This window comes from Diadema antillarum, unplaced genomic scaffold (genome assembly GCF_040938485.1).
Source record: "Diadema antillarum isolate AM-2024a unplaced genomic scaffold, OU_Dant_1.0 seq00002098_RagTag, whole genome shotgun sequence".
In the NCBI taxonomy this organism is placed as follows: Eukaryota; Metazoa; Echinodermata; class Echinoidea; order Diadematoida; family Diadematidae; genus Diadema; species Diadema antillarum.
The window spans coordinates 216,476-288,564 of record NW_027272742.1 but is presented as its reverse complement, the minus strand read 5'-3'; the positions used below and the strand labels follow the sequence as shown (position 1 = coordinate 288,564).

The 72,089-nt window shown below is 38.6% G+C and overlaps 2 protein-coding genes and 1 long non-coding RNA gene across 3 annotated transcripts; 1 reads left to right on the top strand and 2 right to left on the bottom strand.

The window, feature by feature from the left end:
• Positions 1-11,775: 11,775 nt before the first annotated feature.
• Positions 11,776-15,612, bottom strand: LOC139713924 (uncharacterized). The gene is made up of 3 exons (XR_011709661.1): positions 15,487-15,612; positions 13,253-13,357; positions 11,776-11,867 (listed from the first exon to the last, which is right to left on the bottom strand). It is a non-coding gene; the product is annotated as an uncharacterized lncRNA (long non-coding RNA).
• A 7,248-nt stretch (positions 15,613-22,860) lies between these two features.
• Positions 22,861-36,327, bottom strand: LOC139713934 (transport and Golgi organization protein 2 homolog). Its single transcript, XM_071625654.1, has 7 exons — positions 36,158-36,327; positions 33,920-34,042; positions 33,124-33,238; positions 28,577-28,638; positions 26,903-27,056; positions 25,586-25,690; positions 22,861-24,203 (listed from the first exon to the last, which is right to left on the bottom strand). Exons 1-7 carry the CDS (start codon positions 36,294-36,296, stop codon positions 24,068-24,070), a joined length of 834 nt encoding a protein of 277 aa, XP_071481755.1. The 5' UTR covers positions 36,297-36,327; the 3' UTR covers positions 22,861-24,067.
• A 405-nt stretch (positions 36,328-36,732) lies between these two features.
• LOC139713930 (EF-hand calcium-binding domain-containing protein 5-like) lies at positions 36,733-71,648 on the top strand. Its single transcript, XM_071625649.1, has 23 exons — positions 36,733-36,780; positions 37,433-38,182; positions 38,630-38,850; positions 39,542-39,615; positions 40,913-41,168; positions 41,838-42,658; positions 45,200-45,470; positions 45,870-46,010; positions 46,779-46,996; positions 47,910-48,066; positions 50,617-50,762; positions 51,778-51,906; positions 52,508-52,680; positions 53,285-53,378; positions 54,269-54,310; positions 59,420-59,461; positions 63,005-63,139; positions 63,514-63,663; positions 66,826-66,929; positions 67,139-67,389; positions 68,180-68,409; positions 69,274-69,370; positions 71,467-71,648. The coding sequence occupies exons 2-23, from the start codon at positions 37,464-37,466 to the stop codon at positions 71,646-71,648; spliced, it is 4,653 nt and encodes a 1,550-aa protein (XP_071481750.1). The 5' UTR covers positions 36,733-36,780; positions 37,433-37,463.
• The last annotated feature ends 441 nt before the right edge of the window (positions 71,649-72,089 follow it).

Here is a 72,089-nt window from a genome sequence, read left to right as displayed (position 1 = left end):
ACTTGAGTATTTTTGCAAGACTTTCAGCTGGGAAACTTAGCATTAACAAATTTTGCCGCCCAAAGTAAAAAAAAATCGTCTTGGCTGGCCTACTATAGTGAGTTTTCAGGTTTGAGACATTATAACTCCTGAACCAAAAACGGTACTGACCCCTAATTTTCTCCAAATATTAATTATATGTCAAACAAAATTCCTGAAACGTTACAAGATAATCCTTCAGTCTTTCTCGATTTATGCTGAATCAAGCATTTTCATGATTTTCCTTTTTTCAGAAAAATATCAAAAAATGAGTATTTTTTCCTTAAAATCTCAATCCACTTATCACAATAACCCACAAAAATGGTATCAACTTGTAGAAGATTTTATTCTCTTTCATATGACATCATATTTGTTGAAATCTGATCTTTCAATCAAATTCTATCTTTCAAATAACAAATTCAGTAAATATGGCGGCCATCTTGGACGCCATCTTGGATTTGGAGGCTTTCGCAACAAATTTTTTGAGGTAGACCAGTGGAATGTTGTTTGTTACAATAAAAACTTGAAAATAAGCATGGTCTACTTAGTTTGTAGAGAGAGTGCAACTCGACCTCTGTTTTTAGCTTTTGGCCCCCCGGTTATAAGTATGAACCCTACCTGAGACGGGACAGAACTGTAACGAGGGACAATAAGCTTTGCTTCCAGTCTCTACACCCAAGTAACTCCAAGTAGGCCTAAGTAAGATACAAATGATATTCAGTATTAAGTAATAGTCAACATTACATATTTACAGCCAAAACACCGATCAAAAGCCATCAGAGAGGTTTGTGAATAGAAAGTTCTCTCAACATTTATCGTCCAGTATCAACTATAGCTCCCTAGTCTGGCCTAGGCTCACTGTCTAACGTTAGACTGAGAGCCTAGAGACTAAATGCTAGACCTATTCTCGCCTCTTTAGTGTCTACCAACTTGGTCAGGTTTGTTAACGTTTCTTACTGTTGCTTCATCGTACTCGCGTAGCCATTCACTAAACGTTACAGTACAACACTGCCATGGCCCATGCCATGGAAACTACGCCTCTACCGAGGAGATGAGAGTCTATAGAACGTCTACTACAAAGCTATTTAAGACTGACTACAAATTATGGACGCTGTGTATGACTTCAATGTTGCTCAACTTTCTAATGAAAATGAAAATTTTGGAGACTTTTTTAAATTCAAGTAGCCATTGATTAATACATCTTTATGACAAGGTAAAATGAATAGCAATCATGAAAGGATTTTTTTTCTGTAAACATTAGATATTCTAAAGTCATAATGTTAACGATTTGAAGTGGGTGTTGATTAGGCTAATGTAGGCCTTATATGAAATTGAACAGGGAAACCAGTGGCATATGGCCTACTATAATTTTTAGTCAATCTTTAATTCAGTTCGACTTCGTGAAACACCCTAGTTAGTTAGATATCCTAATAGTCTTGACTCTTGAGTAGGAATCAAATTTGGCTACGCGTTGCACACTCAATCCGCCACGGAAAGCTTCAAAGTAAATACCGGTAGGGTTCCTAGTCTTCTTCATCTGGTTTAGTCTTTGCCTCCTGAACTACTACTAGTACCAGTATTGAAGATTCATGAAACATATTTACTCTTACCTCACCACTCAATGGACGTCGGCACTAACAGGTTAGAGTCGGAGTTCCGAACATGAAAACCGAGGCGATGTTAATTTTACCTTGTTTCTTCTTTCTACTTCTAACGTAATAGACTTCTCGCTCGGGGCATGCATTTGAATTGTACATACACAATGTACACGTATACCGTACTTTCAGTCTACTAATAGTAGTCTAGTTAGTATATATACGGATGACACGAGTCTGATGCGCGCATAAACAAATTTTGTTTGACATCACACATACTGCAGCGCGCATGCACTGACTGGTAAGACTACGTCATAATTATTCTTTTTAGGTCATGTCATGCGTCTGTTGACGTCCAGTCGTTGCACCAGCACGAGACGTAAAAAACGACGTCATTTTTTTAACGTCTTTTTTTAAAGACGGCATATTCACGTCAAGGATTTACGTCTTTATGACAACAGTATCGCGTCATTCTCGATTCATGGTCTTAATATGACGTGCGACTACAGTGTAGTTTGACCAGTTGAACGCATGCAGGGAAGAGAAAATACTAATTACCACTTCAGTCAGAGCGACCTCAACGCCAGACGCTAGATATTTTTTTTTTTCCCGCTGATATTTTGCGCCGCATTCAGGCACAAAAAGTTAGTGGGAAAACACACACATACACATATATACACATATACACACATATATATATACACACACATATCTATTCTACAGTTTTTACTATTTACCGACCGTACTGTAAACTCGTACGGTACGGAACACGTAAACGTTTGCGTGTAGTGTATCAGGCCTACGTGTACGTGTACTACAAGGGTAAATAACTGGTTAGTCTTTGCTGCCTTTGACTCTGACATGAGGGTAAAATTTTTGGTAATTTTGTACCAAAATTATTGAATCTTTAACAGGACCAGACCATGGTTCCTTTTGGCACATAGGCCTACCCTATATTACATGTATAGATGAGTATAGGCCTACAAATTCTAAATGGTGTTTTGAATAAATGCTTCTGACACTTGGAAAATAGCAAGAAGTAACTCTTTCCTATAATATGCGATAAGAAATTCAGTTACAGTAAGAAGATGCCATATTTGATTGAATTTAATCCACAACAGTGGTGATGTAAATAGCGGGGTAATAAGTCTTTCAAATTTCACCACCCTGAAACACCAAAATTGTGTTCTGGCTGTGAAATAGGGACCCCACAAGGCCCTGTAAATATGGCGAAATTTGAAAAGAACAACTTGACTTTTTAAATAAAAACGTTGACGCGCGGGCCGTATAATGTCTTAAACCAGACCCCTTTTCGACGCTTTTTGTGGATGCTGATGTGTATAACGCTGAGTCAAGGAGAGAGTAACCCCGAGGCCCCGCTGTGATCAGGCCCATCATTTATCAGGGGCGGATCTAGCTTTTTTTCCAAGGAGGAAGTTTCAGGGGTTGAGCTGGGTACTGCGAGGGAGCGTAGCGACAGAGCCCGAGCGTGATTTGTCATTTTTAGGATTGCCAGCTTGCGATTTTAAGCATACTTGCATGCTCTTATTTTTTCTCTTTTTCCCCCAAGTAATGGGGGGGGGGGGGGGCTGCACACCGGAACATTTCTGTTCTCTTTTTTCCCTTTTTTTTTTAGGGGGTGTGGGAGGGGGGATACCCCCTCCCACGGTAGGGACTTTTTGTAAAAACGGAGTACAAAAGTCGTGTTTATAGAGCATTTAAAAATAAATTTCTAGGGAATTAAACAGTGGAAAGAATCATTGCGAAGGACTATGATTATAACATGCGGGGGTAGGCCTACATTGATTTATGTGACGGTGTGAGATCTTCGGCGAGGAAGGGTGTGGGAGGGGAATACCCCTTCTCACGGTAGGGACTTTTTGTAACAAGGCAAGTGCCGTAACGTGTCTCGCCCACAAACGTACACCTTTTTTATTTTTTGTTCACAAATGGACTTATGGATCAAAAGTTAGGAGTCATGATTAAATGCACAGTACATTGGGCTCTAAAAGTTCATTGACCCCTGCCTGTGACCTTTGACCTTGTGGTGACCATCAACTCCCCAAGGTACATCTACCATCCAAGTTTGGTCACAAATATAGACTTACGGATCATTAAAAGTTATGGTCCATAATCGAAACGCGCCCTAAAAACTTAACATTGGGCCCTCATAGTTCATTGAGCCCTGCCTGTGACCTTTGACCTTGTGGTGACAATCAGCTCCCCGAGGGACATCTACCACCCAAGTTTAATCACAAACGGACTTATGGATCAAAAGTTATGGTCCATAATCGAAACGCACCCTAAAAACTTAAGGTTGGGCCCTAAAAGTTCATTGACCCCTGCCTATGACCTTTGACCTTGTGGTGACCATCAACTCCCCAAGGGACATCTATCACCCAAGGGACATCTATCACCCAAGTTTAGTCACAAACGGACTGATGGATCAAAAGTTATGACCCATAATCGAAACGCGCCCTAAAAACTTAACATTGGGCTCTAAAAGTTCATTGACCCCTGTCTGTGACCTTTGACCTTGTGGTGACCATCAACTCCCCAAGGTACGTCTACCATCCAAGTTTGGTCACAAATTCACTTACGGATCAAAAGTTATGGCCCATAATCGAAACGCGCCCTAAAAACTTAACATTGGGCCCTAAAAGTTCATTGACCCCTGCCTGTGACCTTTAACCTTGAGGTGACCTTCATACTTGGTAAAAGTAAAACTTTGTATGACCACTCTTCCCTCCAAGTTTGATTCAAATTGAAGCCCAGAGTACAGAGCTATTCAAGTTTTTATAGCATTACGGACAGACGACGGACGGACGGACGGACGCCGCAGGCGATCCGTTAGTTTCCCCTCATCTCCGGTGGGCTCGACAAAAACAGAGCATAAAAGTCGCCTTTATAGAGCATTTAAATCAAATTTCTAGGGGATTAAACATAGAAAAAAAATCACTGCGAAGGACTATGCTCATAACTTATGTATCATTGCATTTTACTGTAGGTACGGACAGAGCGAGCGAGTCACTCTCACTTTGCCATTCGTCTGAAATGTTTTCATTAAAAGCTAAAGCGTAATCGCGTTGTTCGAGCAATAAAAATTATTCTTATATTACTAGAAAGCATAGAAGGAAAGGAAAAATGTAGGATTTATTAAAAGTTATGTTTCACGGGGCACACTCGAGGCTACCATCTTGATATACACTAAATTTACTCATCTATATATTAGTGTATGCATAGATATGATAATGTATATTGTTCGTGTATTACAATTTTGACATTTCAGTTATGAACTTGTCAACTTTTAGACAAGAAAAGTGTCTTTATGTTCATTTTGGTCTTAAAATAATTGATTGATTATTTGTTGTTTGTTTGTGTGTTCTTTCTTTCTTTTTTTCTTTTTTTTTTTACTTGGCAGCCCAAGGAGGGGGTTTAACCCCCTAACCACCCATGTAAATCCGCCACTGTTTTATACACTGCCTAACTTAATTCGCGAAGTTAAAAATCACGAAGTTATAGGACCTTCCATTTATATATTATGTACACTAGCGATAGGCTTATAATTTCGCGTTTTTCCTAAGTAATAGTAAGTAATAGTAATATATAGTTGCCCAGCAACCTTCGAGCAAAATCGAGTGAGATCATGCAGTCCTAGTCCATGGGCCAGGCCAGATATTGGTACCACCTGAGGTAGCAAAACCTTTTTGGTGTCATTTTGTTTGTCGGGCATAGATATGCTTATCAAGTTATGATAGCATTTGCAAATGAGTAGCTTAGTTATAATAAATGAATTTTAAACCAATTTGGTCTCGTTGTATATCCCTATACTTCTGAATCGAGACTAACCGCTATACAAAGAAGAGCACTGTCTTCTGTATGTTCACAGGTGTTCTCTTGTAAACGCGGTGTGCTTAGTCTTTATTCAAGGCAGCGAAGGGAATATCCAAAGCTTATAATACAGTGTATATCCCTTTATCTAAAATCAACAACAACAACAACAACAAAGCAATTCCTCGTGAATTTTACCGTATTTTTCAATTATTTATCATTTTCCGGTGAAAACGCTACGGAGAAAACGCTAATACCACGCCAATGTCGCTTTATTTCCATCCAACAATGAAAGATAATGCAAAAACAATGTACCGGTACACGACAAATTATAATAAATAATGTTGTCAATGAACAGAGTGACTTTTGTTTAATACTGATGTATTTGTTGAGAGGGTAGTATAAAAACAGTATTGATAATCCCTTTTATTAGGAACTTTAGATATAATAACGGTACTCTGTTCTAGATAAAGACTAATCGCACCGCGTGACAGCTGTGGACATCATAACCCTTTGGATATTCCCTTCGCTGCCTTGAATCAAGACTAATCGCACCGCGTTTACAACAGAACACCTGTGGACATACGGAAGACAGTGCTCTTCTTTGTATAACGGTTAGTTTCGATTAAGAAGTATAGGGATATAAAAAAAGAGACCAAATTGGTTAAAAATTCATTTATTATGAAAGCTACTCATTTGCAAATGCTATCATAGCTTGATAAGCATTCTATGCCCGACAAACAAAATGACACCAAAAAGGTTTTACTACCTCAGGTGGTGCCAATAACCCATTTTTCGGGTCTTGGCCCATGGACTAATGGACCCAGTGGCGGATCCAGAGGGGGCGCACTCCCTTTTTTATTTTTTTTGTTAAAACAAAAGAAAAAAAAAACGGGGGGGGGGGGGCGTGTGCCCCCCTTTAATTTTGTAAAGGCTCTTTCCCTTATACGGAATTCCGGGATCCGTCCCCGTGGACCTAATAACGAATGGACTTTTAACGAATAACCACTTTGAAGTGCGAGATCCGCCGTCACCTGAATGAGGACTACAGGTGTCTCAAAATGATGATTGCATAATCATGCATCGTCACTGACAAAGGACCTGTTTCCCTAATCAGCTGCTGATTCCGCCCTTATTTCGCTGATAGTGCGCCTTTTCAGGCGTAAACGTACGTCTTTGAATAAATGGAATGATGAGTAGCAGCAAACGTCAGAACATGAAAAATTTCGTGTCATTTGCTTGGAAATTACAGACTCGCTCGCCATCGCTCACACATATACGGCCTTGCAAAATGGTAAGACATAAATATCCACTTCCCTTACTGTCTCTTTTTATTCTGGAAAAATCTGCGGAAAAGATGGAAAATGAGATTACAAATCATAATCAATTAGCTAAAAAGATAGTTTTTTCCTTAAAGTATACTCTGCATTTTGCTAATGACGATATCTGAGCGGCGATATATACTGTACATGCCATAACTGCAAATGCATTTTTCCTCATCTTCCGCGCATTCGGTTTATAGAGTTTTCAAAAGCTGCGTTATGTTTTGCTCTGGCTTGTCGGCGGCGGAGATCATATTTAGTAAGATCAAAGCAGGAAAGAATGTTTAAGAGAGAGTGATAGTAAGCCTGAATGTTCCACATGATGTCACCCATATAGAGTATCATGTCATGGCTCATTCACAAGCACACACGAGAACGAAAATGCACACCAATACACTGTAATAACATACATACTCTAACGCTATAACTACACCACAGGGCACTGCAAGCAATGTTGAAGGGAAATGAAACACATTTATAATATCAATATTATGTGGATTTAGTGCATACAGATGTGTGACGTTTGGAGGAAAATCGGACAATGCGTTCAGAAATTATGAACTCTTAAAGCTTCAGTACTGCCATTGTTGGAGAAGAATACAACTTTTTTCTTTTATATCACAGTGGGAAAATGATATAAAAAAGTATAAAGACAATTCAGTATAGTTGGATATTTGTATAACATAATGAAAGATTACTTGGCTTACCTCTTTCAGACGTCAGGGGAAATAAAAATAATCAACATTGATATGTCAGTAATGCATTGTAAGTGGAAGGAAAGTGTACTTTTTATAAAAGGTGAAACTTTGTGGAATTCTCTTTGTTTTAATTATAACGTTGTAAACTGTGACATCACAAATTGTTATACTGTAGTCATTTTCTCCAGCCATTCATAAGCTTTAAATGTATTGTCCAATTTTCTTTAACTGGTGTGTTCCACTAATATTACTGTGTTTTCTCAAACCACATAATATATTTGGGTTTCATTTTCCTTTAAGAGTGACTACTACTAGTGCGCATACAGATTTTAAGAGAAATCTTGTGATCAACTGTAACTCAAGCAATACAGATTTCTTTTTAGATTTAATCAGCTAATATTTGGTACATTTGATTTTAATTTCACTCAGATTTAATGATGTCCACTTTGATCAATACGAACATTATACATATCACATATGAATGCATAAGATACACAAAATGTATCATGCAGTGTACATGACTGTGTTTAGATTTCCAAAAGTTGCATATCACTATTCTTGTGGCACAAGTTGCACACACGAACATCAGACAAAATAACAAAAAATGTCTTTATTATTTTTTTTTTCAAATCAAGTCTTGTACCTATTAGCTTAAACCATCTTACACTTTGCGGAGCAAAGTAAACTTTTAAAAATTCAAAGCCCTTAAAAGCAAGTCTTCAGCAAAATACTTCAGCTTCACATGTCAATCATATCAAAGAGATGCACTCAGCTGTTTCATACATTGCCATTTTATTCACCTTCGATAACAAGGAAGAAAGGTCAATTTGATGTGGTTATCACGTTACATACTTAGTCACAGAGTTATATTATATATATTTTTTTCATTGTACAATATAAACCTATACATAGAATGAAATGTACATGTACACATATTTCAGTTTCAGTGAAAATAAACACTTTCCTAGAATATTCTGGACTGATTGGTGAAATGAAATGAGATGCAAATAAGGAGTCTCATTTTTATAGATATTAGATAGACATTATTCGAGCAGATGTTTTGGCTCAGAAGTCTGTGCAGCCAGGTACACGTTTGTACCTCTCCTATCAGGACATGTCGGGAGTACGCTCATCTGGATAAGGGATTTGGCCTGATATGAGAGACTCAATGTTTAACCCTAAAAAGGCCGGGGGGGGGGGGGGGGGGGTTGAATCAACCCCCCTCGACATTTTTCGCGACTACTCCACCGTGCGAACTTTTTCGACCGCGCCACTCGCTGACTTTTTACTTTCAAGTCTCGCGCATCTTTTGACACCATTTTCGCGAAAATCGTGCATACCGTTACGACGCTGCATAATGTTTTATACATGCCTGTCAGACCGAAAATGGCTCAAAAACATGATTTTGTGTATAAAGTCTATGCAAATGGAGTTTTCTCTTCTTATTCATAAAGATATGATTATTTTCACTTTCATAGGCTGAAACTAACTAATTTTAGCATAATTATGTTGAAATAGGTTCTGTCATAAATTTTGCGAAAAAAAATGACAAAACAAAAGGTCGAAAAACAAAGAAATACATAAGAAATTCATAAAACAATAAAATACATAAGAAATTGATTTTGATACCAAATTTTTTTAAAGTACATTGTTAGGAATGCTACAACGAATCTTTTCACCAAAAATTAGGATTCTAGAAGCTTTAATTTCTGATTTAGAGCAAAATGTATGATTTTATGCATATTAGCATAATCAATTATTATGAAGAAAATTTCCATTTCTTTTGATATAGCTTGGTAGATTACGCCACAGGTAATGCACGTGCCAAAATTTCATGCCGATTGAGCGATCAACGGCCGAGATCTCGGGGGGGGGGGGGGGGGGGGGGGGGGGGTTGAATCAACCCATCCCAGGCCACAGAACACCCAAAAAAGCCCGGCCTGGTTAGGGTTAATACATGCAGCTGCTTACCTAATGGTTATACGTAGCTACATTTACGTGTATCAATTTTGTGTGAACATGCCACGTTATTGTCAGCTAGTCTGCTTTCAGAATTCTCTGATAATTTGCTCAATGATTGATCGCTTGTACCGTGTGGGGTGCCCTGATTTAATGAAAAGTTTTCTGTCCATGTTTTTGCTGTGATATGGGGGGAGTCAATGTCTGAATGCATGTTATTTAGATGAAAATTTGTATGTTAATTATGTTGGAAATGAGATGTAATTCACAAGTGTTTGTGTAGGAAGTTGTTTGAGTTTGAAATTCCCCTTTCTCCCGTAATTATTAGACTGAACCCCCCCCCCAAAAAAAAAAAAAAAAAAAAAAAACCAAAACAAAAAACAAATCACAGTGAGATCTCGTCCAGATAATAGAGAGACCGGATAAAGGGAGGCTGGCAAGGAAAGGTTGGGTGACAGTTACCACAGTTTAAACGGTTCACACTCCAGTGATGATCGGCTGTTGTTCAAGACCCGATAGCAGGGGGAAAGGCGCGGGGAGTGTTTCGCCTGATTGAAGCATTCTTCACTGGCTGCCCATGGCGGTATCTATGAAAACTAACACTGGCGCACACGTGCTAGATAGAACTGCCTGTCTGCGAATATGTGTATCGAAGTGTACTCTCACTAATAATGCTCGACTCCAGTCAAGTTTCTTTGGTTGTATGTGCATAGAGATCAGAGATCGGTGATAAAGCTGTATACAATTCACAATGGGGATTCCAGAATATACTGTATACCAGTCAGGCCAACCTTCCCATTACATGGTATCCTCATGCTACCACGTCTTCAACTGCTTAAAGGAAATGGATCCACTGATTCAATCACCTGTTGCACACTCTGGGAACAATCTATTGCTTGCATCAATTCGGTGACACAAAATGTAGCATAACATTCCTAGCAGACCAAATCTACATGAAGGGGGGGGGGGGAGGGGAATTATTTGATCAACATTATTCACTAATAGTCTGCTACACGCATGTTGAGAGCAGAGTGAAAGTAAGACCACACTCTACGGGGTCTGAAAGAGCCATAATCAATCTGACATTTTCCAGTCATATTGATATCAAGGTGATTACTTATGATAATCATACTTTACAATGTTTGTACTTCTCTGGACTAAAAATGTTAAGAGCATACATAGGTTTGCCAGAGTGGGACTACATTCAAAATCATGGCAGGAATGATTGCACAATATGGTCGAACATCATCTTATGTAAATGATCGAGTTCTTTGAATCCTTTCTGCAATACTGTATTCAACAACAATCATGTACATAATATTTCTAAACTTCAATTTAAAACCTCTCACAGGATGTTGTATCTACACCAAAAGTACAAGAACTCTCTTTACAGACTGGTTAACAGATCAAGAGAGCGACTATTGGTACATGTATTGTACGTCATATGTAAAGCTAAAGTATTGGTACCATAATATCTTCAATTGAGTGACAACACCTTGTATCTCAATTTTTGGTGAAAGTCCTTATTATAATTTTTTTTTTTGTCTAATCATCAGACAATCTGTCAAGTGATGTCCTGTCCATAGCCTAGCTGTCTTATCCCAAACATGAAGCCACCATCGCATGTCAATGGAAAGGTGATCCCATTAATTTTGTCATCTTGCTTCGGCTGCCTTCTCGTTTCGCTCTCTTGAATGATTGACATATTTGAGATACAAGGTTTGATCACCCCAACAGCGACATGCTAGTGCTGCGAATTTCAGCAGTAATCAAAACTTGTTGACGTTATAGTCTGTCAATCATGATCTCATACTAAAACAATCCTTCATCTAATCCCTTCTCTTTCATATGTTTTACTCTCTGCAGCTGGAAGAGTATCTAACAAAGAATGTGCAAAGGAATGAGATTCTGCACTTATGAGGTACCAAACTGCTCCTGTGAATGACACAGAGTTGAATGTGGATGTCTGCGTAAATGGACTGGCTTTTGAACTTGACCAAGAACTGGTCTGGTCCAACTCATGCTGGCCATCAGAATCGATGGATTCTACCAAATTCCACATCTCTGAAAAATAACATAGAATGAAGAATTTCAGAAGTCAAGTCACAGAGCCATATGTTGTCCACCTGCTCTGAAGGAAAGCAAATTCAAAATGTCTCTTTCGGCATGGTTAATGAAAAGCATTCATCGCACCTCCGGCTGAATGAATGTCATATATATTTCATAATTACACTTGCAAATCATGTATCACATTCATTGTTCACTTTGTTCTCAAATGCCCCTTTTATTGGCTAGGTGAGTAAAGCTGTCAGAGGCTGCATGAGAGTTGAAATTTGTGGGTCTTGGACGTCCATTTTGGATTCAAACCATCGACAGGCTCCTCGATCGACTTTTCAGAGTAAAGTACGTCTCCCTTGGCACCCACAACAATCACGGTGCTTGTCCTGTTTAACAGAGCAGAAAAAATGAATGAGCAGTACATGTACTACAGCATGAGCTGGTATGAGGAAGGATATTACATTTTAGTAATCAGTCCACACTGTTTACTTCTTCAAGGACTCACAACAATACAGCTACAAATCTTGCGTTTTCTCTCTTTTTTGTCAAAGTTTAACCAACAATGACATTTGATCTCTCACACATTCCCCACATAAAGCCAGAGATATCAAAGCTAAGAAAACTGCCAAAAAACATCAAACACTGAAGATAATGGCATTTAACGGATGTTTTCAAATTGAAAATTTGATATCTCATCAACTTAGTGCTTGGATTTCAAAGGCTAAGAATATGTCGAAGTTAAGTATGCTGCACATCACTGTGGCATGTTGACTTGGCCATATTTCATTTATAATAGTATGCTCAATTACCTGCATGCTTGACTATTTTATATGTTAATTTCATGGTTGAACTGGCAGCTAGCTTTCTTTTTGCAATGTTCACTGTTGTTACAATAGCTAATGTAGAATTTATATTTGAAATAACTGGAGCAAATAGTACAATGCATATAAATGGCAAGCTTGAAGTTTGAACACCTATTCAGTACATTCACTGACAACATTGAAAATTATTAAGTGTTTGGCGACGCAAAGTCATTTTCAAAGTGAACGATTATCATACACGGTACATGAACTGAAATCACATAGTGACAGTGGCAGAATACAGTATACTGTCTAGTGGAATAGAATACAGAACATTTACAGATCTATGCAAACCCAGAGAAGAAACCATCTTTTATGTTTTACATTTTGCACATTGATTCCAATGTCATTGCACTTCTGTGAATGAGACCAAACAGGACAAAGGTCATTTCATAAACATTTGTTGAAACATTCTAGTAACTTTCCGACAGTTAAAGGAAAGGACAGCAGAAATACAACATCTACTGTATATGCCATATATCTAGCGAGTCTAAATTTTCGTAAATCGGAACTTCCCGATGATTTTGCAAGTGGTTAATTCGCGATCGCATACTTCACATTCATAGCATAATCAGTGTAAATATCTTCGCGTGTATTTAATTTCGTGGATAGCACCTGACTCACGAAATTTGCAAAAATGAAAACCTCACGAAATATTCGCCGTATAATACCTTGATAGTGACCTTCCTGCTGTCAGATCAAACCAACATGTGTCTTATAAAAACCATCAGTTTATGATTAACCTAAGTAAGACAATCGATGAGAGACTAAATCAGTGTACGGCATGCTCAGACTCCCGCCCCGAACTGAACCCCACTTCCCTCTCATTATGTAATCAATCTCCCCTGGTTTCCTGCACATATCTTCATGAAGTTGTGGGTCTCCAAATTCCTTCCAAGTGACAAACTGACCTTGTGCCATAGAATGGAGACTTGACATGGAGCATTTGTGGAAGGACAGCCCTCATTTCCTCAATGGTCATGCCAGGCTTGTAAGAGAATTCCTCCCCATTCAACCTGCACAGAAAAAACCAAAAACCAAAACGAAAATAAAAACCAACTTTGTTGGAGAACAAATGCCAAATACAGGGGAAACTCGGTATAACGAACACTGCTATAACGAGATATCGGTTATAACGAGGAAATTTTCTCGGTCCCAAATTTCCTTCCACACAAGTCTATGTAAAATGCTACTCTTATAGCGAGATCGGCTATAACGAGATAACTGCTATAACGAGATAAATTTTGTGACTTCCAAACAAAGAAAAACATAGTAAATCAAACCTGCTATAGCGAGGTAAAGCAAAATGCCTTCGGTAAAGCTTTACTTCGCCTGTGCTATCATCTTCCGAGATTGTAAAGCTTGAAGCGCCAAAAACTGTCTTGTACACACATAATCATTTTCTTCAGTGCACTCCAGCTAGCACTGCATGTACGTGTGAAGTGTGTGTGTGCACGCACACTGATACATGCAGAAAATGTGGTGGGACGGCCATATGTATACATGACATCATCATGACGTTTAGCAGGTGTGAGGCAATCTGATGCTGCGATTGGCCTTCTACTGAGGGAATTCCCCGTCTTCACACACACACGCAGTCATAATGTACATACAGAATGTGTCACATACACACACAGCATTGTGCAGACCATATTCAAGCTTTCCACACAACACACACCCATACGATAACCACATACCAATCCACAGACGATCTTGATACAATCGCAAGCTATATAAATTTACAAATTCAAACATCTACAATTAATAAGAAACACATTCTTGATATTGGATTTCCTTGGCGAAAAACATCTTCTTACCCATTAAGGTGAGTAATTCCCTCACACACAATATCAAGTTATCAGTATTGATTGAAATATGATGGGTAGTCCCACATGTGCAAATTAATGTCTTTATTTTATGCCTTCTTTTATGCCTACTGATATAACGAGATATCGGCTATAACGAGGAAAATGACTCGGTCCCGACCATCTCGTTATATCGAGTTTTCACTGTACAAGGAACAACACAAATTTTACCATGGTCACTTTTGCCCAAACCCTTGTAGGAACTCTTTCTACATGTATCTTTCACTACATAGCTAAGGATAGTTACCACAGAAATATAGCTAAATCAGATTCAATCAATTCAAAATTTCAATTTGCACATTTTTGTTGTTGTTGTAACTATTAATTCTGAGTACGGGACGATCACATGCAAATGAAAGCAATCTGTACAGTTTTCTTTAGATTTATTTATATGCAAACTATCAACCTGTAAATCACATATCAGTAACGATATTATATAAATGGTTTCAAAATACCCACATGTAAATGACACACTGAGAACGTGCTTATACTTGTGGAATAACTCCATAGAAGCATACAATTTGATTATTCATTCAATGACTAAAGTAATGGTTCCTTTTTTTTTTGAGGGGGCATATCTATCATATTCGTTAAAGTGCTCAAGGCATCAATGGACACAGACCAGATGAATTTTGTTTGCATGGTTCATTCCTTTCTACAGAGGTAAGCTTTGATGGAAATGTGAAAGAGTTGTTGCAAGAACTGTCAACTTTCGATGACCAGTGGTTAGCTTGTTGCAAAAAAAGAAAAAAAATGTGCTAGGCAGAAAGTGCTCTCATGGCAGACCACTCATTAAAGGGGCATTCCAGACGATTTTCATAATTTCACATCATGTAGTACATAAATCAACAGCTCCATGTATAGAATTGTGGAATTTATTGTGGTTCTTGAGCAGAGAAATAATACTTTGAAAAACCTTTTACAAATTACACTGAACAGGGATGATGACAAAGAAGGCTCGCGAAATATAGCAGTGTAATTTCATTACAATACCGCTTGCTTGCGAGTTCACCTGTGTATAATCTATGCGTGCCTTCTTATTTTGTTCTGCTTCCTTGAGCCCCAACTAATGGATTCTCATGGAGACCCTGCCATGTCATCATCCTTGTTCATTGCAATTTCTTATAAATTTTGAAAACATTCGTATTCTTTGTCCCAACTATCATAAATTTTTCAACTCTGTCCACAGTACAATTGATTTATATTTGTTTAAATTTTGAAAATCTGAAAATCATCCGGAGGTCTCCTTTAAATTTGGAGTACTTCATGAGGGAACTCACAGCGTGGTTTGTCGGAGAGCCTGGTGAAGTCTCTCTGCCACATCCTCAGCATCACCCTCAGATGAGTTTGCCAAGAAGTCCTCCAGGCTGCCTTTGAGGTGGCTCGCCTTGGGCCACGGCTTTTCGATGGTGGAGTTAGAGACGCCATACACGCCTACGTAGGAAAAAAAGCCAGCACATTGTTTTGGCCCTCAACAAGGACTAAAGGAAAGGATGCTTTATGAATAATCCTCATCATCATTATGTGATCATGCACTGCAAAAGACCATTTTTTTTTTAATAGTGAAGGACAGATTCTGAAATAGCAGACTGTAAGTTTCAAATGCTATACAATTCAGTACTCTCCTAGCCGATTGGCGATTGTAGTAAAGCATGTCATGAGTCTGATTCTTCCAAGTTTAGCACTTTGATGGTTTTGTGTGTGAACAATAGACAGAACTTGGACAAAAGAGATTCCCGACATCCTCTACAAAATTCCTCATTTCTCTTTGACCACTAAAGTAAATCGAATGGGGTTTTCTGTAAGACGTGGGCAATGAGTTATAGTTTCGTAGCCTGAATTTGTATTTAGATTGATGCAATATCTTGAAAGATATCATTGCGTAGGGCCCCGTTGTAATTTTTTTTGGGGACATACGGTATTAACATATGGCTTCTATCCCATAGGTACCTACCGCACACCGAGCACGATAACGGCAACGGTCCGTTTTTGTTGTTGTTGTTGCTATGTTGTTGCTATGCCTATGGTGCGCCAAACAGAACCATGTCTGGTTCTGTTACACTACCGTACCCCGCTAATGAGTTTGTTACAAAATCAGGGGCGTAACCAGGGGGGGGGGGGGGGGGGGGTGCATTGGGTCAGGGTGCAAACCCACCCCCTTTCAGGGGAAGAGAAAATATTAATTACCACTTCAGTCTGCGAGCGACCTGAACGCCAGACGCTAGATGATTATTCTTTTTTTTTCGCTGATATTTTGCACCGCATTCAGGAACAAAAAGTTAGTGGGAAAACACACACACACACACACACACACACACACACACACACACACAAAACAATTCGCACCCGGGCTCTGGCAGCACTGATTTTATACATATCTATTCTACAGTTTTTACTATTTACCGACCGTACTGTACACTCGTACGGTACGGAACACGTACACGTTTGCGTGTAGTGTAGGCCTATACGTGTACTACAAGGGTAAATAACTGGTTATTTTTTGCTGCCTTTGACTTTGACATGAGAGTGAAACTTTTGGTAACTTTGTGCCAAAATTATTGAATCTTTAACAGAACCAGACCATGGTTCCTTTTGGCACATACCCTATATTACATGTATAGATATGTATAGGCCTACAAATCCTAAATGGTGTTTTGAATAAATGCTTCTGACACTTGAAAAATAGCAAAAAGTAACTCTTTCCTATAATATGCGATAAGAAATTCAGTTACAGTAAGCAGATGCCATATTTTATCGAATTTAATCCACAACAGTGGTGATGTAAATAAGTAAATAAGTCTTTCAAATTTCACAATCCTGAAACACCAAAATTGTGTTCTGTGAAATAGGGACCCCACAAGGCCCTGTAAATATGGCAAAATTTGAAAAGAACTTCCCTTTTTAAAGAAAAACGTTGACGACGCCGGGTGTGGGAGGGGGAAAACCCTTTACCACGGTAGGGACCTTTTGTAAAAACGGAGTACAAAAGTCGCGTTTGTAGAGCATTTAAAAATAAATTTCTAGGCAATTAAACAGCGGAAAGAATAATTGCGAAGGACTATGATTTAAAGGGGATGGCTAGTAACTGATCAGTGGGAATCAGTGGGAATGCTGAGGGATGATTGTTCCAATCCTTGTGGGATTCATTCAAGAGTACATTATATATCTATTCTTGTGTGAAAATTATTTGCTTCAGAATGGTCTCATATTCAAGTAATGTGCAGTTTAATGTTTCCAGGTAAGCGTCCCTGGTCAGTGACGGGGCATTAATCTGCACATTACTTGAATATGAGACCGTTCTGAAGCAAATAATTTTCACACAACAGTAGATATATAATGTACTCTTAAATGAATCCCACAAGGATTGGAACAATCATCCCTCAGCATTCCCACTAATTCCCACTGATCAGTTACTAGCCATCCCCTTTAACATACGGGGGTACGTTATTTTATGTGACGGTGTGAGATCTTCGGCGAGGGAGCGAAGCGACCGAGCGGGGGAGGGTGTGGGAGGGGAATACCCCTTCTCACAGTAGGGACTTTTTGTAAAAACAGCATAAAATCACTGCGAAGGACTATGCTCATAACTTATGCAAACTATTAATTTTACTATAGGTACGGACAGAGCGAGCGAGTCACTCTCACTTTGCCATTCGTCCGAAATGTATTCATTAAAAGCTAAAGCGTAATCGCATCGTTCGACCAATAAAAATTATTCTTATATTACTAGAAAGCATAGAAGGAAAGGAAAATGTAGGGTATATTATAAAGTTATGTTTCACGGGGCACACACTCGAGGCTACCATCTACACTAAATTTACTCATAGGTAAATATTAGTGTATACATAGATATAATAATGTATATTGTTAGTGTATTACAATTTTGAAATTTCAGTTATGAAATTGTCAACTTTTAGACAAGAAAAGTGCCTTTATGTTCATGTTGGTCTTACAATAATTGATTTAATTATTTGTTGTTTGTTTGTGTGTTCTTTCTTTTTTCTTGTTTTACTTGGCAGCCCAAGGAGGGGGTTTAAACCCCCTAACCACCCCTGTAGATCCGCGTGCACTGTTTTATACACTGCCTAACTTAATTCGCGAAGTTAAAAATCACCAAGTTATATAGGACCTTCCATTTATACATGTACACTGGCGATAGGCTTATAATTTCGCGTTTTTCCTAACTCTGCTAAGTAATAGTAATAGTTGCCCAGTAACCTTCGAGCAAAATCGAGTGAGATCATGGACCCAGTGAGGATCCAGAGGGGGCGCACCTGGCGCGCTCCCTTTTTTAATTTTTTGTTAAAACAAAAGAAAAAAAAAACGGGGGAGGGCGTGTGCCCCCTTTTAATTTTGTAAAGGCTCTTTCCCTTATACGGAATTCCTGGATCCGTCCCCATGGACCTAATAACGAATGGACTTTTAACGAATAACACTTTGAAGTGCGAGATCCGCCGTCACCTGAATGAGCTCATACAGGTGTCTCAAAATGATGATTGCATAATCATGCACCGTTACTGACAAAGGAACTGTTTCCCTAATCATCTGCTAATTCCGCTCTTATTTCGCGGATGATATGCGCCTTTTCAGGCGGAAACGTACGTCTTTGAATAAAGGGAATGATGAGTAGCAGCAAACGTCAGAACATAATTTCGTGTCATTTGCTTGGAAATTACAGACTCGCTCGCTATCGCTCACACATACGACCTCGCCTATATTATAATAGTTAGACATAAATATCCACTTCTCTTACTGTCTCTTTTTATTCTGGAAAAATCTGCGGAAAAGATGGAAAATGAGATTACAAATCATAAAAAAAGGAAGATTCCGTACAAACACAATAGGTGATACGCCGGTAGCGTATCACCTAATCAATTAGCTAAAAAGTTAGCTTTCTCCTTAAAGTATCTGCATTTCGCTAATGATGATATCTGAGCGGCGATATACTGATACATGCCATAACTGCAAATGCATTTTTCCTCATCTTCCGCGCATTCGGTTTATATAGTTTTCAAAGCTGCGTTATGTTTTGCATTGGCTTGTCGGCGGCGGAGAAAGATCAAAGCAGGGAAGAATGTTTTAAATGTTTTTGTGACACTTTTGACATAGACAGACGCGTGCATTAATTAACGAAAATGATGAATGTCCGTGTGTAGTAGGTCCACAGTGAGATACAGCCAAAGAGCCATCTCGCTAGCTCTTCGGATACTGGTATCACAGTACCGCGGTTAACGCTTATTCAATGTGTATGGCTTTGGTACCGAGCGCGTGAGAAACGCACACACAACAGAATACACCAAACCTTCTCTTACTGATTATATAAATATATCAGAATCATTTGGGGACAGACATCAATAAATGTGGCAAGTGGCAAGTGACTTAAAATGGCAAACAATCAATAATATGTTTTCTTGTGAATCGTATACTGTGAAATCACTATAAGATGCAACGTACGGACAGCCTCCTGCTAACGATTTCTCTCTTTTTTTTCGTATTTTGTATATATTATTATTATTCAGCGTACTCAAATGATTCAAAACAAATTTAGTTCCCTACAGGTGTGTCTAGCAGTCACACATTTTTCAAAAATTCTACAAGACTAGAAAAACGGATGGACGGACGGACAAAACAACCTGAGAACATAATGCCTCCGGCGACATTTCGTAGCGGAGGCATAAAAATACTGTAGATGCAATGACATTTAACGCCCAGAGAGAGTGAGAGTAAGCCTGAATGTTCCACATGATGTCACCCATATAGAGTATTATGTCATGGCTCATTCACAAGCACACACGAGAACGAAAATGCACACCAAAATACTAGTACACTGTAATAACATACATAAAAATTATTCTAACGCTATAACTACACCACAGGGCACTGCAAGCAATGTTGGAGGGAAATGAAACACATTTATAATATCAATATTATGGGGATTTAGTGCATACAGATCTGTGACGTTTGGAGGAAAATCGGACAATACGTTCAGAAATTATGAACTCTTAAAGCTTCACTACTGTTATTGTTGAAGAATACAACTTTTTTTCTTTTATATCACAGTGGGAAAATGATATAAAAAAGTATAAAGATAATTCAGTATAGTTGGTTATTTGTATAAATAATGAAAGATTACTTGGCTTATTACCTCTTTCAGAAATCAGGGGAAATGAAAATAATCAACATTGATATGTCAGTAATGCACTGTAAGTGGAAGGAAAGTGTACTTTTTATAAAAGGTGAAACTTTGTGGAATTCTCTTTGTTTTAATTAAAACGTTGTAAACTGTGACATCACAAATTGTTATACTGTAGTCATTTTCTCCAGCCATTCATAAGCTTTAAATGTATCGTCCAATTTTCCTTAACTGGTGTGTTCCACTAATATTACCGTGTTTTCTCAAACCACATAATATATTTGGGTTTCATTTTCCTTCAAGAGTGACTACTACTAGTGCGCATACAGATTTTAAGAGAAATCTTGTGATCAACTGTAACTCGAGCAATACAGATTTCTTTTTAGATTTAATCAGCTAATATTTGGTACATTTGATTTAAATAATTTCACTCAGATTTAATGATGTCAACTTTGATGAATATGAACATTATACATATCACATATGAATGCGTAAGATACACAAATGTATCATGCAGTGTACACGACTGTGTTCAGATTTCCAAAAGTTGCATATCACTATTTTTGTGGCACAAGTTGCACACATGAACATCAGACAAAAAAAAAATGTCTTTATTATTATTATTTTTTAATCAAGTCATGTACCTATTAGCTTAAACCATCTTACACTTTGCAGAGCAAAGTAAACTTTTAAAAATTCAAAGCCCTTAAAAGCAATGCTTAAGCAAAATACTTCAGCTTCACATGTCAATCATATCAAAGAGATGCACTCAGCTGTTTCATACATTGCCATTTTATTCACCTTCGATAACAAGGAAGAAAGGTCAATTTGATGTGGTTATCACATTACATACTTAGTCACAGAGTTATATTATATTTTTTCATTGTACAATATAAACCTATACATAGAATGAAATGTACATGTACACATATTTCAGTTTCAGTGAAAATAAACACTATCCTAAAATATTCTGGACTGATTGGTGAAATAAAATGAGATGCAAATAAGGAGTCTCATTTAGATATTAGATAGAAATTATTCGAGCAGATGTTTTGGCTCAGAAGTCTGTGCAACCAGGTACACGTTTGTACCTCTCCCATCAGGACATGTCGGGAGTACACTGTACCCTCATCTGGATAAGGGATTTGGCCAGATATGGGAGACTCAATGTTTAATATATGCAGCTGCCTACCTAATAATAGCTACATGTACATGTATCAATTTTGTGTGAACATGCCACGTTATTGTCAGCTAGTCTGCATTCAGAATTCTCTGATAATTTGCTCAATAAACAATTGCCTGTGCCGTGTGGGGTGCCCTGATTTTAATAATGAAAAGCTTTCTGTCCATGTTTTTGCTGTGATATGGGGGTATAAGTAAATGTCTGAACGCATGTTATTTAGATAAAAATTTGTATGTTAATTATGTTGGAAACGAGATGTAATTCATGAGAGTCTGTGTAGGAATTTGTTTGAGTTTGAAATTCCCCTTTCCCCCGTAATTATTATATTGAAAAAAACAACAAAAAAATAAAATAAAAAGCCCAAATCACAGTGAGATCTCGTCAAGATAATAGAGAGACAAGATAAAGGGAGGCTGGCTAAGAAAGGTCGGGTAACAGTTACCACAGTTTAAACAGTTCACACTCCAGTGCTGATTGGCTGTTGTTCAAGACCCGATAGCGGGGGGAGAGGCGTGGGGAGTGTTTCGCCTGATTGAAGCATTCTTCAATGGCTGCCCATGGCGGTATCTATGAAAACTAACACTGGCGCACACCTGCTAGATAGAACTGCCTGTCAGCGAATATGTGTATCGAAGTGTACTCTCACTAATTACGCTCGACTCCTGTCAAGATTCTTTGGTTGTATGTCTATGTGCATAGAGATCAGAGATCAATGATAAAGCTGTACACAATTCACAATGGGAATTCCAGAATATACTGTATACCAGTCAGGCCAACCTTCCCATTACATGGTATCCTCATGCTACCACGTCTTCAACTGCTTAAAGGAAATGGATCCACTGATTCAATCACCTGTTGCACACTCTGGGAACAATCTATTGCTTGCATCAATTTGGTGACACAAAATGTAGCATAACATTCCTAGCAGACCAAATCTACATGAAGGGGGGGGGGGGGAGGGGAATTATTTGATCAACATTATTCACTAATGGTCTACCACACGCATGTTGAGAGCAGAGTGAAAGTAAGACCACACTTTGGGTAGTCTAAAAGAGCCATAATCAATCTCACATTTTCCAGTCATTTTTAATCAAGGTGATTATTTATGATAATCATATTTCACAATGTTTGCACTTCTCTGGACTAATGATGTAAAGAGCATACATGGATATGCCAGAGTGGGACTACATTCAAAATCATGGCAGGAATGATTGCACAATATGGTTGAACATCATCTTATGTAAATGATCGAGTTCTTTGAATCCTTTCTGCAATACTGTATTCAACAACAATCATATACATAATATTTCTAAACTTCAATTTAAAACCTCCAACAGGATGTTGTATCTACATTGAAAGTACAAGACCTGAACTCTCTTTACAGATTGGTTAACAGATCAAGAGAGCGACTATTGGTACATGTATTGTACGTCATACACAGAGCTAAACTACCATATCTTCAATTGAGTGACAACACCTTGTATCTCAATTTTTGGTGAAAGTCATTATTATCATTTTTTTTTTGTCTAATCATCACACAATCTGTCAAGTGATGTCCTGTCCATATCCTAGCTGTCTTATCCCAAACATGAAGCCACCATGGCATGTCAATGGAAAGGTGATCCCATTAATTTTGTAATCTTGCTTCGGCTGCCTTCTCGTTTCGCTCTCTTGAATAATTGACATACTTCAGATACAAGGTTTTGTCACCCCAACAGCGATATGCTAGTGCTGTGAATTTCAGCAGTAATCAAAACTTGTTGACCTTACAGTCTGTCAATCATGACATCATACTAAAACAGTCCTACATCTAATCCCTTCTCTTTCATATGTTTTACTCTCTGGGACTGGAAGAGTATGAGAGTCATCACTGACTGAGAACTCCCTGCTGCAGGACGAATGTGCAATGGAATGAGTTTCTGTACTTATGAGGTACTGTATGCGCCATATATTTCGCGAATCGGGACTTCCCGACAATTTCGTAAGTGGTTAAATTCGCGATTGTGGAGTCCTGTACTGAACAGAGAAATGTATATGTGTACGTCACATTCATATCGGCATTAGAGTCAATATTTTCTCGTGTTTTTAATTTCGCAAATAGCAGCTGACTCGCGAAATTCGCGAAAATAAAACCCTTGCAAAATATTTGGCCTATACAGTACCTAAACTGCTCCTGTGAATGACACAGAGTTGTATTTGTCTGCATAAATGGACCGGCTTTTGAACTTGACCAAGAACTGGTCTGGTCCAATTCATGCTGGCCATCAGAGTCGAATGGATTCTACCAAATTCCACATCTCTGGAGAATAGCGTTGTAGAATGAAGAATCTCAGAAGTCAAGTCACAGAGCCATAATGTTGTCCACCTGCTCTGAAGGACAGCAATCCAAAATTTCTCCTCAGGCATGGTTGATGAAAAGCATCCATCGATATCTGGCTGAATAAATGTCATATATATTTCATAATTACACTTGCAAATCATGTATCACATTCATTGTTCACTTTGTTCTCAAATGCCCCTTTTATTGGCTAGGTGAGTAAAGCTGTCAGAGGCTGCATGAGAGTTGAAATTTGTGAGTCTTGGACGTCCATTTTGGATTCAAACCATCGACAGGCTCCTCGATCGACTTTTCAGAGTAAAGTACGTCTCCCTTGGCACCCACAACAATCACGGTGCTTGTCCTGTTTAACAGAGCAGAAAAAATGAATGAGCAGTACATGTACTACAGCATGAGCTGGCATGAGGAAGGATATTACATTTTAGTAATCAGTCCACACTGTTTACTTCTTCAAGGACTCACAACAATACAGCTACAAATCTTGCGTTTTCTCTCTTTTTTGTCAAAGTTTAACTAACAATGACATTTGATCTCTCACACATTCCCCACATAAAGCCAGAGATATCAAAGCTAAGAAAACTGCCAAAAAACATCAAACACTGAAGATAATGGCATTTAACGGATGTTTTCAAATTGAAAATTTGATATCTCATCAACTTAGTGCTTGGATTTCAAAGGCTAAGAATATGTCGAAGTTAAGTATGCTGCACATCACTGTGGCATGTTGACTTGGCCATATTTCATTTATAATAGTATGCTCAATTACCTGCATGCTTGACTATATGTTAATTTCATGGTTGAACTGGCAGCTAGCTTTCTTTTTGCAATGTTCACTGTTGTTACAATAGCTAATGTAGAATTTATATTTGAAATAACTGGAGCAAATAGTACAATGCATATAAATGGCAAGCTTGAAGTTTGAACACCTATTCAGTACATTCACTGACAACATTGAAAATTATTAAGTGTTTGGCGACGCAAAGTCATTTTCAAAGTGAACGATTATCATACACGGTACATGAACTGAAATCACATAGTGACAGTGGCAGAATACAGTATACTGTCTAGTGGAATAGAATACAGAACATTTACAGATCTATGCAAACCCAGAGAAGAAACCATCTTTTATGTTTTACATTTTGCACATTGATTCCAATGTCATTGCACTTCTGTGAATGAGACCAAACAGGACAAAGGTCATTTCATAAACATTTGTTGAAACATTCTAGTAACTTTCCGACAGTTAAAGGAAAGGACAGCAGAAATACAACATCTACTGTATATGCCATATATCTAGCGAGTCTAAATTTTCGTAAATCGGAACTTCCCGATGATTTTGCAAGTGGTTAATTCGCGATCGCATACTTCACATTCATAGCATAATCAGTGTAAATATCTTCGCGTGTATTTAATTTCGTGGATAGCACCTGACTCACGAAATTTGCAAAAATGAAAACCTCACGAAATATTCGCCGTATACAGTACCTTGATAGTGACCTTCCTGCTGTCAGATCAAACCAACATGTGCCTTATAAAAACCATCAGTTTATGATTAACCTAAGTAAGACAATCGATGAGAGACTAAATCAGTGTACGGCATGCTCAGACTCCCGCCCCGAACTGAACCCCACTTCCCTCTCATTATGTAATCAATCTCCCCTGGTTTCCTGCACATATCTTCATGAAGTTGTGGGTCTCCAAATTCCTTCCAAGTGACAAACTGACCTTGTGCCATAGAATGGAGACTTGACATGGAGCATTTGTGGAAGGACAGCCCTCATTTCCTCAATGGTCATGCCAGGCTTGTAAGAGAATTCCTCCCCATTCAACCTGCACAGAAAAAACCAAAAACCAAAACGAAAATAAAAACCAACTTTGTTGGAGAACAAATGCCAAATACAAGGAACAACACAAATTTTACCATGGTCACTTTTGCCCAAACCCTTGTAGGAACTCTTTCTACATGTATCTCTCACTACATAGCTAAGGATAGTTACCACAGAAATATGGCTAAATCAGATTCAATCAATTCAAAATTTCAATTTGCACATTTTTGTTGTTGTTGTAACTATTAATTCTGAGTACGGGACGATCACATGCAAATGAAAGCAATCTGTACAGTTTTCTTTAGATTTATTTATATGCAAACTATCAACCTGTAAATCACATATCAGTAACGATATTATATAAATGGTTTCAAAATACCCACATGTAAATGACACACTGAGAACGTGCTTATACTTGTGGAATAACTCCATAGAAGCATACAATTTGATTATTCATTCAATGACTAAAGTAATGGTTCCTTTTTTTTTTTTTTTTTTTGAGGGGGCATATCTATCATATTCGTTAAAGTGCTCAAGGCATCAATGGACACAGACCAGATGAATTTTGTTTGCATGGTTCATTCCTTTCTACAGAGGTAAGCTTTGATGGAAATGTGAAAGAGTTGTTGCAAGAACTGTCAACTCTCGATGACCAGTGGTTAGCTTGTTGCAAAAAAAAGAAAAAAAAATTGTGCTAGGCAGAAAGTGCTCTCATGGCAGACCACTCATTAAAGGGGCATTCCAGACGATTTTCATAATTTCACATCATGTAGTACATAAATCAACAGCTCCATGTATAGAATTGTGGAATTTATTGTGGTTCTTGATCAGAGAAATAATACTTTGAAAAACCTTTTACAAATTACACTGAACAGGGATGATGACAAAGAAGGCTCGCGAAATATAGCAGTGTAATTTCATTACAATACCGCTTGCTTGCGAGTTCACCTGTGTATAATCTATGCGTGCCTTCTTATTTTGTTCTGCTTCCTCGAGCCCCAACTAATGGATTCTCATGGAGACCCTGCCATGTCATCATCCTTGTTCATTGCAATTTCTTATAAATTTTGAAAACATTCGTATTCTTTGTCCCAACTATCATAAATTTTTCAACTCTGTCCACAGTACAATTGATTTATATTTGTTTAAATTTTGAAAATCTGAAAATCATCCGGAGGTCTCCTTTAAGTTTGAAGTACTTCATCAGGGAACTCACAGCGTGGTTTGTCGGAGAGCCTGGTGAAGTCTCTCTGCCACATCCTCAGCATCACCCTCAGATGAGTTTGCCAAGAAGTCCTCCAGGCTGCCTTTGAGGTGGCTCGCCTTGGGCCACGGCTTTTCGATGGTGGAGTTAGAGACGCCATACACGCCTACGTAGGAAACAAAGCCAGCACATTGTTTTTGCCCTCAACAAGGACTGAAGGAAAGGATGCTTTATGAATAATCCTCATCATCATTATGTGATCATGCACTGCAAAAGCACCATTTTTTTTTTAAATAGTGAAGGACAGATTCTGAAATAGCAGACTGTAAGTTTCAAATGCTATACAATTCAGTACTCTCCTAGCCCACTGGAATAATCAAAGAACTTCCACACTCTGGAAAAAAGCACACTGAAAAAAATAAAGAGGCTTTGAAGTCAAGGGTCTGTTCAAGTGCTGAAATCTCACCCAAGAATACTCTGTGCAATGAATATGACACAGAACAAGATTTCCAACCACTATGAAGGGATAAATCAAACTAAACTGAAAGTTCATACACCCACTAAGTACATTCTATTTGTGACTGACACTAACTTTCAATTCATTATGGCATCTACCTTTCAAAAGTTATGAGAGTTGAAAGTGAAGAGTGGTTAAAGGGTGTCTCAAGCTCTGAGTCCATAAATCTGAAAAAGCCTGCTTCAAAATGAAAACATGTTCTCTATAAAAAAAAAATGCAAGAAGGCATATTTCTCATTCCTTTTGTTATCCCAAACTTTAGAATCATAAAGCAGAATTGGTTTTTCAACAAATAAGAAACCCCACTCTAAAAATTGACTAGGTTGACCCATTTTGCTGGTTTTGATTCCTCACAGAAAATCAGGTTGTACAACTTTTTATTGCTTCTGTGATGCATGGTCACATAGTTGTATTTGAATTCTCCTGTTCGCCATTTGTGGCATAGGGAACTGTGTAAACACTGTGTAAAAAAGGCAATACAGAAGCTTTTTTTTTCGTTTTTATTTCACTGCACTTCTGATGGCACAGGAATATCATTGCAAACATAAGTTTTGGACAGTAATTGCATGTGTTGGAAATAGGAATTAACAGATAATTAGCTTTTGTATTAATGATGGTATGGTAATAATAGTACTGACAATGCTGCTGATAATAGTGATACATGTACTTACAAATATAAGTAGCAGTAGTACTGAAAATGATGATATCAAAATAACAAAATATACTCATTTTACATAATGTAACAAGAATCATAACTGTTAACATAAAATGAATTTTTTAAGTGGGCCCTATCAGGATTCCATTGCTCTCTCTTTCTAAGTCCAAAATTGCAGAAACCACAACAGTTTTTTTTTTTTTTCCATCTGCTATTTAAGGTTTAACTGAACATGGTGAGAAATATATTGTAGCACATCAGACATTTCTTTCACAAGAACACCAACATCACGTGCAACAATGGAGCTGTTTCACATCATAGTGTCACAACAAGCAAAAATATCTGTCAATTAAGAAAGAGAACATACTCTCAATTGACATGCCAGTACAGCACTGAGACCATAATTATTCTGACCAAATTCAGATTCGTTTGTCTTGTAGGATTCATCAGACTGAAACCAAACTTTTGTAATTGGAGGTGTCTTGGTCATGATGAAGCCCCATTCCTCACCTACCTGGTTGAAGAATCTGTGGAGGACTGGCTGACTTATTACTGTAGTATCCAACTTCGCCTGATCTGTTGATGAAACATATCAAGAAAAAACTAGAAGTGTCGCTATGGCAACTGGTATGCTTCTGCCATAATGCATGATTCTCCTAATAGGTCTATAGTACATGTAGACAATGTGTGATTACATTTTCACAAAACTGGCAAAATATCAAAATGACAAATTTGTCACAAATGTGTTGATTGTTCACCTTCCTTGACCTAGCTTTAATTGGATGAATAGGAGAGCATGTATTTGGGGATTTAAGGACTTTAACTTGACTTTGACCCATTCATATGTTTATGCATTGAGTAATTTTCAAGGTATGGAGAAATATGAATAGTAAATTGTTACCATTTTCATCTGGCCTTTGACCCTAAAATTCATAAGATAATCACTGTCAGGCAGAACATGCATAAATATGTACCGTTAGTAAGTTTCAAGATAACTTGAGCCACTTCCGAGATATGGAGGAAAAAGTTAGTTCAGCACTTTCACTTGATCTTTGACCGTTTGACCTTTGAGGAAAAAAAAAAAGAAGAAAAAAAAAGAAACTTTCCACAGAATCTCTATTAGGTTATACATGCATACACCAAGTGTAAAAGAAAAATAATCCTGTTGGCATCGCATAAATATAAGGGAAATAGTAAAATTTTGAAGTGCTGCCCTTGACCTTTGACCCCTGACCTTTGACCCTATGAACCCTAAACTCTCTAGATAATCACTGCCAGTCAGTACATGTATATATACTATGTTCCATGAAGATACCTTAAACAATTTCCAAGGTACGGAGAAAAAAGTGAAGTTTTAATATTTTTACTTGACCTTTTGACTTTTGACCTCATGACCCCAAACTTTCACCAGAGAATCTTAATTGGGTAATACATGTATACATTAGGTTTCAAGAAAATATCTTCAAGCATTGCATAGATATGGCAGAAATAGTGAAATTTTATGTATTTGACCTTGACCTTTGGCCTTGAGCACGTTCACCCAGGAGTTGATAGGCACAACTTCACCCTCTAATACACATACATGCCAAGTTTCATTTGGATACCTCAAAAGGTTTTTTACTTACGCTGTCCACAAAATTCATTACGGACGGACGGAAGGACGGACGGACAACCCAAAAACATAATGCCTCCGACACCACTTCGTGGCGCAGGCATAAAAAAATGACAACACTTCTACAAAATCAGTCAAATAATAAAAAAAGAAACATAGGCACTACTTTGTAACATAGAATTGTCCTTTGCTTTCATTTGTTGCTTGATGTGATTTCAGCTCTAAATCATTTGAATCTCTGTAGTTTGACCAGAAAATTTCTATCCACATGCTGACAATAATGAAAACAATTTAAATCTTGTCAGTGTTACTACACCATCAAGAATAACAAACCTCAACCATGAACTAGAAATGTCGCTAAGGCGACTGCTATGCCTCCGCCATAATGCATGATTCTCCTAATAGGTCTATAGTACATGTGGACAATGTATAATTACATTTTCACAATATTGGCAAAATATTGAAATTACATGTTTGTCACAAATGTGTTGAATGTTCACCTTCCTTTACCTAGGTTTAATTAGATGAATAGGAGAGCATGTATTTGGGGATTCAAGGACTTTAACTTGACTTTGACCCATTCATAAGTGTATGAATACTGTAATTTTCAAGGTATGGAGAAAAAGTGTAATTTCTGTATTGAAAAGTACACTGTTACCATTTTCTTTTGGCCTTTGACCCTAAAATTCATAGGATAATCACTGTCAGGCAGAACATGCATAAATATGTAGTAAGTTTCAAGATAACTTGAGCAACTTCTGAGATATGGAGAAAAAAATTAGTTCAGCACTTTCCCTTGATCTTTGACCTTCTGACCTTTGAGGCAAACCCCACCCCCCCCCCCCCCCAAAAAAAAAAAAAAAAAAGAGAAAAAGAAAATTTCCAGATAATCTAGGTTATAATGCATACACCAAGTGTAAAAAAAAAAAAAAAAAATTGCTGGCATTACATAAATACATGTATGAGGGAAATAGTAAAAATTTGAAGTGTTGCACTTGACCTTTGACCCCTGACCTTTGACCCTATGAACCCTAGATTCTCTAGATAATAACTGCCAGTCAGTACGTGTATATATACTATGTTCCATGAAGATACCTTGAACAATTTCCAAGGTACTTTGTACGGAGAAAAAAGCGAAGTTTTAATATTTTAACTTGACCTTTTGACCTTTGACCTTTGACCTCATGACCCAAAACTTTCACCAGAGAATCTTAATTGGGTAATACATGTATACACTAAGTTTCAAGAAAATATCTTCAGGCATTGCATAGATATGGAGGAAATAGTGAAATTTTACGTATTTGACCTTGACCTTTTGACCTTTGACCTTGACCATGTGCACCCAAAAGTTGATAGGCACAACTTCACCCCCTAATACACATACATGCCAAGTTTCATTAGGATACCTTAAAAGGTTTTGGCAGTTACCCTGTCCACAAAATTTATTACGGACGGACGGAAGGACGGACGGAAGGACGGACGGACGGACGGACGGAAGGACGGACGGACGGACGGACGGACAACCCGAAAACATAATGCCTCCGGCACCACTTCGTGGCGGAGGCATAAAAACATGTCAAATCACTTCACTAGTTCTAATTTCTGTTACACTAAAAGTTTGCAGGAGTGGACTTGAGAGGGTGCCATGCAAGGATTTCACTCTATAAAGGCAAGACACCCAAGAGCAGAGCCAAAAGTCTAAGGATGCTAGTGGCCGTCTGTATGATTTTTTTTTTCTGATGTATGCAATTTACAATGCATCTTACCATAGCAAAAAGGAGCCAAACTATTGAAAAAAGAGAATTGAGATTTGGGTAGTACTGTGGGCCATTTGGCAACACCCTCCTAATTTTGTGAATTTTGGCACCACCCATGGGGCCCCCTGGGCATGCCATCATCATGAAAAAAATAAATAAAACAGAGACAAAACTATAATCCCCTCCACAGTGAAAATTCCTCCAAAGTTTTGTCAGAATAGTGTAGAGCTACCTGTTTGCAAAAAGAATAAGAAAATGACAAAAACTACAAAAAAATTAGCAAATTTTGAGTATGTAGGCCCTGCAGTTTACAGTAAGCTTATGAAGTGCATATCATCAGCATGAAGTACCTCTCCTAATGTACCCTTTTTAGAGCTGCCCCTTACTTTGGCCCTAGAGGGCGCTACTTCCCCTGCCCCTCTAAGCCAGTTCACAGAATCTAAGTATGTGTAGATAAAAAAAAAGGCATTGCATCCCTTCTCTTAAAGTTGGCTTGTAACTTAAAAACTTGGCTTCTGTATGAAGACTTGATAGCAGGGGCAGATCCAGGAATTCTGTAAAGGGGGGGGCCCGCGGGGGGGGGGGGGGGGGGGGGGGGGGGGGGGGGCGCAACTACATGTAATATTTCTGGTGCCACTTCCGGGTTTCATTTCATTTTTCTTTTTATTTCTTTTGTTTTAAATGAAAAATAAAGGGGGGCGTGTGCCTGTTGCACCCCCTTCTGGATCCGCCACTGTGATAAGTCTTCATGAAAACTATGTTATGAACATTCATGAATTAACTACATGTAGGCGCATATCAGAACACACAGATGAATGTGTATTCTTTCAACCACTTTACCCACATTCTCTACTTGGCTGTTTTCAACTGCTCTTCTAATTGAAAGATCTATCCATCTTTTTGACAAGTCTGTGATTCAGAGGTCATCAGCGACCATTGCTAAATGTGAACTTGCTTTACCACTAGCCAGTGCCCAGGCTGGTGTGAAGTCTCCACAAAGATTTTTTGGCAAACTTTGAACTTTTCATGGACATCTCCCTACAGCAATTTAGTATTGATAACTGAAACATCATGATTTTGGCGAGGCAACACTGCTCAGCTGTGCGCATTTTACAAATTCCTACACATTACCTGCAACTACTGCTAGTTCAACCATTGCAAAATTTTACATTTCTGAAATATGGCTGCAAAGGGTAACTAGACACCTACTACCGCAACATTTATCACAGGGATGTTTAGTATCAGGAAGAAATTCAAAAAGATAGAGAATATTATGCACTAATATGATGTTCATTTCTAATGATTACTGTGTTATAATTCTTTTAAGATAGCAGAAATATCCAATGCTGCTGGGATAAATACTGTCCATGCTAAACATGCCATTCCAAGGAATAATTTTCCAATTTGATTAGCAATTTCAACTGAAAAATACTACTTCAAATCGTATCCCATACACTTCATCGGAGGAAAACAGCTACACAAAAGGTAATGCATGTATATGATACAAAAGGTATAAAATGCATAGCAAATTGCAATGCCATACCAGAAAAATCATTCCTGCATTCATTCTCTGCTCTGTAAAACTTGTGACTTCTGGTCTGTATCAGCATTTGAGTGACATAATTTGGCAGACATTTCACATACAACACATTTTACGACTGACACACACTTAACAAGACAAAGATGACCTACTTAAGATCAACCGCAAACAGGTTGAAGCCATTGTAGTTCTCTCCGTCAGGAACCAGCTCCGTGAGGTAATCTTTGGCTGACATCTCCCCAGTAAGAAAGTTTGACACGAGTGCTCCTGTAAAATACATGATGGAGGCACAACGGCGTAGCCAGGATTTCATCTTAGGGGGGGCGGTTAGTCTGCGAGGGAGCGAGCGAGGGGGGGGGGGAGGGTGTGGGAGGGGGGTGTCCCCCCCTCCCACGGTGAGAACTCTTTGCATTTTGATGTTGTAAATGGTGAAATCTGATGCATGCTTTTGCGCGTTTCATCGACGTGAAACAGTCCCACTTGTTTAAGGTAGCAGATTGTTTTGATGTAGATTATTATTGAACAATTTGCCTATAAACTGGTATAATTTAAATACACTTCTTGTATTGATTCTTTTCACTGAATATCATGAACGCGACTGAACCCGAGCGAGCGATGCGAGCGATGCCCTTAAAAAAACAAGAACAAAAGCAAAAACAAACAAACAACCCCCCCAAAAATAACAAAAACAACAACACCATACAATCCATGAATAGGACAAGGTAGTTGGTTTTAAACCAGCAGCCTACATTATACAAGAAATGTGCTCAAGGACAGAGTTTGATTGAACCCTTGAACAAAAACAACTCAAGCATCCAGTCAGGTTTGCATTATATCATGAAAGATGTACCTAAATTGCCATAATTTCTCCTTCCCTGAGCATTGCACCAATACATTATCCAAAAAGGAGAGTAATCCCAAAATTCTGACTCGAGGAACTGTACCTACCTCTGCCTTTGGCATCTTCCCTGATCCCATCAGGAGAAAAAATGTTGAGAATGAATGCGAGCCTCCCTTTCTTGCTCATACCCAGCCATGTTCCACCTTCTTTCCCTGTGGTCATATCAACACCTGGAATACAAAGGTGAAAGAGACATAAATGATTTGTGTGGGCTGAGGAGATCAAAATGAAACATTGCATTCTAAATTCAAAATACATTTCGATATACATATGTATGCCATTGATAAGAAGCAATTCTCCTGGCACGATAAGCAAAAGAACAAGATCAAAGATGTTCTATTTTTAAAAGTTATTACTTATACCTGACAAAATCTGCTTGCCACATGTGATGTGGAAAGTGCCTTTATCAATTACGTGAACACTTTGGCAATATATAAATTTACAATAAGTTCGATTGTATATTAAAGGGCGGTTGGAACTACCATTTGTTCACAAAAATATACAGGAAATCACCCAAAACAAGAACAACAACAAAAAAGAGATATCAAATAAGAAATACAATCTGGACACTGAACAAGCTGAACGTGATTATTAGTCGCCCTGTGTCGTTGCCAATAACGTCAAATGAGAAGTTAAGCAAAGTTCTTTGGCGTGTTTAGTACTGTTGAAGTATTTAGCACGCCAGGGCCACAGTCATGATGACTATGACTATGAGTTATGTACGACCATGGACATGGTCATGGTCCACATGGCATGGATGATGACTGCACTGGTGGCACTACACTGATCTGCTGATGACTGCCAACAAACGCCAGGATGTAAGAACCTGTGGTCGAGATTACCAATCCATCAACATTCAGAGAGGCTGCTCTTCCAGTCATCCAAGTGATGCAGCCTCCTGTTGGGTCACACATGCTCTAAGTAGTCTAACGTTAGGTTCTAAGGTAGCCCGACCAGACGCCATGCGCTAGCACGGCGTCTGACAGTCTGTGACACACCAATCTACAGTACTAAACCCCTCGAACACAGCCACACAACAACAAAACTGTTGAAAATTTCGATATTCTTATCACAAATTTTACGAATCACTCACATGAATTGAGATGCTTGCATGCTTGGACTATTGAGCAAGGTACATCAGTCCATCCATGGAAGCCTCCTCTTCAAATCATTAGTGAGACCCCATCTTGAATATGGCAATAGTGTTTGGTGCCCACAACTCAAGCATGACATAAGTACCATAGAAAAGGTCCAAAGAAGAGCAACAAAAATAATACCTCACCTACATAATCTGTCTTATGCTGAAAGATTAGAGAAATTGAAACTGCCTACTCTTGCCTACAGAAGACTCAGAGGTGACATGATCCAAGTCTTCAAAATCATGAATGGCTTCGCTGACACCAACAGTTCTAAGCTCTTCAAGACAAAGGAAGAGAAAGTTTCCCTTCGGGGCCATAATTCAAAGATCCAGAAACAGCATGCACGTCTGAACATCAGGAAAAATAATTTTACTCACAGGGTAGTAACTCATTGGAACATGCTGCCAATTTCAGCCGTGGAAGCAACTTTGAACTACAGTCAACAGATTCAAGTCAGAAATAGATGCCTTCCTATCCAAGAAGTACAATAAGTTCTCATACTCAGACGAACAATTACATGGATTAGTAGCAGTCATTACTGCAATATAGACGAAGCATCAGGTTGACATACAGTGGAAACTTGCTGAAAGTGGGAGGGCATTACAAGACTTCTGTCTTTCCAGAAGCCAGACAAGACAGGTGAATACAGGTGAACAGGTGAATCAGCGAGCTCTCACGCAACATACACTGAGCAAAAAGTCCAATCTTAACCTGGAATGCTGTGATCATCGCTGGGCGATTCAAAATAAAATCATTCCCAGCTTGGATACGAACGATGAAAATTGCGCTGCTAACTGTTAGAGTTTGTACGCCTGCACGGTCGTCAGCACCCCCTTTGCCCATCATTTTCTTTGCAGTGCTGCGCCGACATTTCGAATCATTTCTGCGATTTCTACGGCGTAGCCTACAGGATTAAAAAAGGTGTCATTTTTGGTAAGTTGTGAAATATGTATGTCAATATCGATAGCTAAAAGACGGTAGCTAAATAGATAAAGTTTTCATCTTACATGTCTTATGTACAATACTGTAGGTGTAACGTTAGCCGAAGTTAGAGTGTAGCTCGAGCGTGTAAATTTACTCAGCATAACTAATGTCAGATGACATCATTTTCAGTATATAGGACTACACACGGACCTGTTCACTTACTGCTTATGACATCAGGATTTTCGGCCCAGAAATCTGCAGTTTTCGTAGGACGGTTGAAAAACTCATCCCTGTTGAATGCTATGATAAACCTGAAGCCACCCTTGGAATCTGGGTTCATGTAAAATGCAGTTACACACATTTTGTTCTTCTTTCTTTTACTGATTACCGCAGTCAGATAGCAGTCGGCGCTTGTGTCACGGTGTCACCACCAAAGAGATTTTCCGCAGTGTAAAGAGTGATATTGTTAACATTTACTCTTTTTGCTACAAAGGAATTTCAATTTTGCTATATTTCAAACAAAAATAATTTTATACGTACTAATAAATAAAATTTTTATCATGAAAATCGGAGACTGAAAATATATTATTCATATACCATCTCTGAACGCAATAATAATATACGAGGACATGAAGAGCAAAGGTCACAATTGTGACGACTGAATGGTGCTCTGGGTCACCGGTGCGTACCATAGCAACTAGATTGAGTTGACGATACATTGTGTACAAAATGTATCGTGACTTTTTGGTACGGCCGAGCTACTAGCGACAGGGCCTAAGGGGAGATAGATTATGACGGAAAAGGAGCTTCAACTCTAACATTCAGAAATAAGGGAGGAGTTGACGGTAAAGACTTGAGATTAGACGTGTTTATTCTAAAAATATCATTGATCAGACGTTTTAACTCGGTATACGGCAGGCTAACACAGCTACGTACAGGACAGGTTCATTTTATTGAGCGTTGTCGTTGTGCTGTGTTGCACTGTTGGTCCCACTCGTTGGAAGTTGAGTTTGCCCTGCCTGTAATGTAGAACACAATTTTTACCAGGGTCGGTCCAGACATCATGCTGCATGACCAGATTTGTTAATAATGCACTTTCACGTGGTCTTTTTCGATATAGATGTATTTACGATCTGAGGTATGAGTTTAGATACCAAAAATTAGGAATTTGTTCAACATGATCTGATCATGAGCTTCGAAAATTTAGAAATCTTAGGACGTAAACTTAGACTCGAGTCTCTAGATTTTCTAACCGTTCGGCGTTAGGTTTCTTAATGATATGCCCTCATGTCATGGCCTCATTGCAAATCAATCTTTACATTTTCTTTAATTAATACGAGTTTAAAAAGTTCTTGTTCGACTATTAGTAAATTCCTAACTTGAATCTAATTTCAACCATAGTCCATATTTCAACCAAATTTGTGAAATTATCAAGTAAAAATGACAATCCAGCTTTCTGATTTTTTTAACATTTCATTTTTTTTTGTTACTCTACAGCAAGTTGCAGAGGCTTTGCAAAGGATAGATCATGGCTGAAGTGCAGGCTGTCAGCCCAGCTGGGAGTCGCAGCTTCGCGGAGCCCCGACCACCATCCCAGTCAGGCTCCAGGTCTTCATCAAGGGTGGGATTTGCTGACAATGCTATTCCCCACAGTAGACATGGATCAGGAGGTCGCATAAAGTACGCCCCTTTGCCCCGCCCATCCTCCAATGCACGCTCCACTCCATCCTCCGAACGTCCTCCGTCTGTTCGGTCACTGCACGAGAAGAAAGAACTGAATGAGTATCTCAGCCCAATTGTCAAAACTGCAGTGAGGAGATGGAAGCGATTCCACGAACAGAAAATCATTGAACGTTTCAAGGAGCGGAGGGAAGAAAGAAGGCAGCGGATTAAAAACATTCAGGAAGAAAAGCAGAAGCTTGCTCGTCGCATTCCAATCGACGCTCTGGCTGTGGAGTGGCTCAATAAAAATGAAATGACAGTTGATGCTAGGGCATACCTGCTGGACAAATTATTGCCCACCCTGATCATGGGCATAGAAAAGCTCTTGATGGAAGCTGAGAGGCGTGATTTGACGGAAAAGAATGCGGCTGACCCAAACTTTAACCCATTGAATTTCTTGGCACAGTACCTCATGAGGAACAACCCTAGATACAGCAACTTCCCTGAGGCATCACCATACATCCGTGGACTGCAAGAAGTTACAGATGAACTCAAACAGTTTGTTTTCTCCTTTGAAGATAACAGGTTTGTGTCATACTGATGAATATTTATTTATTTATTTATTTTTCTTTTGGTTGTTGCTGTAAAGGAATGTAAGCATATTCTAGGTTTGACAATGAAGAGAGCCTTTCCTGGAAGCCATGTGTTCTCCTTTTGCAGTACATTTCTCTTAAAAGAAACCTCTTTTTTTTGTGGGGGGGGGGGGGGGAGGGGGGATGGAGGGGCATGAATTTTCATTCAATTACTTAATAAGTAATAAAGTTCAAAGCAAGATTCATGCACATACAATGTATAATTATGATAATGTTTGAATTCACTTTCATGGGCTCATACTGCCATCTGACCAGAATTTGTCATAAACGGCATACAAAATGTACAGTGTGCTCATAATTGGAAACTAATGGCTTAAAGTTGTAAAGTGTTTGTCTGCTAATGTTCAAGAGGTTTTTTTTAATCACTCTCATGACACAGGCTTGCCAGAGTTAAGGCAGAAACAAGGCGAAAACGCGAGGAGATCGAGCGGACAGAGAACCTCAAAACCCGAGAGAAGAGTCGACGCTCTGCACAGATTCGCAAACACTATACTGACTGGCTTCTGGAAAGTGATGGCCTTGTTGCCCAGCGCGCCATTCAGAACTCCCTCACTTCATACTGTGATGTGCTTGAAAGTCTACCAGAAGAATTCAAAAAAGGTACCCTGTGAATGATTGTTTGTTAGTTTGTTTGCTCGTTTGATTGATTGATTCAGCAAATTAAGGCATGGGAAGTGGGAATTTCTGTAGGAAATCCACCCTGTAATTTGAACAGGGCTTTTATAAGATTGGAAAATGTGAGGGAGAAAGAAGTAGAAAGATAAAGAGGGGAGACAGGGAATTTAGTGGTATGCAATGTAGAACACGGTCAGTGACCTGAGTGAATCGTGCAATACTCTAGTAACACATACACAATTTACATTGTATGTTAATCCACATAATCCACAGCACATCAACTTGGGAAAATATGTGATTGTCAGAGCTACTTAGTTGTGAAGTGCGTTCATTTCTTAGTCTCTCTCTCTCTCCTCATTTCTTTGTGGCAAATTAATGCATTTAAAAGAAACAACTGAAACACATGGAAAACCAATTTGAAGCGACAAGTTTTCTGACTGAATTCACGCTACCTACCTTTCCACAGATTGAAATACACTTCAAAAGAGTTAACTGTTGCTTGGTCAAGCAATACTCGGGTAGGCTTTTAAGGTATGTGCAGGTAATCCTTCTTAAGAGATTTACTTTTAATGGGCCGAACTGATCAACGAAGGATCACAAATTGATGATTGAAATCATCTCTATTCTGACACTCATTATTATTAAAGATGTGATTCATGTCCACTCTTGTTTGTAGCTGCCAACTTTATAGAGGAACTGCAGAAGCTTGAAGCAACTGACGACCAACTGAATGAGGAAAGCTTTGCCACAGTAAGTTTGCTGTGCTATGCTTTAAAAAGCACATTAGGAGATGTGTACCATGTCAGTGTCCTGGAACTTAAAAAAGTGGTCTATGATAGCACTTTGTAAAAAATCAGTTCATGTCTTGTGTCTGTTCTGACTAACAGTGAAGGGTGATGTAACTTATATGCACAGCAGTGTGATATCCGCTGACTTGTTGATACAGCTTGCTTTTTTTATGAAGTTTTGACTTGCTAAGATTGAATGCCAGATATTGATCATAACTGTTCAGTGATCAGACAGAGGCATTCAAGATGTTCTCCACTATTACGTGGGTACTAGCAACTCTGCCTTTCTACATGTGGTCATACAACCATTTCTTGCATTGCATGCTGTGTTGGTATGACTGTAATTCATGTGTTGGTATGACAATGGTATTCCTTGCCCAGTTGTATTAAACAAACTCTGAATACCAATGGCGGGTTGTCTAGCCAAGATCCAAAATAACCAATCCATTTTGTCAGTTAATCATTCAGTGTTCTATAATGCAGAGAAAGTATACATCCTGTTACATAATTCAGATGATTCACTCTGGAAGAGTGATTATGGTTTATGTCTTTGAGGCGAGTACATGCATGTTACTACAAAGAACATCCTGGTTCATGCAATGCCTTTTGCAGACAGCGTATCTGAGTCAGAATATATGTGGGACAAATTTGTAAAATTACTAAAAAGTAATGTCTGGGACAAATTTGTAAAAAGTAATGTCTGGGACAAATTTGTAAAAAGTAATGTCTGGGACAAAATTTATTCTTTGCAGCAATCAATGAAATAGCATCAGTATGTATTTCTCCATTTCATTTTATTCATTTTGATCTTAAAGGGATAGTACAGTTTTGGTTGAGATGAGAATTAGGCTTTTAAATTTTTGAAAGATACCAAGAAAACACTTATGATATAGTACAGAGCCTACCATTTTAAGAGGAATTCAAAGTTTATTGATGAAAATCGGGTTTGGAATAACTGAAACATCCAAAAACAAAGTAAAAACAAAGCGATTGTTACAAAGTGTGGGTCCCACACTTTACTAGAATCGTTCTTTTTTGGATATCTCAGCCATTTCAAAACCAATCTTTATAAAATAAACGTTGATTTCGTCATAAAATTTCATGCTCTTTCATATTTCATATGAGATTTCTCATTATCTCACCTAAAAATGTTAGAAACCTGAAATTAGGTCTCAACCAGAACTGTACGATCCCTTTAAGCCCCACTTTGCAGGTTTGAAATGGTCATATGCATTCATTTTTTAACACTTTCTGTACAGTATCTCAAGCAATACATCATCAACCTGTCGCCGGATCTGTATGACTCGCTGATGCAGCACCTTGCCCAGTGTGCGGTGGCCTACCGGCATGCTGCAGTGCTGGAGGCACGACGCGACATCCTCATGGAGCTCTTTGGCAACATCGACCACGCCGAGGTTGGTGTTGTAAACCGGCACCGGGTCCTGGGCCTGTTCGAGAACTTCTGGGACAACGTGCCGTGGACCATCAAGCGGCACCTGCGCAACCCCAAGAAATGTAAGAGATGTTCAGTGTGCTTCTTGTTGAAAGATATTCAAGACTGCACAATTATGCTTCTCAAACTTTTATAAACATTCATTTTTTTTTTTTTTTTCAAAGGGAATTATTTAAGGATATGTAAGACAGCACAATTTGTCAAAATGAAATGGGAGGTTGAAGTTTGGCTTCTATGTGAATCATGTTCAGGTTTCCGTATATGATCTGCTGTACATTTTCTTGCCTGTGTAGTCATCAGTTTAACATAGAATGCAGCTGCAGCTGTAGATATATGTGACTATCCACTTTTCGGTGGGGTTATTTGAGGTTTGATCTCAGCAAATGCAACAGGTACACAATGATGAAATGACTTTCAATAAGGCAAATGCATTTTGAGGTATGTAATTTACACTGTAATCTTTGAACTTTCTATAGTGTCACAGAAGACAGAATATGACAGCTGGTAAAATTGCTGTCTGGTGGCAACATCTTGCATATTGGTCCGTAGGCAGAGCAAGAGATTCATCAGCACCATAGGAACTGTGCACCAGGCAATTTCAGATTGTGAATCATCAAAGATGTGTATGCATTCTTTTCCACGAGAGGTTCAGATGTGAGTTATTCTTTACCTTGTATATACACACAGATGGGCTCATGACATTGTTTGTTGCGATTGTGATTAATCAACAGGGCCCGTTATTGAGCTGACTGAAACAGATGATTCAGAGAGCATTATATCTGAAGGGAGCTCCATAGCATCGGTGCGAAGCGTCAGGGAGCAGGAGGCCCCCGGAGATGAGGCAAAAAATGCCGATGGGAGCAAAGATGACGGAGGCGCTGCCGCGGCAGAGAAAGCCGACGGGGAAACTGCCCCGGCAGACGCTCCGAAGGAGGAGGTAAAGCAAGAAGTTGCAGAGGGGGAAGCCGCTCCAGCAGGGGAGGGGGGCATTGTTGAGGGTGAGAGTGCGGGGGCCAAAGAGGCAGGAGAGGGTGGTGAGAAAGGAGGTGAGGGTCAGGTGGAGAGTGAAGAGAAAGCGAGTGAGGAAACCAGGGCAGAAGGGGACGGAAAAGCCGAGGGAGATGGGGAACAGGGAGGTGATGAAGGAAAAGCAGAGGAACAGAAGAGTGATGGACAAGTAACCAAAGTGGAGGAGAGTGCCACCAGTGAAGACAATGGCGATGTGCAGGAGGATGGTGAAACAAAGGAAAAAGTGGAAGAAGACAAGAAAGATGAACCATCGGAAGTGGTTGATGGTGCCGTGCAAGAGGCTGGCCAAGATGTCACAAACGAAGATGATGCTAGCAAACAGGAGGCCCCTCAGGAGCAAGAGGCGGCAGCACCCAAGGAGGATCCACCTCAGGAGGCGGTGGAGGCGGCAGAGGCGGCAGAGACAGCACCAGCTGATGATGCCAAGCCAGAGACCCAGGCAGGGCCAGAGGATGGGGAGACCGTTGTTACAGCCACTGAAGCAGTCACCGTGGAGACCGGAGGAAAAGAAGAGCAGGCGGAGGTGAATGCACTTGCGGTGTGCATCTCCTGCATTGACCTGTTTCCCTTGCCTAACACTCAATCTTGAGTTCTCTTTCTCCTGCACCTTATCACCTCTGGCTTCCCAAGTGTAACTAGCACCATCTATTGTAACAAGGCTTCTCACTCCCGCATAGCATAGTACTTGCTGCTTTGCTGCTGTTGGGTACTTTGTTGGAACACAAATTCCGAGCGATACTAATTCAAGTGTTTTGCTGTGTGCACTGCCAAGTTGTGGCAGTAACATCTTTCTAACATCCCACTCTCCCCTTATTAAACAGAAAAACAAAGTAGGGCATGAAGAATGAACTGAACAAAACAAACAAAACAGCACAAAAGGGAACTAGAACATGGGTTTAAACAAATGAATGGGAAATCCTGTTTTGTTTTGGTAGGGTTGTATTATGAGAAGTAAAATATGTGTGTGTTGTTAAGTGCCAAAATGCATAAGTTGCATATTTTGATCAGCTATGATAATGCACTGCAGACAGGGATACCAGTTTTCCGGCAATAGCCGGAATTCCGGCTTTTTCATATTTTGGTGTCCAATTTCCGGCTTCGTGATATTATTTCCGTCTGTGTGGGAAAGCCGGAAAACACGAGAAAGAAACAAGAAAGAAAGAAAGAAAAACGAAAAAATATGATCATCTAAACTTACGGGACATTCACTTTCACGATTTCCGTAGTATGTTTTGCATATACTTGGGCATGAGAATATCACAAAACGACTGTCATGCAAAACTAGCGCAATGTTGCTGCTGCTAGCTGGGACATGCAACACGTGCGATGATAGCGATCGAACAGTGTGTGGTGTTTCTATGCGATGTACTATGTGCGGTCGCGGTGCATGAATCATACTGCGCTCTCGCTATAGCTACAGCGCTGAGACGGTGTGGTGAGTCGATTGAGTCAGCTGAACGAAGCAAAACTACGGATTTTACGGCACTAGGACTTCTTTATTTTTGCTACAAATTCCTTTTTTTTTTTCTAGAATACGACCACATTATTGTCTGGAAAGCGTTATACCAGCACGTGCTATCGCGATCGAACAACGTGTGGTATTTCTAGGCGATGTACTATATGTGCGGTGCATGGATCATGCTGCGCATTCGCTATAGCTACAGCGCTGAGAGAGTATGGTGAGTCGATCGAGTCAGCTGAACGAAGCAAAACTACGGAGTTTACGGCACTAGGACTTCTTTATTTTTGCTACAAATTCATTTCTCTGGATTAGATTTGGGGGAAGAAGAGCCCTCAGAAATGCTCAGATTGCACCAGAGCTTCCAGGGCCCTTGAGCGGGCCCTGGACCCCGGCCGAAGGGACTTCGCGCTTCGCGCATCAATTTCGTTCACGAAAAAAATTTCCGGCCCAAGAGCAATTTGCCACTGGCATCCCTGACTGCAGAGCAAATAATACTATGTGTTTGCTTGTATCCAGACAGTATACCCTTCTAAGAGTTTTTTTTTTTCTTTTTAAGATTTGAAATGTAGTCATCATACCTTGCAAAAGAAGAAAATGAGGAAATTGGGAAATTTCTGACTTTTCAGGATTCCAGTTCAAACAAAACATGACTAATGTCTTGTCAACCATTTGAGATGAAACAAGTGGATTATACCCAAAGTTTCCTGCAGTGTGATTGCTGCATATATCCAGATGGCATTATGACCAGTGCTTGAACTAATTTGCTTACTCTGTGTGTTTTTACCCCTCAAATTGACAACTTTTCTTAACCTCTTATCAAGCTCCCTGTGTGAAAATGATCTCTCCTAGCACTGAACATTATGTATCTTGAATTTGTGTCAAAATGGTTTTCTTTGCTTCTTGTTATGAATCATATGAATAATGTGATTTAATCATGTAGGCCACTTTCCTCTGTAAAGCTATTCTCAAGTCAGACACACTGTTCTATCACTATTCTTCATTGAACGTATGCCGTGTATTTGAGAGTGATAAAAATAGGCAGTGATGACAAGAAGCTTTAACCATGGAGCTACATCTCTCTTGTAACTCCATGCTATAGGATGCTCTACACACTTTAATGATTGAAGTGTTTTACACACAAAAGAGTATGTGGAATTGACAAAAATTAGGCTTAAAAGATATCTGAAAGCATATCTTCTTGTTCATATGTTTTACCCATTTCTCTATGACATATTATTGTGAGAACAGTTGTCATTTTTTTCTTCTCCTGTTCATTTATTGAAGAGGACAGTGTTATAATTGATAAGGCATATAATGGGTATCTGACAATGTTAGGATAATAATGGCAGAGTCCTGTGTGACAGCAGTGTTAAAACTGAAGAGGCTGTCGTGGGTATAAAGGACCGTATCATTATTGTTGTTATCATCAATTTATTCATATAGGTAAATAAGACTTTTTCATTGTGTTCTATTATCTAAATATCTGTTTATCACTGATTGATCCAGATTTGCATTCATTCATTTATTGTGGATGGATGGTACAATAGATTTGTCACACAATTTCTTATTCTGTGTATGAACACTTGCATTGTGTCATAACAGTCTTCCGAACAAACCAAAGAAACTTCCGAAGCTCCTGGCGGAGAGACTGGTAGTCAGCCCACAGAACCCGTGGTAGCTGCTGGGGAGGAGTCTAAGGGTGAGGAGACTGCTGGCACTGTGGTGGAAGAACAGCAACCATCCCCTCCCGCAGAGAGTGACAACAGCAAACCAGCCACAGACCCGCCAGCGGGAGAGGTGGGAGAAGTTGAGGGTCAAGTCCCGGCTGGAGAAACCAGTGCCCAAGCTGATGTGGGTCAGAGTCAAGCAGAAGGTATGGCAGAAAAAACATGTTGCAAATTTCATTAAGTCAACGTAGGTCACATGCATTGATTCCTTACATTGTCAATGAAAACAAATTGCACGAAGATTAACTTCTTTTTCTTGTGTTGTGAGGAGATTTGTAATTATGTTAAATTACCATTGGTGCAGTTACCATTGTAAACAACTGAAATACATATGATTTGTTGTATGTAGTTTATGCAATGAGAATGTACACTGCAATTTTTAGGAACTATCTCTAAAACAAGAAACTCAGAAACAAAAGAAAAAAAAATGAATATAGGAAATAATGCAAGTGTTTGAAGATGAAAGACTAGCAATTGTCAATCAAATGTTGTGGGCAGGTTGTGTTAAATTTTGTCATTTCCACCTTCCTGTGTTTGTCCGTTAGACAAGTTCCCAGAGCTTCCAGCAGGGTCAGCCAAAGAGGGCGGTGTTGTGCATCCCACCACAGCTAACACCATCACTGGCCGGTCCACCAGTGTGTCCTTCCATGAGGATGCCATCAAGCACAAGGAGGAGAAATCAGATGGTCAGTAGAGAGAGAGAGAGAGAAAAAAAAAAAACTGTGCTTATATCCTATTGACTGATTATATGGACAATATAAATTGTTTCTTGCATCACAGCTGAAGTATTTATGAAACCTCTAAATATCAAATTGTTAATCTGTTGAACTAGTGCATTCTCTGTGTAATATTTCTATTAAGTTTAATTGCTAATGAAGTGTGTTGTTGTTTTTTTTTGCAAATTAACGGAAGTACTCGAAAACCTCAAACTCAAAAGAAAAAACACTTGGTAACTATTATATCCATAAGCAAGGTTTAGAGAGGACAAGAGTTTGCACAAGCCAAAATTAAGATGTTGAAATAATGTGCACAGTGTTGTTTGTAAGTAAAAACTTTTTTTTTGGGCTTGTTCTACTTACATATTATGTTCATGCACAATTTTGTAGTATACTTAGATATTCCTGTATGTGCATTTTGACTTAAAATTTAATTTTTTGTCAGAAACACAAATCAAGAATAGAGGGATATTTCTGCATTTTATCAGTGATACCAGAATGTAGCATTTTCTTTCAAAATGAGCTCTTACCCCAGTGATTCTTATAGGGTGTGGACTGGACTATTTGAAGTTTTTTGTGTATATACTCACAGTGAAGAAATTTTTATGTTTGTTGGTAATATTTCAAAGTAGAGTGAAAGTAGCAATTTTTTACTTAATGTTACACATGTCGTTTGGACCTGCTGAAAGTAATTATTGTCCGAAATTTCCCCACAATTTTTGCGATTGACCAATGCAGATCGCCCAAAGACTCCCGTCAAGACGCCCACAACACGGAGCGGATCGAGGACGGGCAGTGCGTTCGACGAGAGCGCCCTCAACACCTCACAGTTTGTCCAGCTGGTGGAGCTGTTCCTCGGAGAGGAGTCACCTCAGTTTGTGGTGGAGTCCCTTGTCAAGTTCATCAGTGAGGGATACGTGGAGACAGAGCAGGAGAAGTTCCTTCGGCTGCAGAAGGTCAGTATTGGACCATAATTACTCTGTTTACGAATGTACAGTACGCCCTTTTTCTGTTTTAAACCTCTAACCCTTTGTCTTACTGAGCCAGATAGGTTTGGAGGGTTGCAAGTGCTCGGTATTAATGAAAGCTTTATGAACTTTACTCTACTGCTCTACTTTTTTTTTTTTTTTTTTTTTTTTTACACTGCTTGCATTCAGGTCTAGCATATGTACACTGCAACAACATTTGCAAATAATTCTTTCAAGAAGTCTGATGTGATCCTATTACAGCGTTGTCGAGCGGTATGGCTACAGAGCTCTAAACATAAAAAATGCAACATCTGTGGACAAGGTGTTTTATAACCAGATGTAAAGATAGATGCCTGGCAATTCTTGAGTAGTAATGATAACAGTACCCTCCTGCAGAGTAGTGGCAACCTTTCACAGAGGAGACCTTTACCATGGTCATTATCCTCTCCACCTTTTCATCATCATCATTATCAACATCACAGTCATAAGCATCATCATCATGATCATCGTCCTCATCCTCAGTATCAACATCATCACCATCATCATCATCATCGTCGTCATCAACATCATCATCATCATCATCATCATCATGGCATGACATGATTATACAGTCTTCTTTATCGAGTATAGTCTCTTCAGTGTTGCTACTGCTCTACTAGAGGGCTCTGCCATTATTATTTCCTTAGCAGTGCCAGGTAGTCATTTATACACCTGGGTCAAGAGGGATGTGATAGGTAAAAACATCTTGTCCGAGAACGTAAGCACTGGACAGGATTCAAACTCTGGTCCTTCGATTAAAAGTTAGGCATCTTATCCACTATGACACATTGCCCCCACATGAACCCATACATAGACATCATCTCTCCTACATATCATTGTTGGCATGAATTATGTGTACTAGGCACGGAAAGAAGCCCAAGCTGCAAAGAGGTCCCAGATGGTGGACCAGCTGTTTGACAAGTGGGACAATGATGGCTCCGGGTACCTGGACCTGGAAGAGTTCCACTCCATCATCTCCAAGTTCAAGGACAACATGGAATCAAAGATCATGGCCAAAGGTAAGGCAGTCATAGCCGACATCTGAATAACTCTCAAAGTTAAGCTGCATCGTATTCCAGTATTAGACCAGTTTGACATCATTCATTGGGAAACTTACAAGAATTAGCTGAACAAGAAAGAAGGAAGCTGAATACTTGCAGTTCCAAACTTGTTGGGAAATGTTGATGAGACATCAAGTAAGCAACGCTATGATTCAATTAAATTAGCAGAATGCCGACTTATTTTGAATTGATCTATCGCAGGATGAAATGATATTCAGTTTATCTGATTCAGAAATTGACATTAACTCTTACCTTAACAGTTTGAGAGTGCTATTTCAGGAAAAGTAATATATTTCAACTTGAACTGACACATCGGGATAATAAGCCATTTTGTGATGATGTTTTAATTCACTATAATGATACAAAGAATATTTACTGTCGATCCCATTTCAAAAAGGCAGTAAGTATACCAAGTAAAGTCAAACAGCAAACACATAGACACGCATGCACACACAAACACAGAAACAAGGGAACTCAGGCCAAACAAGCTTTTCCATACATATTACTGTCATTGATATTGGATCACTGTATCTTCCTCACACTCTTCAGTGTTAAAAGCGGGATCTTGTTTCTGTTTCTTGTTTGTTGAGACTACTATCCATGTCACAACATTTACAGGACATTAAAACAGTTACCTCTTGTAAGGAGGAATTTTCATTGAAGGTGTATGGAATTGCTATCATGCCAATGTTATTAATGAGCACCTTGGCAGCTAGGCCATAGGATCTGGTAAGATGTAGTTTCAGTGATACATTTGTTGGTGATGGTGAAACTTTTGTATAAACTGAAGACGTAATATTTCATTATTAGAATGTGAAATGTCCTAGACCTTTGTAACTGTTGCAAACTCTTTAACACAGTGCCCCATTGTGCAATGTACAGTGTATATTGTAATGACATGGTTTGCCTGCTTTGTTCTTTTTTTTGTTTTAATCCCAATTGTTCTACTTTTGTGAACTGATCCAAGGATCCAAGGAACTTAGTATGCCTAGTTTTGAAACTCTTTTGCAGCCTTTTTTTCTCCCAAAGTTTGCTGCACATTTGAAGCTGCAATTTCTTGTGCTCTTCTACGAGTTTTCCTTTTCTTCTCTGGTGGAGGGAAAACTTCTTCATTCACACTCTGTGTATCACAGGAGTGTTACAGTGCATTTTGTTTGTAAGGCATTGGCCTGCCCAGCACACACCTTATCAATGGGAGTGACACTTAGTATGATGTGGATTGCTAGTGCATTTGATAATGTACTTTGTGTCACACAGTAAAGGTCCGTTGTGAAGTTCTGTGAACAGGAAAACCACAAGAAATAAGTAGCACCAAACTGCTACAAGGCAGACTGTATGTGTGGTGTAAGGCCCCATTTCATCAAAAGTTACTACGATAGCAACGTTTGCTGCCATGGCAAACGTCAGACTAATGTCAAGAATCCTACTTCCTGATTGGCTGTTGCTACAGGAGGCTGCTATTTCAGCAAGATTGGCTAACCTAGCATCTTTTCTGAAATGAGACCCTGATGTTTTGCATTGTTATAGCACAAAAAGGGGATATAGAGGGTCCTCACATTTCTAGAACAGCATGCACAATATGCAGCCTTGCTTTGTCAATGGACAGTATAAATGAACATTGAGGTTGGTATATAATTGCTCCCACTCCCAGGAATAATGACACATAAATTTTCTTAGTAATTTTCCACCCCTTCCTGAAAAAAAAAAAGAAACAGAAGGAGAAAATTTAGAGGATGACAGAGAAAAATTATCTTTAATCGTTGCATAAATGTGAACAAAGCCATTTTTGTTTGTTGTCGTTTGCATTGCACTGTGTCTAGTAATGATGAGATCAGAAGCGGTACATTCAAATAGAAGGAATGTAGCTCTAGTCACCTGCTGTGGGGATATCATTTGGCTGTGCACCCCTGGTTGTGGGAAAGTGATAGATTGTGTGAAATGGATCATAGACAGAGCAACAAAGAGCATTAAAAGAAGGCTGAGAGAGAGAGAGAGAGAGAGTGCATAAGGTGCATATTACCAAAAACTCCCTGTAAAACAGTACCGGTAAAACAGACAGGCAGACACACATCGAAAGTGAACACACTATGTGTATTTAGTGTCACAATTCAGCCTTAGCAGAGTTATAGTGATTGTAGAGAAATCCTGAAACATTATAAGTATATACGCATCTATTCTATAAAAAAAAAGATGCGTGAAACAGTCAGTGGCTGTGTTACTTACAAGAATGATATGTTATTTCTATTTCGAAAAAAGGATATTAAGAAGAGAAATAAAGGGAAACGAAAAAATCTGAAACTTCATGTATTTTGCTCTGAGCATGGACTTTAAGTATGCCACCTGCTCATTATAATGATTTCTGATTGCAAACACAGCTTGCTACTTAGTTGTGTGGAGTAGACATAATAGCTATATAAGAAAGAAAAAAGGTACAGCTGTAATGGGAAAAACGACAAATGGCACACACGGCCAGTGAGTAATGACTTCATTCTGTCCTCTGCCAAACAGCCAAGCAGAAGCTTGAGAAGGAGGAGCTGGACAACCGGCTGACGAAGCAGGAGTTCCGGGCCTACATTGAGGCCGTCTGCTCCCTCTTGCCTGGTGGGGAGGACAACTTTGACCCCCTCATTGAGTTCCTCATGACAAGTGTGGAGGTGAGTCTAAAGCTTCCCTTGGTTACCTGAATGCACACTTAACCCGTTGAGAACAAACTGATTTTGTTATAACACGCATTTCCCATAGACACCTGCAGTATACTCGAGACTAGTCTTCAGTGGGTTAATGATGAGTAGATATATCATTATTGCTTTTGGTAATTTGGTGTGTATCTGTGAGCTTCTTTATTTGGGGGGGGGGGGGGGAGGGGGGTGAGAGGAAAGAGATACAAGTTGTAGCATTTAAACACAGTGTAGTCTCACAGTCGTGCAACATGTACATGTAAGACATCTGTTGTCTTAATTCTCTATATCGTCGCTAGGGTGACAAGACCTTGTATCTGAAATTTTGGCGAAAATGACTTTTTTGCATTAATGGTCAAATAATGGGTTAAGTGATTTCCTGTCCAAATCCCAACTGTCTTACTCCAAAAGTGAAGCCACCACAGCATGTCAAAGGAAAGGCTTTCTCATTCGTTATAGTTCTTTGGCCGCCATGTTTTTTGGCTCTCCTGAACATTTGACATTTTGTAGATACGAGGTCTTGTCGCCCCAGCGACGAAATCTTTCTCGCTCTCTCTCTGTCTTCAAGTGGAACTCTCGATTTTCTTGGAGCAGTATTACTTTTTATATTTTTTTGTTGTTGAAAATCTCATGATGTTGAATGTTCATGAAAGATGCAAACCCTTCTTGAATGTGACATATCTCACATATACGGTTAGGATCCTTTTTACATAATTTCTGGGATAATGTTTATTGTTGTAAGATTGTTCTACAAATAACTTTTTTTTTTTAATTTTAAGAGAAATATGATTTTCATTTGCCTCCATGTTGAAATATATGGTTTTGACATATTTCATTATCATATAAATGTACTTTGATATGAAAAGAAATATATACTGACGTGCAAGAAACAGTGTGCCTCTATGACAGTACCGTATCATTCTATGGTGAGTATTACCATGGCAACCATTCCTGGAGACTGATTGTTTTTTGATGACTTGCTGTCTTTCAGAGATCCTATGAGGAGAGAATTCGTGGCCAGGCAAGGAAGAAGTGGTTAGCCTCCATCATCCAGTCTGCTGAGACCAGTGCTGGTAGCATGCAGCCTGTCTATAAGTGTGTCTTCAACTCTCTCTACAAGGTAGGCATGAAGAGAAGTCTTTTATACTGTCTTTATTTTTTTTTTGTCAGTAACAAATCTAAGAAACAGACTGAAAAAGACTAAGGTTTGTATACAAATTTTTTCCTGTTGACAAATTCCCCCACCCCCCAGTATTGAAAGAGTGTGATCTTAATTATATTACTGATGACAATACTGCTGAATACTCAGTATCGAATCAGGATTTCCCGATAATATCATGAATGGTTGAATTCATGATCAGGGAGCACAGCCGTGATTGGATAAATCGGGAAGTGCGTGCATCCATTCAAACTGTAGGCGTACCAAGACTTGCAAACCTGACTTATCGTATTATCACACACTCTGTTCCTGTACACTGTAACATACTGCATACCAGTATATGTACGTATGCACATTGTGTTTATTTCAAGATCAGGGTTAATATTTTTTTTTTTTTTGCGTGCTATGAAATTCGGGAATGGCACCCAACTTGCAAAATTCCTGAAGATAGAACCCTTGCAAAATATATGGCATATACAGCACTTATTCCATCTCCCAACAAAGAAATGCAGTATCAATCTACATGCGGCATTAATACAACCAATGCACTAATTATACACAGGATGCAGACCAGCATGGGCGTGGGAAGCGCATCAGTGCCAACATCGCCCTCTTGGAGCGCAACGACATCAACCTGACCCGCGGCCCCACCTGCCTGCGGTACGTGGCTGCCACGCCCGACGACGCTGGCTTCATGCTGAACAAAGTGCTCTTCCGGGACATGAAAGGAATCAGGTAATGATGATTTACATTGATGGCAGACCCAGGTTTACTATTGATGTTTGCTTCAATGTTGGTGCAGTGCATGCTTGACCCTTTGCTCCTAAGAAAATAAACAGAAATGTCTTCTCATGGAATAAATTTTCATTGTACACATCAAAATCAGAGTTGGATTATTTGGTTCATTACATAATTTTCTTCTTAGCTACTGTAAAAGTGATTAGTTTTTCGTGTTAGGATGGGCAAGAGGAGTTTCGCATGTTTTTAATTCCACGGAATCAAGACATCAAGTACAGGAACATATGGCAAGCAAAATATTTGTGTGCTTTTATTTTCACGCTAGGTTCTGGTTGCGTGAAATGCACGAAAATTTCAACACCATGAAAATTTCCACCTTTACAGTATTCAGCTCAAATGTTCAGCATTGAGTGGTGAATGTGTGGATAATATAAAGCCCCATTGTATGCTGTCACATCAAGATGATCCATTCTATATTGCTCTCCATAATACTTCTTTCCTCCCCCACCCTGACAATTTCATTGCTGACTTATATCGAACCCTGCCAATCCCCCTGACAATGGTTGACTGCTAATAAACCTTCCCCTTCTTTTCTTCACAGCTTTGCGTCCATAGACAGTGGGAAGCCAATTCATGTGCCCCGTGTACAGAACCATGGTAACATCATGTTCTGGAACCCAGAGAGAGCAGATGAAGTGAGTATGGTAGAAACCAGAGAGAATTATGCACAAAACTACTATTCTCCTGTATGTGGTTTACATTTGCATGAAATATGAAAAATCACAATCAGTGTAACACCATTGTAGACCAAAGTGAAGAAGAGTGCATTATACAAAATTCTTGTTTTTACATTTTAGAAAATCATTTTTTAAAAACATCTCTTTTCATATTCCATTGGATATAATCACTACACTGTACAATATACATCTTTGTATGTGTAGTTACCATTCATTTGATGTTTTCCCTGTGATAAAGATAGTATTGTGTATTTACATAATTGTACTAGTAGGTAACACACTGTGCATAAAAGCATGCATCAGTACATAAATAATCAGAGATGCCAGCATTTGTACTTTGAAACCTACCATGCTTTGATTATTATCACACAATATTCACATAATTCATGATGCTACCAAAAACATCAACATTTTACCTTTTAGCAGAGAAACAATTTTTTTTTTCCCAATACAATTGTCATTCGAAGTAAAGTCATGCTGTCTTTAATATTCTAGTGGTAAGTGTCATTTGTTACAGTCTCAGTGAAATGCACACACTCACATGAGTTTGCTTGCCACCATTACTTCATAAAAAAGAACAACTATACACAGTCAAGTAAATTCCTTGGCTCATGCCCACTACTTTCATTTTTGTTCTTACGCAGCGTTTGTATTAATGCAGTCTGGCTGTGAGGCCATTGCTAAACATTGAGGTTCATTAACTTGGAAAGATTGCTAGTGGTAATTTACCAAGATTCAAAATGTGATTGTTGCTTTTGATTCCTTTCATTTTTTATTATTGAGTATATTTTGACCGTTTGTAAGTGTAAGCAAAACTTGATCTGTGATTCACCCAAACGTTTATCCAGAAATGGGAAAAGGAAGACTTTCAACCGTCATGCTTGGAGGAGGTAAACTTTGACAATGGCATGTCAGGAAAATTTGCTCGGATGCACAATTATATAATTACCTCCTTGTCCTTTTCTTAATACTCAAGCATCCTCTCTCTCTCTCTTCAACTACTAGGCATGCATCTAAAGACTATATTCACATGGGAAAAAGATCTCATCAGTATTCATAAACATGTATTCGATGTGAAGTTGGTGGTACGAATGAAAATATTTTTCTGTTCCCTAAAAAGCCAACTGACATAATTTTCCTGTAGTCTCTTTTCTGAGAAGATATAATGGTAGCAAGTTATAGTCCAGAGGTGTTTGCTATTGGAGTTTTGCATAATAAAGAATACATGTCATTCCTCTGAGTGGCTTTATATCCTTGAAAGGATTTAGTGTCAAAGGGAGCTTTGGGAGATCTCAGTTTATTTCACATTACAAAATTTTGTTGTCAAACTGCATACTATTGATTTACAAATTGTCCTTCATCAACATGAATAAATGCCAATTATTCTTTGCCATTTATCGCGACTACTACTTAGACACTGAATGATCAGTGTTTATTGATGAAGGGCATTTTGTCAGTCAGTTGCAATAAAAACAACTTGAGGCAAGAATTACTAAATTGAATTCAAATGAATACATGTAGCATGCTGTTCATTAATCAGTTTAAGTGGTGTATGCATGTACACATATGTGCTGAAATGCGTCAATATTTGGAATTGCATTATGCTGACCGATGTGCTATGAAACTTGCAGCGCTGTTTTTTATTATGATGTGTCATTACTGGCTTGTAGTCTGTATGAAGACTCTTTTAAGTGGCTAAATACCTCATGACGCAATAGATGGTTTTAAACATAGAAATACGAATGAGATCTTTTTTTCCATGTGAATACCTTGCAAGTATAATTTCATCAACTGACTTCTTCTCTGCATGCCAACATTTTTGTGCCATTGTTGCCATAATTGTCATTCTTTCTGTTAAATGTTGGGTAGTTTAGTCCTCCAAGCCATTTCATTGTTTTGTTGTCACTCCTCAACATCTGGATCGTCTGATGCATGTACCTCTTTCATTTATTCATTATTATTATTATTTTTTTCAGATAATGTACATTCTCTTTTCCTTCAGCATGACATGTAGCCAATCTGCACAACTCATATTTTCTTCCTCTTATATTTATTCTTTGTTCCTCTTTTAAAGTTTTAAAATTGTTTACATAGTATGCCATGCTTGACATGTATCATGGTCATTCAGATTTAAAAGAAAAAAAATTACTTATCATCATACATAATTTTCATTCAAATTTTCTAAAAACTGGCGATGGAGGAAAAGGTAGTATATATCTTGGATTGGTGCAGGGTTAATAACAGTCATATATCCTTCATTATATACAGTATGGTGTATCTCTGCTCTCCCCATCATCAGACTGTTATGCCTTTGGTTTTGTTGTAGTTGTTTTGGGGATTTTTTTGTTCTTTTTGTTATTGTGGTTGGTTTTTTATGCCCTGAGAGCGATTATTTACAGCTGCAGATATGTACAATATGTACAGTCTGTACCTATGCCTGCACCGTATGTTGTTTGTGGGATGTCAAAAACATTGAGATGGTGGTGATTGGATTGTACAATATACAGTATGTCCTTCTGCACCATTTGTTGGTATTGGTATGGTAATCAGTGCTGCACTGAAATCATTTATTCTAAAATTGCATAGACATTCTGAATGCTGTTATAGGGTAACTTGTAATGTCATCTTCATCATTGCCATTCTTATTCGTGATACGGCTTCGAAATTTCACAAATCTCTGAGCATCTATTTTTAAAGAATATTTTTGCAAATGCTGGATTTTCTCATGTGTAGTACCCAATTTTGCCCACATTTGTTAAGGTGTTGCAATGAGAATGCAACATGAACTTGTATGTCGTTGTATGACACTACAAAATCTGTAGTTGTCTTAACAGTCAAATAAAAAGCACCAGCTCAGTATTTTACCTCCTATGATGAATTTTAGAAGTTGTATGAGCCATTCAAACAAGACTGAAGCATTCAGGCTTATGATTGGAAGATGATGAAGATGTTACATACCAAGGAAATGTCTCATCAAGTGATGTCATTGATGCCCCGCAAACCAGGAGCCAGAAGCAGTGGCTTGCTTCAAAGTGTGTTTACATGACTTGAAAGTGGATTTGAAGAGCCCATATCCAGTACAATGTCACATACTATCAAAATTGTGTGAAAGAACTGTTTAGTGTGTTTTGTGAACTGGGTTTTATCAGATTCTCATGGGCGCAGATGTACATGGAAAAGGGAGCAGGGCTGTCCAACCTAGTGCTGATCTTCAGAACATTGCAGTTTGTGAGACCATTGCTCAGCAGTTTGGTATTTAATTTGTGAAGAACATAATTTTCATTTAATGCCCCTTGAAAATACTTTCGATTATGTGAACTCAGAAAGACATTATTAAGGGGTTCAAAGTACAGTTGATTCATTGTACACTAAAGTGACAGTTTCTTGACACCCAATCTAATATGCTGAATAAAACCCCTATACTATAATAGTTCTTGCTTGAAGATGTGCTGAAAATGCACTCAAACTACTTCAGAAATATTAAAGGTAAGGGAAGTTTAGTGTGAATGTGTTGCATTTTTCATGCATGATTGTCTCAACTGTCATTTATTTTGATCTCAAGTACAATTTTCAGACAAACTCTGATGGGACTTAGAGAGATACTCTAGCAAAAGAGGCTTTAATGATACCTTTGGTAGGGCTGGAGGTTGGATTACCCTGGAATCTACTCCATAAATCGTTGGTGGTGGTATAAGGGGGATGTCGTACGAATGTGACCAGGGAAAGAGGTTTGCTAGAATTCGCAAGATATGCAAGTTTCCACAGTAGCAGCTGGGTTATTAAACAGCCGATCACCTTTGAGCACACATTGTATATCAGTTGTTCAGGGTGGTCTACAACTTGGAATTTGAGCATGTTGCCAGCTGTGAATGGGAATATTGTGGAAATTTCATGTGTGCGTAGTGCACATCATGAGTGCTCGCAACATTTCACAATTTATTTCCCAATTTATTGCTTATGTTTTGCACACAAATTTTCTAAGGAGTTTAATGTTTCTCAAGATTTGCATATTATGTTTTTCACATGTTTGATTTCGTTTTATTTTGAGCATGTTGCCAATTTTCAAGGATGTTGCATGGCATGTTGTTGGCTTTTGAGGATGTTGCACAAGAATTTTAGCATGTGGCAACAACATGCTCAAACCCCTTGTGGACCACCCTTGTTACCATGGCAATTACAGTTATGTGTGGTTATTGCAGATATGTTTTATTTTAAAAAAAAATGTTTCTATGGGGACCATGGGTGATGGGTATATGGTAGTAGGCTGTGGTATGTGTGTAGGTGTTTACTGGATGGGATCTGAAATGTGATGGGAACTTTCCTATGGAATGACTCGAGAAACTTTGTGTTCCTGAAGTGTGCATACTGTATGTACTGTATAGCAACTTGTGGATGAAAATTACTTCCAAGATGCTAATGGTGACAAGATTTTGTGTAAAAGCCGTACTCTCAGCACACTTGTCTTGAGAGACAACTTGATAGCTTGTCATGGCTTTGTTGATTTGAATAGCCTGAAAATGAGAAAACTAACAGTATCATGATGATTCAATCAGAATGTTTATTGTATGCATTGATGTCATTATGAACTTTAAATACATTTTATAGAGGAAAAGATTGTCTTACAACTTGTCATCAGAGTTGTATTCCCAATGTGCAAATCAGGAACACAAACATTCAAGTGCACTCTGGTTTTATTATGGGCTTTGCACCAACATATTAGGAAACAGTGGTGAAATGTACGTATTGTTTATCATTGAGAACTCCAAGCAGTAACATTGATCCTTTTGTGAAGAGGTATGTCTGTCAGATATCAATAATTGAGATACGTGTCTGAATGAATGTTGGTTGAAAAGATAAGCTGGAATGGAAATACTTTTATTTTTCCATTGTGCAACATTGTTGAACATATAATTCTATCTTTACCATTTTTTCAGGACTTAAGTTACTATTTTTTTATTATTATTATTATTATTGTTATTATTATGATTACCACCCTTATCATCATCATTTTTTTTTTTTTTTTAACAGGTAGGCTTCTTTTTTTTTTATCATGGAACACCTGTCATTAATTGTTTTGCAATGGACCATGTATTGGCATTATTGCACTATCATCAATCATCAGTTTATGGTTTTGACCTCATTCTATTTTGCCATGTCTCCCCACATTTAAATGCTGTATCCATACCCACCACTGTCTGAGACATGGTCGATATCTCCATCATGTGGACCATTGGTGTAGACAGTATAACTATCCTATCTGTCAAATTTGATTTGAATCTTCCGTGGTCTCATTTCTGGGAGCAAATCCAGCATCTTGTGTCTCATTGCAATATATAGCAACAAGATTTATCGCCACTAGAAAGGCACCACTTTGCAATACTGACAGCTGCACAAGTTCAACTGTGGTAGTTTTCAGTATTGTAAACTGCAATACATTTTTTTTTTCTTTTTTTTTTTTTGGTCATTCAAATGCCAGTGCTCTCTGAACCCTAGCCTACTTGCATTTTATCACCCCACCCCATGAGTTGCATTCCTCTCGCATGCTAAGACATTTTTCTCATGTCACGATTTCTCGCAAAATCCTCTCTCTAAAAAACCAGTCCTTAAAGCAGAGGCGTAGGGTAAGCCGATCCACCTGCACGCGTAGTGTCTGATGCAGTCTGTGTCCGATAGCTCTCTCTTCTCTCTCTCTCTCTTGGTGGGGTTCATTTTATGCACTGTGCCTGTCAGGTGAAAGCTTACCATCATCTTGTCTTCTGATGTACACAGTGCATCAAGACTGCCTCTTTATTTATTTTTTATTTTTTGGAAATATTTATTCTGTTATTTGGTGTATGTTCATTCTTCTGCTCGATAAGTGATGCGAGTAACTGTATGCCTGCATCACAATCGTGATAGAATGCCTTTTGCCTTTGCTTTTTTATGTTTTTTTTTCCTTGGTCATTTTTCATTTTTTGTTATCACTGTTGCAATTTTGCACTCTATTGCACGCTGCTCAGAAATACAAGAAGATATCCATAGATGATTATGATCCGGCCAGAGTAAGTGAATCGTTGGTGTGACTGTTTTGAATTCCGGTAGCAGAGACTGAGGTTTGCTGTGGTGTGTGGGTGTGTTACTACTGATTTGACACAAGAACCCACGCCTGTCTGCAGTTACTCACCGCATTGTTACCGAGGGCCTGTATACAAATCAAAACCAAGCAATACAGTAAAACCAAAGCAAACAAAGCAAGACAAAGTCCTACTGAATTAACCAAGACTAAAAACAAAGCAAATGCAAGTTTCTTACTTGGATATTATGTTTGGCTTAGAGCTGATACCAGTGAGTCAATAACTTGTTTAATTTGTGTTTTGTTTGGTTTTGTTTTGTATACATCATGGCCCTTTGCAATGGTATCTTTACAGGTATCTGAAAAGCATTAGATAGAGCCACAGTGACCTTAAAGTTTGAACACTCTAGATTTACTTCTTTGGTTGTTTTAAATAAATCCATGGCTTTCAGCCAACGTTTGTCCTGTTGTGTAGTGTTTCACATTGATGATAGCCCAGCTTAAGGTGGTAGACTGTGATATCTGTTTATATGTTACAGGGAACGCAAACCCAAAGAGTAATGTGGATTGAGTGAAAGCAACAACGTTAATAGCAGAACACGTCAGTGAAAGTTTGAGGAAAATCGGACAATCGATGCAAAAGTTATGAATTCTTAAAGTTTTGGTGTTGGAACCGCTGAATGAGGAGACTACTAGAGGTTACGACGTATGAGTTGACAACAATACAAATAAAATATAAAGGAAATTCAACAAAAATTCACTTTTCTAGCATTATGAAAGAGCACTTGACTAACCGCTTTCAGAAAGCAGGGGGAATAATTGCTACCCTTAACATATGTCAGTAACAAAGTGGTGGAATTTGTAATTTTCATGAAAAATGAATTTTTGTGGAATTTTCTTTATATTTTCTGTATATTGTCCACTCATACAGGTACATCATAACCTCTAGTAGTCTCCTCATCCAGCGGTTCCAACACCAAAACTTTAAAAATTCATAACTTTTGCATCGATTGTCCGATTTTCTTCAAACTAGTTTTACTGATGTGTTCTACTAATGTTGCTGCTTTCACTCAATCCACATTACTCTTTGGGTTTGCCTTCCCTTTAATGTAGATGACAATATATTTGTCAATATTTTTTTTCCTCACTGTTTGTCAGTTTACACATATGTTTATATGCCATTTACATTTCTAAAATTTCATTTCATTGTAAAGTTGCATTACTGCTTTGTCACAGTATTGCGTTGATCCATGGTAGTCAATACAACACTACAGGCAACTGTCTTTTCATTGTCAATCCATATTGGTCTAAATGTCTGGGTTGTTTTTTTTCCAGTTAAATCATGTCTAGGTCTATTTTTGTGAATAAGAACATTGGTAGACAAGTGCAAAGTTCCATCCATTCAATTACTTGTTTTTAACAAACATGAGGGACGGACACTAAGCTATAACCCAAGCTGAATTTTCTTGCTTCCTCTCCAAGAAAATTAGAGTCAAACAAGATGAATTTTGATATTCGGTCTCAATCGGTAGATGCTGTAGAAATACATATGATCGTTAATTTACTCATAAAGAAGAGCTGATCAGAAGGCTTATCTCATATGACGTTTGTTGGGGTTTATCAGAGACACAATTCTGTTAGCAAGGAGGTGCTTGTTGCCTGTGATGTAGTAATTTGATCCAAATGGCTGCCATCAAATTGAGTATGCAAAGTACAGTTGCTGCTGATTAAGAAAAAAGAACAAACAAACAAACATGAGTTAATTTAAAGAGTTTGAGCAAACAATTGACAAAATATAAAGACTTTAAATGACAGTTTGAACATCACTGAAATGGCATCCTTTAGGAACCTTGAAATACCTCTGTTGTGTGGATTTCATGTATCTTTGCAAGATTTTTTTTTTAAAAATCTTTATTTATCTTTTTTTGGGTTCTGTCAAAGAAAACTGAAACATTTCTTGAATTGCATTTAAGTGCTGACGTACAGGATTTGCTATGCCTAGTAGCATTATAGCTCTCATGATTTTGGCTGAGTTAGGATTAGATTTATCTGTCTCTCTCTGCACACGCAGCAAATGAGAAACATTGTGAAGACAAAGTTAGAAACATTAGAATCATTTGACTTTAAACTCAGATATCATATCAGACACCTGGAATACATTTAGATAATCAGTACATCTTTTCAATTTCCGTCCCATGTTGGTCAAACTGTCTGTAGCTTGTGCTACTGTATTTGTTGAGTGTGAGGTTTATTCTTCTGTAATGGAGAGTTGTGGTAATTCAGTATGCGATGGATATCAATCATGTAACTCATTCCATTGGGCAACCAAGTGTGGTAATAACCGGTCACCAGTATATTCATGTCATCACTCACTATTTGTACTTTTTTATGGCACCCAATTCAGCACTTTAAAATATATAATTATACTCCTGTGAATTAATACACTCATTGTATTGATGTTAGTCTTTACTATGCACAATTATATTATTTTCTACTTCCCTCCTACGTGTTCTTTTGTCTGTAAGCAAGCACATCACTGTCCACACATCTGTTCTCATTTCTCTTCTTAGAAGATGATTTCTCTTTTACAATGTACACAGAGAAGTCATATTTCACCAGTAGTTAGACTACTACAAAGAAAGACATACTCGGTGGTTCATGGTGCAACTGTGTCGTACAATATTTAAAGTAGTACACGTTTGTATCTTAGCATTGTTTAGCTGCACTTTTAGATAGCAAATCACAGAAGGAAAGCTTACTCATTCTTGCTTTTGTATTAATATTTGCACCAAATAAGTAATTTTCTTATTCTATCAAGTTTTGGTTCACTGACTTATCAGCTTCTTATATCTGTGCACAAATTGTTTATCTAAAAATGTGTGAAATGTCTGTAATGATGGAGATCTAACCTTTGTAGTATCAAGCATAATTACATCTATTTCAGCTGCGATGCCTAATGAAGAACTGGCTTTGAAACAATACAGAATACCCAACTCTAATACATCAACAAAGAAATGTGATGTTTATGCTGTTAGAGCAGAAGTGTAGACCTCTCAAGGGGGTAAAAATAAAAAATCTAAAGAACGATTGACATAATATGCAACTTGACTCATAAAAACCTTTCAAACTTTTGAATTACAAACAAAGAAAGTCTATTCAAACTACATAGCAGCATGACCCAATTATCATTTATGTGGTCACTGTATCAAAAATGTATTCCTGTGTATGTCTTGATATGAAAGAGATCCCTATAGGTCAGCAAGTTCAATGGAAATAAACTGAAAACCGTGCTCCAAAGAGAATGATCCAGCTATCTGAGATGTAGTAATAGTTTGCATTATGTATGCGATAATGATAACAGTAATGAAAATAAAGGAAGTAACAACATCAATAATCACTACTACTTGAAATTTACTATAATTGTTATCAATGTCATTAAGTAGTTATCATCTATAATAAACGTTACTTGTGATCCCCATGGGTGAAATTATGTCCATATCTTTACAAGTGTGTTCTCTTTATCCATTTGCAGGACCGCCAGGGTTCGTTCCTCGTCATCCCACTTAAGGACTTCCGGAAGAGGGTGTTTGGCTTGATGGGCATCGACACTCTCAACGACCCCCATGACAAGAGCATCTTCATCACGCACGAAATCAGCTTTTTCCAGGTGAGACCTCAACACTCCCATTGCATCAGGCAATATATGAATGATTACATTGTAACTGAAATGTGTCATCCTGTCATATAACAAAACTCCAGTTTAAAAAAAAAAGTGCTGTAGTATCAAAAAAAGGATATGTAAATTAGGCAGGTAAATATTAGTTCAAAAGAATAATAAATATACATCACAGGTTAGTTTATGCTTTCAGAATGGGAAACTCTGCAATTAAGCTATGTACAGGTAATTGTGATACCAATAAATCAAATATTTTGCTCAGTGCTTTTTTTCAACACTGAATCAACTTCTAATTTTGTAAAATTCATTGCATAGTAAACAGGGGTGTGAGAATTTCTGTGATCTGTTTTTATGACTTGAAACAGGGTGTGGCCAAAGCATTTGCCACAGCTTACCAGTATGTGGACGTCAGACGCAAGACGCTGCGCATCGCAGAGAGCGCCGTGTCCTGGATTCATCGTAGAAGCCCGCATGTGCTGGAAATTAACGTTTTCATGGTTGAACCTGACGATAAGGTACCTTTCATATCCTACCATGTCAATTTTTCTGCAATGATTTTTCTATAACTTGAATGTATTTCACACTATCATGGCTTTTCTTAATTCATCAAACTTTTTCGTTTCAGTCTTTTCTCTTTATTTTGAAATTCTGGTAACTGGATAAGTGCACAATTCCATCTAACATGTCATTTTCATTTCATTATATATTGAGTGCTAACAAATCAGTTAGCTTTCCTATGAATTTTCAACTTGTCTGTTTAATATTTTCCCACCATACTTCCAGCTTCCTCTAAGCCCCTTTCAAACAACAACGTAAGCTGTTTTCTTCATTTCTTGCACGCACTGGAAGCACTTCCCTGTTCTCAATTTTTTCTGCACCTTCAAAGCAATAATGATTCTGTCATGTTTTGCAATTGTGGCATACTAGCACTTGTTTTGTGACACACTAGTGGTCGTACTGCATGGATTTACATTACATTTTGTTTAATTGCCAGTCACACAAAAAGTAAAAATATTTGATATTTCTGTCATTGTCCCAGTATGATGATGCAGTATACTGACATCTGCTTCATTGTCCCCTTTCTTCTTTGGGTTGCTTTCACTTGTCTGCTTTATTTGTGTGCAAAAACCAGAAGTATACAAAGGAGAAATGAAAAAAGGTAAAAACAGCAAAGAGAAATGCAGGGTGTACAAGTAAGGGGGAAAACAAATGATACAAGAGGAGGTTCAGGAGAGAACTGCTGGTATTTGGGAAGAAAAGAAAGTTTAAAACTGTGGGGACAATGCTGTTCAGTGACACCTTTGAAAGTCTTTCCGACGTGATAGTTATATCATTAATTGCACTTTAGATGGGATGTTCTCTTGAGAACTTATTCTCATCTAGGCTTTTTGCACTCAAGTCACCTGCCACAATGTTCAGGATTAAGCTGTGGAATAATCACAGAATTGAAGGAGAGGATATGAATAAGATTATACGCATGATGATCTGTGATGCATGTTATAGGTTTTTAAACTGTTTAAAAGCATACTTGCATGGGGTATGAGTAAAACTATGAAAAAGAAACATGCAAAAAAAATCCAACATAAAGCAAAACAGTTAAGATTTTCTTCTGTGACTATTCAGACTAATATCTTTATGTCAGCACTTAACCGTTGCTTTCTGTCTTTTTCTAGTAATCTCATTTTGCACAATATGTTTCTCTTCTCTCCTGTTTTCACTCATTTGTTATTTGTGTTTGTGACATGCACTCCTTGTCTATCTGTTAATGCATCTGTGTATTTTTGTTGTGTTGGTACTAAATGTCCCCTCACTGCATGTGCTATGTAAATCACTGGGGTGGTGCGATTTTTAGGAATATGAATTGCGAAGGCCACGTCTGCTCAATCAGACAAAGAAAAACATCTTTTTCTTCATGGAAGAGTCATCCAAGAAGGTCAGTGTGAGCGGTCATTGCAAGACATCTGCAAACTTTGCCTCATTCATGTGATGTCATGCCTCAAAGATGGAACAGGAATTCATGTACTTGTCTACAAATAATACACATGATCAGGGAGTTCATGATTGAGACTTACCCACACATGGTTCCTTTGGAATAGTCTAACATGCCTGGGGCAACAGCCAAATGCGTTTTGGACTGTTTTAAAGGTACAAAATGTTTGGTAATCATAATGCTCAAACAAAATGATGTGTATTGTTTGTTTTCTATAATATGATGAAGCAGATCCTTGTCATCAAATAACTTCCAGTGTAGATCTTTTAAATTCTGAGGCAGCCATTTTTGCAAGTAAATGTGAAATCTCACCCGGTCACCATTGCAATGTGAAAATGCTAAAGAAGCAAAGTCCTGTGTTCGGCAAAACAAATGCCTGGTCATGTTTATGCTCTCAACAAATCATTGGATTATGATGTGCTACTAACATTTTATAAAAACACTGTAAACTATCAAGTCCTGGGATAATATTTCTGCACGAAACGTCTTCCAGTCCACATCAAAGTGGGAACTCTGCATTTTACTGAGTAACGTGCTGTATTGGGTGAAAATTAGATTGAACTGGTTGAATTCTTTAGACATGCACAGAATCAGAGAAAATTCCAAAGCTTTGCCAGACAGAAATGTTATCTGCAATCTTCTAAAATGTTTGTTGCCAATTCAAGGATCACATGTACACATCTAGTGATCACAAGGCTTTTGATGATTCCTGAACTGAAATACACAATGGTCTGTGACCAAAACGGATCACAAATGAAAGAGAAGTTGTTGTTCTGCCTTGTAAAATACCAGTAATGCTTTATAAAAAATAAGAAAAAAAAACAAAAAACGAAGTAAACAGATATACCATCAAACCACAGAAAGTATAGAATCCTGGACTTGATGGGTAACAAGTTACCCATAATAATTATTTGAATCCCACTAACGTTTAAAAGCCTTTAGAGTTTGTTCACCTGAGACACTATTGCACATCACAACTGCACATCAGTGGCATGCGCAAAGTTGTACAAGAGAATTGCTCATGGCATTATGTATACTTCGTGGGGTCTTTCCTGTCTGTTTCTATTAAAGGTAGTGTTTGTGAATCATGATAATATGGAATGCACAACAGTTGATTAAAGCATGTTGGCAAGGTCATAGCATTTTAGAAGAGTCTCAGTGCTCCTCTTTGCAAGGACATATTTCATTTTAGTTATGTATGTGCATTGATATGACCAAAATCCCCTGTCTGCATGGCAGATTATCACAACTAACATTAAACAATAAGTATTTCGGTGTGCCAGGTATTTACATTCTCTATGATAGTCACGTCTACCAACAACATTCATTTCTATGAGCATGTGGTTCTGTCTATGCCATGCAGTAAACTGAACAAGTTATCTCTGCTAAATGATAGAAGATATGAAAGTTAATCGTAGCTACGTGTATGCAGTAAGTTTCTAGTAAATGAATGATGATGGTTCAGTGCTAACTAAAAATGAAACAAATATAAACCTGGTTGGATGTTCTGAAGGCTTATTTTCACAGCAATTGTTAAATTGTTGCATCATACTCTAACATTGCTCTTTTTCTTGTAGAAGTGATTTTGTTGTTGTTGCTATGAAATTGATCTCTTATCTCCTTCCTAATTGTCTAGTCTTGTAACCTGTCCCTCTCTAATGTTTGAATGATCTCCTTTGCTCGGTAGATTGATGACTTTGTTCTGAGAAAGATGATCACCACTGACCGAAAAGGAACCATCACCGTCCACGACCGACCTCCCAGACTGGAGCGCAAGGAGAACCTCTTCAGGTAAGGGCATTGATCTGTCAGAGCCATATGTGACCTGGCACAAGAAGACAGTTACAGATGTTTATTGCAAAGAAAAAATTGTGCACTTGAGCAGCAGAACACCCAAGATCATTAAGATTATGATGCAGTTGCTGGTACTTGGGAGCCGATGCACTAACTAAAATTTTAGTATTTTATTAAATTTTTGTGTTCCGCCTCTAACCCATCAGGGACTACCTCTTCAAGTGCGTGGACAACTCGGAGACGGTGACGGCCGACGCCTACGGTCAGCGGCATTTGGCCTTTCCCCTGAGGGACACAGAGGGCCGCTGTGTGGCCCTGGTGGACCTCAGCATCGGGGACCTCAAGCAGCTGCCTGGCCATGAGAACAAGGAGGTGCAGCGCATGCTGAAGCTCCTACAGGCAGCCCACAAGGAGGTGTCCAACGAGTCAGCTGGTGCAGACAAGAACATCGTCTTGGGTAAGTGCATATTTCAATAATTTCCGAGTGACTGACTGCTACGTGATGTGGTTGCAATGCCTAGCATGTTGGTTGTGTGTTTAAGCCCCCAAAATGCAGAACACTACTGCCTCCACAGAAATGTCATTGTGTATGAATTCAGTCATTTCCATTTATTATCAATTCATGAGATGGGTATCAATGATCCTGTTGGATGGCAATGGGCGCCATAGGATCAAACTGTGTTTACTTTGTGGCTGATATATCAGTCTAAGTGCAGTGTACTGTCCTGTTAGATACAAAGACACATTTCAGTTTACGAAAGATGGGTAGTGTAATAGAGTTCATAGCAAAGCTTGGCATCCTGCAGACCAAAGCATATTAGGGGCAATGAAGACTGATATACACATCATAGAAGAAGGTACCACAAATCACTCATATTTTTGAAAAAAAAAAAACTGTATAAAAAGATTTTGTGCAGAGTTCAAATAGGAAAGTTTTATGCACAGTTACAAAAAATAAACCGATGCCTCCAAATCACATTGTAGACATAGTGCAACCAAGAAAAAGATGTAAATTACAAATTTTTAAAGCAGTTGCTTGGTATTTACCTAACTTTATAGGTTTATTGACCCGTTGAGAACGGGCTGATTTTGCTATAACACGCATTTCCCATAGACACCTGCTCGAGATATATGCGGGACTAGTCTTCAACAGGTTAAAACCGTATGCAAGGATTCTGTGTACTACCTGTCATGTATTGCTTCATTATCACCTGTTGTTTTACCTTTGTTTTTGGTAATCCGTGCAGAGGCTGAGAAGGGGTCGGAGGAGTCGCGCATCGACATCATGTTTGACCGCATCATGCTGACCGACCTTCGGGACACGGTCAGTAAGCTCAACGCCCAGGCCTTTGCCGAGCTCAAGAGCTACAAGGACCCGCCCAAGGTCATCCACAACATCCTGGTCTCCGTCCTCGCCCTCTTCTACCGGGAGAAATACGAGGAGGGTGAGCTGGACTCTTGGAACATGTGCAAACAGGTATGGTGGGGTGATGGTGGTGAGATTGGGGGGGGGGGGGTAGGTTGGCAGATGCCGAGAAAGGCAAAGCCACGTTTGCTACAAACATGCAAGGTTTATATGAGGCAACCATGAAATTAGTAGCAAGATTAAATCCACATTATTCTCAAGACTCACAATTTGTGTATATATTTAGATATGTATGTGAGTGAAATTAGTGTATTTACATGTTTGTGCAAATGATGAAATCAGTGTGTCTATTTGTAATCTTACTTGAAAGGCTTTCACACTTACTTTTATATTCAACTGATTGATCCATTTATGAAGTGTTATTCATAGAAGATAACAGATCACTATCATTTTCTTTTCTTTTTTTTTTGGGTGTTGTTCTGTTTTGGGATCTATGCTGCAAGAGATACTTTAGTGGGAAAATGCTCGCAAGATACAATCAGTGACAACTGTATTGATTTTCTTTTACACATGTATCTGTGTTGTAAGTTTGGATGAAGGTTTCCCAGACCTCAATGCCATCCTGCCATACTGTACTAACAAATCTCAGTCATGAAGTAAAGGAAGTGGGACATTCAATTTCTACCTTCTTCCAGCACTCTAAAAGAAAGTGGAACATTCATTTTCTATTATCTGAAAAGCACTCTAAAAGGCAAAACAAAGCACCAGCAAATAAAACAACCAAAACTACACTTGTAGTTGTATGTTATCAGACCACAGATAGATTGTGTCAGATAAGTCATTCCTGTGTCAGTGTCTTTGTACCTTGTCATTGATGAAAAAAAAAAAAAAATCGGTCTGCACTTATCATGTATATCAGATATTGGACTCAGATTGTCATAATGGTCTGTTTTGTTTTTGTTTTTTTCTCCCTAGTTTGTTGGTCCTGATTTGATCAAGAAGATTGAAGAATTTGACCCCACTGCTGAGAATATTGCCGGGATAGTGGATATGATCTCATCAAGACTTAAAGGTAAAGGGACTCATCGGTTTCTACTCTAGTCACACACCCTAAATCAATTCAAATGCCTTCCTTGCTCTGCATGCGCCTCCTTTTATGCATGCTTACTGTCAGCATAGACCACTTTATGTACCTCACTTGATGAATCCTCAATTCTGATTAGTTGAAATTTGGGGCACGAATTAAACAATAAGATTATCTGCAGCCTCATAGTATCCAAACTGCCTGATAGTACTGAAATGTATTTTTTTTTTGGCCAGTGTGTGGTATATACAGTATGTATGTCCATGTACTGTTAATCACTTTGCTTCCCTTGATGCAAGAGGTGACCCTTCTCCAATGCAATCACATTGCAAATATCTTTAGCAGTGCCTGATGTGTGAACTGACTGGAATGATTACAATTGACCAATCAAAATCTTATTTAAATCAATTCTGTCAAATCAAAACAGTGGACAGTTTTTATTGGGGTCATTGTTGATATTATGCTCATTAGGATGTCAACTGCATGCTATGATCATCACATCATGCTCTCGGGTCATAGCATGGAGTTGATAACCCTCGGGCGGGCAGTGGTATCAAATTGTTTAATTTGCCAAAATTAAACCCTCACAAAAAGAGCAACTATTACAGTAGTTTGAGGGCATATATTGGCCTTAACCTATGCCATCTTGGGTTCCGTAAACATAGTTGCACCTCTAAACTTCATTTACTGTAGCATGGCTGTCCTCAGTTTGCTACAAGCTATCAAAGCCTGCGTCATTTTCCAGTACATGGGATGAAAGTGGCCTTTCTTCTTCCTCTTTTAGCAGTTATGGAACCATGAGTGTCCGAAAATATGACACTTATATACATAACTAAACAGAGAACACTTTATAGTGAAACCTCACTGGACTCAAGAGCACTTGTAACATGATACACAACCCATCAAAATCTTATGTACATGTAGAATGAAACTCCTTTATATCACATGAATCAAATGCTTCTTTTGCTGTACTGTATTATGCACTCCATATGATACATGCTTAATGTGAGCATAGCCTACTCTGTCATGAGTACCCTATAGTTCCTCTCCGTGTTATCTATTGAATACGTTCAAAAGCTTTCCACTTGAATTCATTACTATTACAAAGAGCACCTAGTGAAACCTCACAAGACTCAAGAGCACTTTCGACATGAGATACTGTACAACACAGTGAAGACGTACATAAAATGAAACTGCTTTATATCACATTTATATTGGACATCATTACTTACAAGGCTTAATACTTGCAATCCCATAGTTGCAATGACAATCCAGGGCCCAACTCTCAGAGCACACTTTGCGTGCGTCTGAGTGCTCTAAATATTAAAGCGAATCAAAACGAACTGAACTAAAGCATACTGTACTGAAATGTGCCAGATTTGGAGGGTTCGACTGCTCTCTTAAGAAAGCATACCACATGGGTTATTTTTAGAGGGGGTCTTGCATTTTGTAGCAAAAGGGTCATTCGCCTGGTGCACTTGAACTACTTTGAGATGTCCCGAACAAAGAGAATGAACTCTAGCACTATGATGTACATTGTACAATATGTGCATGATACACGCATTCTCACATGTGAGCTTTTGTTACACTTTTGGTACCCTTTTGGAGCACATCGGGAAGTGGTCCACTTTTGGCTTGGTGTAGTACAGTACGGTACACTTTAGGAGCATTTGAGCACTCCTCTGGTGGGGGTACGGTACAGTACAGTTCGCTTTAGGAGAGCGCTCAAACGCACCCTTTGTGTATTATAGAAACTAACATGTCCAAAAAAGAAACACCATGGAGTCATTCCAAGTCTGATTTCACTAGTCATATGATATCTAAGTGCCTTTCAAATGTATGACATTTTGATGATTTTGTGACAAGAAATGATGATCAGTGAATGGTAAACATTAATTGATAATCTACTTTCCACAGAGAACTTTTCGGATAGACTCTTAGGATAAACTTTTGGGATATGCTATTAGGATAAATTCAGCTTTCTCTGTCCTGCAGCAGCCACGTTGTGCAAAAATATGATAATGATGAGAAAAAACAAATATACAGTAGCATTTACCATGTATGCATATCTTATCTTGGTGTAGATGTGCCCCATGGTGCTGTGGCAAAGCATGGGTCTCTACCGGCCCAGAACCTCTACAACTGGGCCTTTGTCTGCCTCTCTCTGCTGGAGCACACCAGCAAGATGAACAAGAACAACCCTCCGGGTGTCCTGGCGCCACCGGATACCGCCAACTCTGGAGAGGGGAAAGCTTTGGAGCAGTAGACTGGCTGCCCTGCCCACTCTGCAGAACTTTGTGCCCTCACAAACACAAACTGTCAGCATGCATTGGAGAGCTGGAGTGATTGTTCGACTATGATCAGAATTTCTTCTCTATTTTTAAAACTGCAGGGTTATTTTTCTCGAGCACAGTTCACAATTCAGACAACAATGGACATTCACTGAAAGATGGACGTGATTTCATTAATGTTGTTTCCCATGACAACGTATTCACAACAGAAAGAAATATTAGGGATATTATGTTTGCTTTTAATTGCAATTTATTTGTGAACTAGATGTTTGACAGTAAGGCCTTGGGAATTCTTTATGTTGAGTTGTTTGATCAGCATAGGAAACACTTTGTGAGATATGGCGTTGTGAAATAGCAGTTGCTCCACAAATACTGATGATATTAGTCTGTTTTGGGGCATCTTCAAGTGACAAAAA

Bases quoted from the DNA above. Each gene is read 5' to 3' on its own strand.
- LOC139713934 (XM_071625654.1), bottom strand. From the start codon at position 36,296: ATGTGTGTAACTGCATTTTACATGAACCCAGATTCCAAGGGTGGCTTC. The intron at 27,057-28,576 runs GTAGGTGAGGAA...TTTCCTACGTAG, and splicing joins TCCACAGATTCTTCAACCAG to GCGTGTATGGCGTCTCTAAC. The intron at 24,204-25,585 runs GTCAGTTTGTCA...TCTGTTAAACAG, and splicing joins TCTCCATTCTATGGCACAAG to GACAAGCACCGTGATTGTTG.
- LOC139713930 (XM_071625649.1), top strand. From the start codon at position 37,464: ATGGCTGAAGTGCAGGCTGTCAGCCCAGCTGGGAGTCGCAGCTTCGCG. The intron at 46,997-47,909 runs GTCAGTATTGGA...TATGTGTACTAG, and splicing joins AGTTCCTTCGGCTGCAGAAG to GCACGGAAAGAAGCCCAAGC. The intron at 63,140-63,513 runs GTGAGACCTCAA...GACTTGAAACAG, and splicing joins ACGAAATCAGCTTTTTCCAG to GGTGTGGCCAAAGCATTTGC.